The 72,089-nt window shown below is 34.2% G+C and overlaps 1 protein-coding gene across 2 annotated transcripts; it reads left to right on the forward strand.

Moving 5' to 3' along the window:
* The first annotated feature begins 32,082 nt into the window (after positions 1 to 32,082).
* LOC112782304 (uncharacterized) lies at positions 32,083 to 38,878 on the forward strand. 2 transcript variants are annotated; one of them, XR_003192943.3, is made up of 3 exons: positions 32,083 to 37,612; positions 38,288 to 38,374; positions 38,539 to 38,878. XR_003192943.3 is itself a non-coding variant. In XM_025824647.3 (2 exons), exons 1-2 carry the CDS (start codon positions 36,426 to 36,428, stop codon positions 38,587 to 38,589), a joined length of 1,236 nt encoding a protein of 411 aa, XP_025680432.1. In that variant the 5' UTR covers positions 32,083 to 36,425; the 3' UTR covers positions 38,590 to 38,878. The 2 variants fall into 2 exon arrangements, 1 of the variants encoding a protein (XP_025680432.1); XM_025824647.3 differs by lacking the exon at positions 38,288 to 38,374 and having other exon boundaries at positions 38,541 to 38,878.
* Positions 38,879 to 72,089: the final 33,211 nt, after the last annotated feature.

Genomic DNA, 72,089 nt, shown 5'->3' on the forward strand with positions numbered 1-72,089 from the left:
GAGATGAGTGTTGAAGGGGAGAAAAGCTTGATGAAATTCAAAAGGACATTCACTGTCTTCATCCAGAAATACTTTTTGTTACCGACAAGAATAAGCATAGTCTCCCCAATCCATAAGCCACCTGTCCTTCATGTGGAGACAGTCCGAGATTGAAATTGGGCGTCTCATCTGTTCAGATTCTTGCTCAAAGGGATCAAAGCCCAGAAAGTAGGAGAGAAACTTTCAATTGATAGCTACGTCTTTGTATTAATGATAATCTATTTTCATGAATCGATGTTTGCTGAAGTAGCAGCAAATGATGCTCCCGGACCATCATGGGTGGCGTATTGGACACGAAAGAAGATGGTTGATAGGATTGCCTTTGAGGCAAAGAATAAAACGGTAACTAAAAAAATCATTTTATTTGAAATTTCGGTTCAGTTGCTACTAAATTATTGCACTAACTAAATAAGTTTCTGTTTTAGGGCCTTGTAAAAATAGCGGAGCTGAGAGGGGAAGAGAAAGAAAAAAAGAAGTGAAAAATGAAGGAAAAAAAAAAGAAGAAAGAAAAAAAAGAAACCTGTCATCCTGCATTCGTCTTTGAAAAATGAAACTGATTTTGAATATGAGTATACTTCTCACCATGACTTATCAGAAACTATCTATTTATTTAAAGTTATATATTATTATTTTAATAAAAAATTTTGTATGTATTGCAGAAAAGAAGAAGAAATGTAAAAAAACACCACCAAAGAAACGAAAACAACCACAAAGAACGGCAAAGAAAAAAAGCAAAAAAAGCAAGATTATTCAACCGAATTCATTTTCGCAAACCAAAACTAAATCCAAAGATGAGTAATATTCAGAAATTATTATTTTATTGTTATAAATATATATTTCTTAAGAAATTTCGGTTCATTTCTTAGTTTAATTTAGGTTCATTTGGTTTTATTTCGCTTGAATTTTTTGAACTTGTTTATGTGTGGTTGTTTAGTTAGTTTTTATTTAAATTTAAACTAATTTTGGTTCATTTGTGAATTGACTAAGGTTCACTTGATACTGCTCTCAAGTATTGATCAAATTTTTTATTCCTTTAGAAATTTTGGTTCATTTTCTATTTTAATTTAGGTTCATTTGGTTTCATTTTGGTTCATTTCATTTTGAATTAAGGTTCATCTTGATTTCATTTCATTTTAAATAAAAATTTTTTGTATGAATTTTCAGAAGCGAAGAAATAGAAAAGATAAGTAAAAAAAGAAGAAGAAAAGAAACAGAAAAAAGAATGAAGAGAAAAAATGACAATCCTGTAAAAACAAAAGTTGCTCAGGCTGAAACACAGAGAAATTATCGCGACTTGACGGACGCACGATACGATTCATCATAGACGTAAGACTCAGTTTCTTATATAAAGTTCTTTTCTTTCTCTGCTAATTTCACATATGTAATTTCTTTAGTTTTACTGAATAATATTTATTCTTTTGCTTAGACTGCCGACTGTAAATTTGGGCAGTGAAAATAAACCTGTGTTTCAAATACAGACAATCTTGAAACGGTCTGTAAACGTGAGCAATACCATGTAATTTCTCTTAATATTTATTTACTACTTCTGCTTTTAATTATAATATCTTGGTTGATGATTTTAATTTTGTATCTTTTTCGTTAGAAAAAATTTTCCTGAATCTCCAGTTAGATTTTTTACAAGAAACAATGGCATGAAAAAAAAGAAAAAATGGAGTTTACAACATGCAACTATGTAAGTTGAAATATTTATGTTGCTCTATTAAATTTAGGTAATAATAAGTTTTTTTTTAATTATTGACATAGAATTTTATTTGCTATGAGTAGCTCAACAACTGATTGTATGGATCAAATACTTGTAATTTGACAAGAAAGTCAGTCTCAACCTTTAGACGTGAGTTTTTCTATTCTAATCAATGTACAGATTTCATTTGCTGCAGATTTCCAATTTACTTTACTACATGTTAACTCCTTTCTTGTTTACCTTCATTAGAGTTTCTATTACAATTACTTTTCCAAGTTCTCTTGAGGAAGAGCTAAAACAAGCAAAAACCTTTATCTCTGTCCTTCACAAACTGAAATAGAAGAAGCTTCTATTAATAAGTAAGTTTTACTTAAAATACTTTTTATTAGTTTTGATGCTATATCATAATAATTTCAGTTCATTTTAAAACACTTTTCTATGTAATCCAGCTGCCTTCTAGAATCTTAATAGCAAGCCCCTGCAGAAACTTTAGCAAGGGAATTAGAGCAAGAAGCTCCTGTTAATGAGTAAGTTGTACTTAAAATTTTTTTATTAGTTTTAATGTTATATCATAATAATTTCAGTTCATTTTGAAACACTTTTCTGTGTAATCCAGCTATCCTCCAGAACCTCAACAGCATGCCCCCGCAGAAACTTCGGCAAGAGAATCAGAGTAAGAAGCTCTTGTTAATGAGTAAGTTGTACTTAAAATACTTTTTATTAGTTTTGATGATATATCATAATAATTTTGGTTCATTTTGAAACACTTTTCTGTGTAATCCAGCTGCCCTCTAGAAGCTCAACAGTAAGCTCCCACAGAAACTTCGGCAAGAGAATTAGAGAAAGAAGCTCCTGTTAATGAGTAAGTTCTATTGAAAATCCTTTTTATTAGTTTTGATGTTATATCGTAATGCTTTTTGATTATTTTTAAAAAACTTTCCTCTGTCATCTTGCAGTCCTCTCCATCCTTAGCATTGGAAAGATGACTTTGGTGCACTGTCATTCTCCCTTGGCATAAGTCCACTGAGCTCTGCACCAACAGTGACACAAATTGAAAATTTGGTAGAGGTGGTGATGGATGCTGGGGTGGTAGCAGCATTGCAATATCAGAAGGAAACAAGTCCGAAGCCGAGTTTGAGCACCCTTGAAAAGTACAAGACTCTGGTAAAAGGAAAAAAATAACAGAGGAGCTGAGAGAAAAATGTTATCAGTGAATGACGCATATCAAGACTAATAAAGAAGGATCAAGCAATGAGTTTGATACCATATTCCTCTTGGACCACAAATCTCATTTAAAGGGGAGTAAATGTCACTTCTTGTCTCTAACATCCACAAAACACGTAGAAAATATGGTAAATTTTTCTGCTATTATATTAACATCAATGATTTTTCTAAAAGGTTATATTCCCATATATCTAATAAATTTTGGTACTATAGGTGGTCTCTACATTGTATATGCTTCTCGACAACAAAAAGTGTCACAGATTTGATGAAGAAATATACTGCATTTCAACAGATATTGTGGTAAGCTATCATTAAAGTTTATCATTAATTTCAGTTCATTTTGATTATGTATGGTATGATATAAGAATTTTATTTCGGTTCATTTTGCAGAATTCCATATTGGCAAAGCATAACCATGAGTACATTGATCCAAACACTAAAAAGGCCTTCCAGATCAATGAATTTAAGGATTACCTACCTTTTCTTGACAAAAAAAAAAACTAGCATCCCATCTATTTGTAAGTTATGATTTCTAAAATTTCTTAAATAATTCTATCATTTGGTATCATTTAGACTGAAATACTTTATCATTTTTTCAAACTTTAGCTGTTTGTATCAATTTGCCATGGAGGCCACTGGTGGTTATGGATTGCTTATGTTCATCAGAAGGTATTTCTTGTGTTTGATCCCATCAAAAAAATAGATGTACTTGTTAAAAGAATAGCTTTGAATAAATTTCTTGTAAGTTATTTATATAATACATATTTTTGTTGTAAGTTATCTCTAATTTCTAGTCGTTCTACTCTAATTAAATCATATCAATCACTTTTTGTGCCTAATTGATAATTGTTTCTATCTTATCCTTTTCAGGGCTTGATAGTATCCCAAATGAGGGTCTATGCTAGGGCAAAACTTTTGGTGGACAATGAAGAGGGCATTGAAGCACCATATATTTCGATCAGCGGTCAATGAAATAGGTAAGTATCAATCTTCTTATTACTCTTTGCTATAATAGTGTTATTTAATACGTTTTACTGTGCTTTTCTTTGTCTGTCCTATTAATCATATTTTACTTTCTTATTTCTTTATTAGTTGGGATTATGGAATATACGTCATGAAATGGTTGGAAACAATTGATCCCAAAAAGATCAAAAAGAAAAAATACAAATACAAATGCAAAAACTGAAAATAGGTAAGTTTCATTAAACATAGTTGATCTTCTACTTCTAAATTAATAGATATTAATAAATTTTGGTTCATTTCTTCGTTTAATTTAGGTTCAGAAATGAATTGGATGAGTTTTTGTTGATGATTGAGTCTTTTTGACTTGTTCAAATCTGAACTAATTTCAGTTCATTTGTGAATTAACTGAGGTTCACTTGATACTGCTGTTAAGTATTTACCAAATTTTTTATTCATTAAGTAAATTTGATTTATTTTTTAGTTCATTTCTTAGTTCATTTGATTCGTTTCTTAGTTTATTTTGGTTCATATGAATAAATTTCTTTCAGTTGTAGGAACAAGTTGATGCTTTCAGGTATGAATATGGTCTAACCATTCTCTTGGACAAGATAAATAAATTGAGAGACAAAGTCATCGAGAGATCTAAAGGCATAAGAATCTCAAAGCCATTCGCTACCCTCTCCAGTCCTTTTTGTAGATTCTCATCTAAGGATATAGAAAGTAAATAGGTTGAATCTTTTAAATTGTAATGAATACTATTTTGTAAGGAATATATATATATATATATATATATATATATATATATATATATATATATATATATATATATATGAAAATCTTTTCTTAAATTTCTTTTGATTTATTTGTTAAAATGACTAGATTGTATTGAGATCACATTAATTTGAATAAATTAATCAAACTCAAATAGTGGCAAAAAATGCAAAATGAACCAAAACTCAGTCATAAATGAACAGAAATATATTCTAATAAACACATACACTGTTTACCACAACACAATTGCAAATGCTAATAAACCAAAAAGTGACTATTCAATAAAGCGTAACACAAATCAGAAATTAACCCTCATTTTCATCAAAGGAAAAATATTATATGAGTAAAACATAAATGAATCGAAATTTATTTTACTAAGCACCGAAACTTCTATAATAATGCGTCATATCCTCTCCAGGATAATTCATATCATGTGCATGATAAATGCTGGAGCTTGACTGAATTAATGATCCACCATCTAAAAGGTTCATCTGTAAAAGAAGTAAATTATATATTAGCAAATGTACTAACATGCACTAACACATTTTTGCTCAATCAAAAGCAAATCAATGTTACCTCACTTAGAGCGACCTTTTTTTTTTCTTTGATACATTTGCGATCTTTTTTTCTATATTTGATCCCAGTCTATTCTCGGGACGTCCTGTTGTTCTAACACACGGGGGACTTTGAAGGTCGTTAACAAAATTCAATGTAGCATCTTCATGAGATAACGAAGATTTATCTTTACTTTTCACTTGATATTCTTGCATCTCAGCTATGACATTATCAAAAATGCGGTGCAGAATTCCAGTCAATTTCTCAAATTCTGACACAAATTCATAAATATTGTGTGAGCGAAATACCAAATCATCAAATCTCTTGCTTCTTGGCTCCAATAAAGGCTCGTCTTGGTTGCTCTTGATATGTGTGTGCCTCATCTTTACGTTCTTACTCCAATATATATATATATATATATATATATATATATATATATTTCAGTGCCACTTTATCTACTTTCTCTAAGCTTAAGATACTCAAAGAATGACGAAACAATATACCTCTTAACTCAAACAATAAATATTGGCATTTTACTTCGCATGATATCGCATCGTATGTAACAACAAACTTGTTGAATGTTGAGTTAGAAACCTGTTCTACAACTTCGTATGCCATAAAACCTAGAGCGGACTACTTTGATCTTGTGATGCAATTCATTTCTCTAAATTGTGCTTGAACTTCTTGTGAGTATACATATGTTGAAATTGAGCTTTTATTAATAATTTTGTTGCACACGGTATGACAATATAAAAATATACAGCATCAAATTCTCTCTCTCTCTCTTTGCTCTCTGCTTCCTAGGCAATTATGATATTGCCACAAATTGAATCAAGGAGTTATTGCGTGTAATAAACTTGTTAAAAAAAGCATGCATGCTCTCGCTCTTTTGTGTGCTTCATTCCGTCCCAAAAGTGTTGATCAAGATAAACTAGAATCCATAAATGACGATCTTCAAATAACTCTGCAAATGAACCGAAATCAAACATAAAATGAACTGAAAGTTATACCCATTTTCATCGAAAAAATAACATCAATTAATTCGAATGAAACCGGTTACCAGAAAGTCACTTATTGCCTCTAACACCATACTTCATGAGAAAATCATTCCAATATCTGTTAAATGCATCTTTTGTAAATGAGTTCCAAACAACATGACTCTTCTCTTGTTCAATTTTTTTCGTGTCTCTTGTAGCCATTTAATTTATGTGGAATCTTCTTCATAATATGCCAAATACACCACCTGTGAATTATTGTTGGCATATAGGTCTTAATAGCCCTTTACATCGATGCGCATTGATTAGTAAAAATTTCTTTTGGTGCCTTTCCTCCCATGCAACGAAGTCAACATTCAAATAACCATTTGAGTGAATGAATATCCTTATTTTTCATCAAAACACATTCAAGAAGTATCGACTGACTATGGTGATTCACACCCACAAAAGAACTAAAAACCAAATTGTGCCTGTAGTGGATACCAGAAGAAAAAACTGTTATGAACAAAACTAGTTATGCGTATGAACCGAATACTATATCACAATGAACTAAAACCAGAATGGCAAAAAATACATGTTTGTGTTGTAAGTCGTATCAAATAAAACAACATCTCCAAAATACTCATGTGTAGCCCTATTTATTGCATCAACCCAAACTAGATTTTTGATAGAGTGATCAACTTCAAGATTAAGCTCAAAAAGAAATTTTGATTCTTCTCTTTCATTCTTAATAAGTACTTCTCAAATTTTTTGGCATCATCTTGTTCAGAAATATTTTGTACTTCCCTTGTAATGTAATTTCTCACATCTTTTTCAATAAAACTTAGTTCACGATGACACCCACTGCTGCTACAAATGACTGATATGTTTTACTCGGTCTAATTCTTGCTTTCTCATTATTTTCAATGGTACGACGCACAAACATGCTTAGCTCCCTGTGTTGTTTAAGCATCTCTGCTCGATCTGAACAGGAAGAATGTGAATGATTTATAACAACTTTAGAAATAATCCAAAGACTAACGTCCTTCAATATATGTACATAAATTCTGGTTGGACAGTTTATTCTTACTGAGGGGTTTATCTTCAGAGTTTGAGATATCTTGGATTTTCATTTTCCCTCTCTACTACATGTAATTAATTGATTCTTAATTTCATCTCCCTTTCGAGTGGTGTTCTTTATTTTTATAGAAAAATCAGCAAGTTTGGAATAATCTTTGTAGAACTTTCCAACTTTTTCAAGTGTCTTGAAAGTCATCCCAACCTTTGGGATAAATTGTTCATAGACAACACACTTGGACTGCAAAATGAACCGAAAATATTATCACAACAACACCATTGTGCAATAACAAATGAACCAAAATTTGTGCATTATATAAATTCAGAAACTCCTACATTCTATCCAAATTCAAATTCATAAACAACACTAAATTTAGTAAAGAAGAATGAAGTTATTCATTTTCACTTTATTCAATTCCATTCCATTCCATTCAATTCAAAATTGTTGAAAAATAAACCAAAATATTATCAAAACAATACCTTTGTATAATACCAAATGTTAGGATTTGGTTGAATTAGTCCCACAATGCTTAGAATAGCAAATGGAGTGGGTGGCCTAGGCTAAAAATATGAGGCTAAGTTCTCCATATTTTTTGCACCAGTCGGAAACACTTAAAGCTTGTATCTGACTTTTTTTTTCCTCTATACTCTTTGATTAGAGAGTGTTGTGAGGTGTAGTTAAATATTTGCTTTGAGAGTGTGGGTGTACTGGGGTGCCGGTGTTAGAGAGAAAGAAGTCTATGTGTTGTAACAATTTTCACATAGTGATATTCTTTGGTTGTCATTTGACAACGGCCGTGGTTTTTTTCTCCAGTAATTGGGGTTTTTCACGTTAAATTCTTGTGTTGTGATTGTGTCTATTTTATTTCTCTGTGAAAGGTATTTTCTCAAGGGGAAATGGTGTATTATTCCCAACACCAAATGAATAAAAATTTGTGTTCATAAATAATACTGGTTTTAGCAAAGAAGAATGAAATTATTCATTATCACTTTATTCAATTGCATTAGATTTCATTCAAATCCATTCAATTCAAAATTTTTGAAGAATGAAACTAGATAAAATTAGGGTTAAGTACTTTTTTCGTCCTTAACGTTTTAGGTCAAAATCAAAATCATCTCCGACCTTTTTTCATATTAAAATCATCCTCAATGTTATAAAATCATCACGATATTTTTTGGACAATTTTACCCTTAAACAAAAATTAAAAAATCCTCCCACCCTCACCACTAACCTCTGCATTATCATCACCATCACTACGCATGCATCTCTCTCCCTTTTCTTATCACCATCACCACTGGCACCATACCCATCACCACTGGCACCATAACCATCACACCTTTCTCTCTATTACCAGTTCATCATCCTAAATCACTACCGCCCACCCACTACCCCCAACCCTTTTCTTTCCACCTAAACCCCCCTTTTTTTTGCAACAATTCAGCAGCAACAACAACCACACAATAAATCTAACAAAAATGTTAAATTAAACAATAATTCAGCAATTATCAATCGTAATTTCAGATCCAAAATCAACAACAATAGAAATTAAAAAAAAATAGAAAGAAAAAAATGATGTTTATGTTCTTCAAAAATTAAATAAACATAAAAGAAAAAAAAGGAAGAACGAAACCCTTGTCAAGTGACAATAGAGACAAAGCAGCTGTACAGCAATGATGGGGGAGCAACGAAACCCTTGCCCATCAACGACGGAACGGTTGAAACTCTAGCGATGACAGCGCAGTAGAGCATAGCGTGATGGGAGAGGAACCAGAGCCCAGGCCCCGCGACGGCGAAGAGAAAGCCCGCGTATGCATAGAGAAGATGAGGGGAGCAACAGAGGGTTGGCCTAGCAGCGACGGAGCGGCTGAACCCTAGCGACGACGGCGATGGGGAACACCAGCGACGGCGGCGCGACAAGCCCTAGCAAAGAAAGAGAGAGAGAGAGATGAAGAACGATAAGCCCATCACGACAAGTCCTACAGCCACAACGTGACGGCAGTGGCTGCCCTCTTCCCTACCGTCACCTCCCTCTTTCCTTTCCTTTTTTTTTCTTCTCCCTCTTTTGTTCCTTTTCTTCGTTTTGCTTTTTCTGTTTTAGGTGGGGTAATGGGTGGGTGGGGTGGGTAGTGATAATAGGAAAAGGGTCTTTATGTCATTTCAAAAATTATTATGTTCAAAAGGATGATTTTATAATATTCTGTAATGTTGAGGATGATTTTAATAAGAAAAAAAGGTCGAGAACGATTTTGATTTTAACCCAAGACGTTAAGAACGAAAAAAGTACTTAACTCATAAAATTAAGACCGATCCAAACTTTGTCTACTTGATTCGATTAAGAAGAATAATACAAATCGCTCTCATTCAACTAATTTGAACTTGAATAATTTATTGTTTTGATACAGAAGAATAATATACTGTTCGATTTCAAAAAAATAAATGCAGATCGAAAATCAGAGGATAACACAACAAAATCAGAAAAATCGAAAAAGAAAACAAAAATCTAAAAAAAAAAAAAACAATAATCAGACAAAAAAAAAAAAAAAAAAAAAAAAGAAGCTTTGCGCTAAAAAGGGGCGAAGAAGACAAAGTTTTTGTTAAAAGTCTGTTATAAATAAGGCGAGGTTCTTCACCATTGTCTCTTAGACTTGAAACGGGATATATAGTTTACAGGACTTATAGATTGTCCACTAGTCTTAGAGTCTCAACTCACCACAGTTTGTTCCATTTTCAAAAGAAATTCGATTAACAAAAGAGCCTTTTCTTTCTTGGGTCAAGGACAAAAACGCCTTGTCTAAAGAAGGAAGACTTCTGAAAACGAAAACAAGCTGGCCGTGGCCCAAAAGTTAAAACAACAATCTCTAGCTATAAATTATTAATAATTCTAGCTATAAATTTAATAAATAAATCTCCTACAATTCATTTGAATTTGGAGTCATATATTTGACTCTTAATTTTTCTTTCTTATTATATTTGGTAGAAGTTACATAAATAATTACTTATGTTATAAGAAAAGCTTATTAATTTATTGTTTTTCGATAAAATGTAGTGACACCACTATTATTATCATTATTATTATTATTATTATTATATTATTATTATTATTAGAATTTAATTTTAATATATTAATAATATAAAATATTTTATACAATCATTAAATTATAGTTATTTTTTTAGATAATAATCAATATAAAAAATAATTATTTTTATTAACATAATATCATATAATTAGATGTATGTATGTGTAAAACTTTTTAACGCATTATTTTAAAATTAAACTTTTATTACAATTATAACTGTTATGGCCCCAACTATATTTGTTCCAAGTCATGGAGGAGGGGATGCACTTATTTAATGATAACTATGAGGAAAATGGAATATGCCGATATGCATGGTAGTGGTTTTGATTCTAGATTATTTGTTGGTACAGAGAACCATAACATGAAAATACATATCGCTTAAGAAAGTGGCTACATCAATGACTGCATCTCATCTCATCTATGTTGTAGTTATCATATCCTCATGTGTGGAGTGTGGGGTATCAAATCAAAACATAGTTATCCTTTAAGGCTAAAGTTACCCTTTATTAATCCTTACATTTTTTAGGGGGGGAAAAAAAACTCAACACAAAAAACCCAAAAAAAAAGTCACTTTTCGTTAATCAATAATCATCCTTAAATTTCACATGAAAGATTTGTTTTGATTGCATGCAAGTATGCAACTCATTATTATTAAAAAAAAAAAAAAAAAGCCACACTCCAAATTATGAAAAGAGTAAATCCTTTAAATTAGTATCTAACAAATTTTAAATTGAATATTTTAGTATTAATAATATTTTATCTTTTAGAAATTTTTAAAATTTATTCTTGTCAAACAAATTATTTGATTCATCGGTTTCAATCAAATTCTTAATATACACATTAGATATATAAGTCTAACAATTTTATCACAAGCTAATTTTGTTTAAAAAATATAAAACCCAAATTAATTCTTTTAAAAAAATAATTTATTTGATGCAAATAATTCTTAAAAATTTTTAAAAAATAAAGATTTGTTGAAAAATGAACTGTTTCATTTTTTTTTTCTTCGTTCTATTTAATCCTCTTTTCAATTTGTCTTTGGTATGAAGCAAGTGACGTTGGGGGCAGGCACAATTGTGACATTGTTGAAGAAAAAAAGGTGGTTGGTTCATTGCTGGTGGTCCAATACCAAAAAAAAAAAAGTGGTCCCATTCCCATAGCCATGCCCAGTTATGGATGAAAGTGACCCATCAATTTTTGTGAGGCAAATGGTGTGAGCTCCTGCTTCCTAATTCATAATGACGGTTTAATTATGCCAACTCTTTATTTTCCCATGTAAATGTTACTCTTACTACTGCTACTGCTACTACCACAACCACCTTCGTCTATTTATAATTGTCAGTTTAATAAATACGAAGAGAGTATTTATTTTTCTTTCAAAATACTTGTCAATTTAGTCATTTTCACACTTAGGAATAAGGAATGTGATTTTTTTAAATTATTTAGAGTGCAAGAAATTATGAAAATTTTTTTAAATTTAAATTATTTCTAACTCAGTTGGTTAAATTTAGTCTAGATTTTGAAATTACTTGAAAATTAGACTTCTTATTTTTGGTTTAAGTTTCAAATAGGATAGTTTAAATTTAAATTTGATTTGTTGTTAGGAGTAGTCAAAAAATTTGATTTAGTTTTGATTTGTTAAGAATTTTTAAAGGAACAAAGTTTGATATAAGACAAAATTCAAAACCGGGCTACTACACATCCATATAACCATGTAACCAAGTTGACCCAAATCCAAATAAAATCAGGCGCATTAAATGGCAAGTGAAAACACTCGCCAGAGACGAACGAAACCCCTCCTTTTTCATTCACGCTTCATTATGAAAAACACTACATCTTCTTCAACACGAAACTAATACACGAAACAACTCATTCTCTTCGAATCTCTCTCAACATCACTCAAACTTTAATCAAGTTCTTTGCGGAAACCACTACTAGAAAGGAATCGGGAGAAGATTTCGCAAGCAACAACCAGAAACAAAGGAAAACTGTAACAAAGACTACCAAAGGTATGAGAAAACTACTGTTCATTTGAAATCTTGCAATGTCGCATTTCTCCTGATTGCATTTTAGGTTTACTGGATTGATTTGCTTTGTTTAGTAGATCGAACTATTGTGAATGTATTTTTACAGTATAAGTAGGCATTGGAATGAAATTTGTTGTTATTTTCATTCAATTTAGTGGATAGTGTAACTAGGGCTTTGAGATTTGTTCGGTTCGATGGCTTTTGTAATTTTGATTCACCAAGTGAATGTTTTTCGGTTCGGTGGGTTCCTTTTGTGATAGTGATGCACCACTATTTCATGGTATATTTTGTACTTAACTGAGTGGATTTTATCCACTAAACTCACACTTATTCATATAATTCGCATGTTTTACATTTTTCCTCATAATTCTGTGCTATGATTGAAAACATGCTTCTTTGACCTTAAAATTGTTAATTATTAATCCTCTCTCATTACCATTTGATGCCGTGATCTGTGCGTTAAGTGTTTTCAGGCTTTATAGGGCAGGAATGGCTTAGAGGATGGAGAGGAAGCTTGCAAAAATGAAAGGAGCACAAGAAATAAAGGAGATAACCAGCGAGGAGCGATGCGCACGCATGGCTCATGCGTGCGCGTGAATTGGAGTTCGCACGGCAACGCGTGCGCGTGCCTGACGCGTACGCGTGACAAGGAAAATCGCCAAACAACGCGTACGCGTGACATGCACTACCTGCAGAAATCGCAAAAAACGCTGGGGGCAATTTTGGGCTGAGTTTGGACCCAGTTTTCGGCCCAGAAACGCAGACTAAAGCCAGGGGACAAGCAGAGACTCAAGACACGACTTAGACAACATTCATTCAGATAATTTTAGGTTTTAGATGTAGTTTCTAGAGAGAGAGGCTCTCTCCTCTCTCTAGGTTTTAGGATTTCTCTTAGTTTTAAGTTTATTTCTTCTCAATTCCAGGTTCAATGTTCCTTTAATTTAGTTTCTCTTCTACTTTTATTTATTCTAGCATTCTAGTTTATTTATTTTTCCAATTTGGTTTATGAACTCCATGTTAGATTTGATTTCTTTATTTAATGCAATTTAAGGTATTTCATATTTATGATTTTAATTTAGCTTTTTACATTCTTAGCTTTGGTTGAGTAATTGGAGACGCTTGAGTTATCAAACTCCTTTGTTAACTGATAATTGGAATTTGCTGGTTGATTTGGATCCCTCTAAAGCTAGTCTTTCCTTAGGAATTGACTAGGACTTGAGGAATCAAATTAATTAGTCCACTTGACTTTCCTTTATTTAGTAAGGGTTAACTAAGTGGGAGCAACGAACAATTCTCATCACAATTGATAAGGATAACTAGGATAGGACGTCCAGTTCTCATACCTTGCCAAGAGTTTTTCTAGTTATTAATGTAGTCTCTTGTTATTTACTTTTCTTATTCCTTATTTCAAAAGTCCAAAAAGACAAAATCTCATAACCAATAATAACTACACCTCCCTACAATTCCTTGAGAGACGACCCGAGGTTTAAATGCTTCGGTTATTATTTTTATTGGGTTTGTTTTAGTGACAAACAAGTTTTTGTACGAAATGATTCTTTGTTGGTTTAGAAACTATACTTACAACGTGATTACTTTTGTGAATTCTTTACCAGCAAAATTCCGTTCGTCAGATAGCATGCAGAAAATCATTTCCTAGCTATTTCATTATTTATAATATTTGATTCTGTGCATGAATGAGTTTTGTTAAGGTTGTCCTATATAATGCTAGTAAGAATCTTCAGTTTGGATCCCTTTGAGAAGCAAATAGTGTATTGTCCAAATGTATCGTTCTTGAATAACTTTATCTTTCTCCCTTTCTACAATTTTTTAAGCATGAGTTACACTTGTCAGCAATTTCAGCAGAAAAATTAACAATATCTCGAGACTTGATATAAATGAGTTTTGTTTAGGACAATTGATATTAGAGACAACTCTTTCACTTTGATAAGTCATACTACTATAAAATTGTCTCATTATATTGGATAGATTTAAGCATGAATGGTAGTTAACCTTGATACTTAAAGAAAGATATCAAGTTTCAGTAAGAGTTTTTAAAGAAGCCAATTTGCAAATGTCATTTTGAAAGAACACATAATTCATGAAATTTGAAAAACTTTTCTTTTGGAAGATGTTGATTTGATTAAGATATACGTGCTTGTTCTTATCAGTGTGGATAGTTTAACTAGAGCTTTGAAATTGGTTGTTACTATCTTCAGTACTTCTTTTGCATGGAGGAATACTATTCTTGTTGATTGAAAGTTGATCACCATTTATTAACCACATGAACTTTGTTCGGTTCGGTGGCCTTTGTGATTTTGGTTCACCAAATGAATGTTTTTCGGTTCGGTGGCCTGTGGCATTTTAATGGACTTGATTAAGATATACATGCTTCTGCTTGTTGATATATTGAGTGAAGTATTGACCAAAATTTTTCATTACAGCAAAACAGAACAAGATAATGGCAACAATGAAGGAGAAGCCGCACTATAACGTAAGCAGATTAAATATATTTATCCGCTTTCATTCAAATAATATCTATTTTGTATTATAAATATATCCTCACATTCTGTTTCAAAACTTACAGAAAACTCATTATTGCAGATTCTAAACAAAGGCAATAGCAACAGTGTACAGGGATATGAGTCAAGCAAAGAAAGATATAGTGGAAGAAATTAATAGCATATACTATGATAGTAAATTCACATCTGGGGATTTAGATAGTAAATAGCATATACTATGATTGACTGGTTGTAATTAACAATATTTTGTTTAACTTGTTTAAAAAGCAAAAAATGCTTACTTCAAATGTATATATGTCAATATTAATGTAAATGTTAATGTTAATATTTATATTTGATTCAAGATGGATTACTCATCTGAGATGTTAATTTATATATCTATTGGAACTGTCTAGCTGCTGTTTTATTCCAGGTTCTCAGTGATTGCAATCACTATATTTATCAATACATTACGAACACCAAAAGAACACAGTGAACCGAAATTAATACACTGACTGAACCAAAAGTTGCAAACACATTGAACTCCTAAACCCTGAACCCCCTAAACACTAAACCCTGAACCCCTAAACCCTAAGCCCTAAACACTAAACCCTAAGACCTAAACCCTAAACCCTAAACCATAAACCCTTAAAATCCTAATCATAAACCCTAAATCCTAAATCCTAAATCCTGAACCATGAACCCTGAACCGAAATTAATACACTAGGCGAACCGAAAGTTGCAAACATACTGAACCCCTAAACCCTGAACCCTAAATCCTAAACTCTAAACCCTGAACCCTAAATCCCTAAACCCTAAACCCTAAACCCTAAATTCTAAACCCCTAAAACCCTAACCCTAAATCCTAAACCCTAAACCTTAAACCCTAACCCTAAACCCTAAACCCTAAACCCTAAATGCTAACCCTAAACCCTAAACCACCCTAAACTCCCTGTATTGTTTGAGCATCTCAACCTGGTCTGGACAACAAGGATGTGAGTGATTCAAAACAACTTTGGAAAGTGTCCAAAGACCAACATCCTTCATTATGTGTACGTAAATTCTGGCTGGACAATTTAACCCAGCTGAAGGGTTTGTCTTCAAAGTTGGAGATATCTTGGATTTCCACCTCCCCTCTCTGGTGCATACAATTAGTTGATTCTTAATCTTGTCTCCATCCCGAGTCGTGTTTCTTATTTTCGTAGAAAAATCGGCAAGTTTGGAATAATATTTGTAGAACTTTCCAGCTTCTTCTAATGTCTTGAAAATCATTCCCACCTTTGGGACAAATTTTTCATCCACAACACAGCTGGTATGCATGGTGAACCGAAATCTTAAATACGGTGAACTGAAATATTAATTACGGTGAAACAATTATATAGTGCTTAGGGAACAAAACATAATATATTCGTCTAATTTTTTTTAGACTCCTTTCTGCATACCAAACCGAACACATGGACATGGTGAAACAACTCTACAGTACTTACCGAAGCGAATAATTACTCACAGTGAACGAAACCATTATACAAAACCAAATTCGAAACAACTCTATCTACAATTTATATATTATCAATTCAATTCAATTCAATTCAATTCAGATACAGATCACCTCAGTCTATTCAATACAATTAAAATAAAATTAGCAATTGTATTTCATTGAATTGGATTCAAAATTCAATAATCCAAACCTCATCAAATTGATGCGTTTTAGAAGAATTATCCAAATCGCACTTATTCAACTGATTTAAAGTTGATTCATTCATTGTTTCAATTCAGAAGTGCAGATTGAAGAAGAAAACGAAGAAAAAGAAGAACGACGAAGCTAATTACGTTGAAGTCAATCCAGATCCATAATGCAGAGAAGAAAAATGCGAACAAAGGAGAACAACGAATTTAATTAGGTTGAAGAAGAAGAAGGAGAAGAAGAAGAAGAAGAAGAAGAAAACGCGAGAAGAGAACAAGGTTTACGTTGAGAAAGGTTGATCACGCAAAAGAAGGATTACGTTATATACGTTATATGAGGCGCGTGTAAAACAAACGAGTGTAAAACGCATGTAGTGGAAGATACTTGGATAACATCCATGTAATTTTTACATGGATGTAGAGCTTTTCTGAATTCAAAATTACAGATTTTAAGAAGAATCATATAGAACAACATAAGAAGAAATTCTTCTAATCTTATCTTTAAGACTAATTGTAAAAGAATATGTTAAGTATGCTGCAAATAAAAATATGTACTTGTTTACCGAAAAAAAAACATATACTTTAAAGAACTAAAGGTACAAAAATTTTTAAAAGGATCATTGGGATTTGAGCAATTTAAAAAATAAAAAAAATAAGAATTTGAGAAAAAAAAATTCAAAAAAAAAGTGAGTCAATATTTGAGTGAAAAAGAGTTTTGAGAAAAAAGAAAGAATATAATGAAAGAAAAAGAAATTGAGAACAATAAACATATTTGTAAAAGAAATTTATAAAATGCTAGTTTAAATAAGAGTGTATTAGTATTACTAAAGTCTAAAAAGTCTTAATTTTTTATATATCTAACCATAAATTGTCTAGTATTTTCATGTTAGATTTTCAAGGTTTTACAGATTTATTGTTGAATTTTGAAAGTATTAATGTGAATGGAAAGAGAAAAATAACAAATTACATATTTTAGTGAGCAGTTATATGGAGCAAGTCTTAAGTACTCAGCATATGATAATGTGTTTTATATTTTGCATTTGATAGTCTAAGAGATATTGAACAAGAGGCATGCAAAATGAACTAAGTTATTTAATTATTTTTCATATGGAATCAAACAAGATAATGAGAATATGATTATTAATGAGTTGGCTATAAAATATGATCTAATCACTAATTTTGCTCCTAATTTGTTAGTATTTGAGTATATGAAAAATTTTTATGTAACTAAATCTGATTTTTGTTTTACATATGTTGTTTGTGAGAATATTAATTTAAAAAGTCACAGTGGAAAAAAAAGAATTTTAGATATGTTATCTATATATTTTTTTGGCGTCATAAACGTAAGAGTGTTGAAGGAATTTATTCTAATTGCATTGCATGTAAGCAAGTTAAATTTTAAGTTTTGTCAAATATATTGTGTATTCCTTTACTTATTCTTACTCATACATAGATTGATATTTCTATGGATTTTCTTTTTGATGTGCTTAGGATTAGATTATAGCATTGTTCTTGTTGTGGACATGATTAGTGGTATTTTTAATTGCATAGTATAATATTAAAAATTCATACACATTGTTGAGTTATTTTTCAAATAAGTTGATTATGTATTAACTTATGCTAGTTATTTGGATGATCCTGTCTTAGTATTTTATATGTTAAGAGTGATTTGGATAATTATTTATTAGACATTAAACTTTCTTATAACTCTAAAATTTATAACTCTGTTCATTATTACTCTTGTGAATTGTTTAATCATTTTAATAATTTGACTATTTTATATTTAATGCTTTTGCTTTTGAGTAATATTAATTTAAACGGTGAAAGTAAAATTGAAAAAGTTAAACTTACACATATGAAGACTCATAATATAGTTTACAAGAAGGATATAACCATAATTCAATGAATAAAGAAGAGCCATTAAAATATGATATTTAAAACAGAAGATTGAATTTGGTTTTATCGAAGAAAATAGAAGCTTCTTGTTAAAAAAAAACTACACTTATTGCTAGAGGAGATAATTTATTCCAGGGGTTGGAGAATACCAATGACAATACCAACAAAATAACTCAATTGGTGAGTACTATGCTTTCGCTGTGATTGATATATCTAATTTTTCTTTTTTTGGTGAGAGAGAGAGAGAGAGGATGATACGTATTCAAGAGGATATTTTTGTCATTTTAAAATTAAGGGACAGAATGACAATTTTATCATGTTCAAGGATCTGATTATTAAAATAATTACATTATGCTGGCCTTGAAAATCAAAGAAACCAAGAGTTCGTCACAAATATATTTGCATCAGCTTGAGGAGCAATGAATAAGATTTTCTTAAAGTTACTTGCCATGCAAACAATCATGAGAAATTTTTTAAATCTAAACCACTTTTAACTAAGTTGGTTGGATTTAATTCAAATTTTGAAATTACTTGAAGATGAGACTTTTTATCTTTTGTTCAAATCTCAAATATGATAATTTATATTTAAATTTGATTTGTTGTTAGAATTTGTTAAAAGTTTTGATTTGGTTTTGGTTTATTTACTAGTATCTCTAGTATTTAAGATTTAAATAAAATCTAATTTAATCTATTAAGATTAAATCTAATTTAAATTAACTATTATAATTTTAGGTGTTTAAAATTTAAATTAAATTTGATTTAATCCAATAAGATTAAATTTAATTTAAATTAGTTATGATTAATTTAGGAATTATATATTTTATTTAATTTTAAATTTTATAGTTTTATTCTAAAAATATTTGACCTACTTTTAAGCTGATCAATCAGAAGTCTATTTAAGTATTTTTCTAAAACATTTTATGAAGTTTTGATAAATAAATTTTATGGATGATTTTATGCATATTTTTCTATATGTATTAAAGTGAAATGAGTGATTTACTTTATTTGTTGCATGAATAAATTGAAGGATCCAACCTAAAGTAATTGCTACTGTTAGTTCTTTTAATTTCATCTCTTTTATCTAAGTTGTCAAGAATAGCTTCTTTGAAGGTCTAATAGAAAAATCCTTATCTATCTTATTATTTTCACTGTGTTTTACTCCTTTTTTTTTATTTACTTATCAAGTCCCCACGCACTAAATCAAATTCTATATCCAAAAATTCGTGTTGCACCTTGCCTCTAAATTCAAAGTAAAAACAATGAGGCAGGTATTGTTGTGGTTTGAAACTTGAGGGACATGGCAGATTTCTCGTCCTTGTCATGATCCTACAGAACATCTTCTTTCGGATCTGCTTCTCCGCCATCTACAGTAGGTATGATGATATTAGTAGTATCCGCCATCACAATTGCAAGCTCATCAAACGTATTATTATTTATAATATCACATCTACCATCATTATCGTGGTTTAAATAACTGCAAAGGACAATGATGCCACCAATACTGCATCTAGGGCAACCATAGGCCTTGAAATAGAAATTCTATCCAAAGCAACATGTTGAAGATTTGGAGCTGATCCTCTAGAATTTTGAACCACATGTCCAAACTTGGCATACAACTTAGACACTCTCACCTCAAAAAAATTTTGTGACAGTAAAACAATAGTTACAAATTTTTGTCATTTCCTATCACAAAAGAATCAAACTTTACAAAATTCTTGCCGAAAGTAATAGGAATCTTGTAAAACAACTTTTCCACTTGCTTGATTCCACAAACTCCAAATTTCTGTAGTATACTATTTTGCAATTCTGTAATCGATAGACAAATGAACGAAGACATTAATTGAATCTTTGCTACTGAATTTGATTCCCTCTCTAGATTTTTCCTTAATATTTTTCTAATGGTGAACTTGAGCTAAAAAACTTTCATCAAACATTTTGTAATCACACACATGATAATGAAGTTTCACTTATTTATAGATGACCACTTCATACTAAATTGTTTTGGATAAAATCGATTTAGACAACTTAGTTTCTCTCCTACTAAATCGTTTTAACCCACATCGATTTATCCATGGTTCTCTCATTATAACTCGTTCTTAGAGCTGATTTATATTGGTAGCCTTTCTCGCAACTAAAAGTTCTATGCTAGGTCGATTTATATTGATTTGTAATGTGTGCGTGAATCATTTTTAGTTAGAATGATACTAGATTCATTGCTAAATTGTTTTAGATTAGAACGATTTGTATATGACATATTGAAAAGAAAGTCAATTCAGAACAAACGGATAATATTGTGGTTGTTTTTTTTATATGAGCGATTTGTCTTGAAATATGAAATCAATACAAAAAATAAAATAAATATATAAATTAATTCCTCAAATTTTATGATTGAGTAAATTGATCTTTTAATATTTTATTAAATTAAATTAGTGTTTAATTATAGAATAGAATATTATCCAAATTTAAGAGGTTAATTATATTTATGCAAATTGGAGACATAATCTCAAGTAAAATAGTTAAATAACAATAATTATTCTCGAAAATATTAGGAATATTCTTTATTACTCATATATAGGATCCCCTTAAAAAAAATACAATTATTATTTATTATTTTATATTTTTATTTTTATTTTTACGGAGAGTTGTGTACTTGTATAGATGTTCATCAAGTGATAACTACTTGTAATTAGTTTGGTGAGGTCTCGCACGTGGCAGGTTCAATCTGATTGGAGTGTGGAAGCGCAGGCCACGTGGCATGGCCATTGACAATAATCACGAACTGCGATCTCAGCAGCATAACATAAGGAGAAAATCAGCCGTTGGATTCAACTCATCACATCACGTCCGCACTTGGTCCCACGCTCACTGCCCTTGTTAGGCTACCCTACATTTTTCCATAATATGTCTAACTTCATTACGAAAATAAGTCACCTAGTCTTATCTCATTTATATTATAAACGAGATAATTATATACGAGATAATTATATATGTATCTCATTTATACTAAACAAAATATGTATATTTTTTTAAATTTTATATATTTCGTTTACACTAATTTAAATTAGACCAAACTCTTAAAAATAAAATATTTCAAATAATATGAAAGATGAGCGGTTTCAAATAATAAAAAAATAGGTAATTTCAAAATAACAGTTTTAACTAATTAATTAATTGGCAACTATAACTACCCATTTAAAATTAACATATTATTTTCTTAGAAACCAACCCATTTAAACTATTAGTTTTACTATTAGTTGAAATGGGTGGTTAGAGAAGAGCCACATGACAGCAGTGTAGAAGCCTTTGCGATCGGACTTGCCAGTTCCGTGGACGCCTCGAAGGTTACAGACGAGTTTGAGTGTGGTAAGGGGGTTGTGGGTAGGGGTGGCAAGCGGGGAAGCCCGCCCCTCCCCGCCTAGTGAGGCGGTCCTAGAATCCCACCTCGCCCCGCCTAACTTGTGGGCTGGTGGGATAAGCTCGCCAAAGCTCCTCTTTTTTTTTTTTTATTATTAACTACTAAATAATATATATAATTTCACAATCATATTAATAAATTTATAATTTATAAAGGTATAAAAAATTATATTTTTTATATTCATAAACATTAAAATCTTTGTAATTATAAATATCTAATAAACATAATTATAAACCAAGTTTTCTTCCAAAACATAAGTATAAATATTCTCTTCAAAGCAAAATAAATATAAGAGTAAAGTATCGTTTTTGTCCTTAACGTTTGGGGTAAGTCTCAAAGTTGTCCCTAACGTTTTAATCGTCCTATTTAAGTCCCTAACGTTCCAAAATTGACTCAATGTTGTCCTACCGTTAGGGATCCGTTAACAGAATTGACGGCGGGACAAAATTGAGATGATTTTGAAACGTTAGGGACTTAAATAGAATAAAAACATTGGGGACAAAAACGATACATAGAAATAAATTTTAATTTTATCCTTCAATAATATCATTTTTTTACTATACATAGTATTCAATTATTTTTTAATCACATCTAAGTAAATTACACTTAATCATATTACTTTCATTATAAATAAATTAATTTTTTTATAATTTTACTCTTAAAGATTTTTAGTTATCATGAAATATTTGTAGAATGACTAGTATATAACTTGCAGCAAAGAAAAAAATAATATATATACAATAAAATATAAATTATACCTTTTGTCTCTCTAATGTATCAAAATTCTTTAAAATTATAAAAAAATAAATTTATTTAAAATAAAAGTAATGTAATTAAGTGTAATTTACTTAGATGTAATTAAAAAATAATTGAATACTATGTACAGTAAAAAATTGATATTATTGAAAAATAAAATAAAATTAAAATTTATTTTTATGTATTGTTTTTGTCCCCAACGTTTTCGTCCTATTTAAGTCTGTAACGTTTGAAAATTGTCTCAATTTTGTCTTACCGTCAATTTTGTTAACGGATCCTAACGCCAGGACAACATTGAGTCAATTTTGAAACGTTAGGAACTTAAATATGACGATTGAAACGTTAGGGACAACTTTAAGACTTACTCCAAATGTTGGGGACAAAAACGATATTTACTCTAAACATAATTTAAGACATAATTATAAATATTGTCTCCAAAGTAATATAAACATAATTTAAACCACTCAATTTTTATCTTCATACTCTTGTAAGTTAGGTTGGGGGAAGTTAGATTTTGGCCAAAAAATTGTAAAAATACCCCCTCACTAAAAAAAACACTAAGCTCGACGGGGAAGCCCGCCCCGCCCCGCCAAAGCCCGCGGTTTAAGCGGTGCGGGTTAGGTGGGCTTTTGCTATTTGGCGGTCCCAATTTTTCAGACTGGTCCGCCTTTTTGGCGGGTTACGCGGATCGGTCCGGCAGGTTTAGCCCCGTTTGCCACCCCTAGTTGTGGGCCCATGCCACATGGAGCCTCTCTCAGAGGGAGTGTCAGAAAGACATGGAAAAAGAAGTCAAGGCATGGGTTGCCGATTGACAAGAATGTTGCGAACAACCCATTTAAACTTAGTTTTACTATTGAGGGCATGTTTTACTATTAGTTTAACTAAGAAAATAATGTGTTGATTTTAAATGAGCGTTTTAAATTACGTGATACGTGTAGTCGTCCATTAATTAGTTAGTTAAAATCATTTATCTCTCCTGTTATTTTGAAATCGCTCATCTTCCCTATTATTTGAAATGTTTCATTTTTAAGAGTTTGATCCAATTTAAATTATTAATATTTTTATTATTTTTAAAAGTTATATTTTTATATTTACAAATACATATATCTCATTTACAGTGTAAACAAGATACATTTATAAGTATAAACGAGATAAGATTAAGTAACGTATTTTTGTAATAATTTTCAAAATTATTTATTTTATTAAATAAAATATTTATTTAATTTATTTAAATGAAAAATTCTATCTTTTTTCTTTATTTTTCTTTTGAGTAAATGGTCAAATTCGTTTCTAGAAAGTCACTCGGTTTTTAAATTAATTTTCGAAAAATTTTTAATCAAATTTGTTCTTCAAAAATTTTAAATTAGTCATATTAGTCTTTCTATCCCTTTTGTTGTTGACAACATCAAAATTTATTGATATAACACGTTAAATGATATCACATTGAACACAATACACGCTTAACAGTTTTAATTGACTGCTAACATGATAAATTTACGAAATTATATCAAATGAATTCCAAACTAAAGGGGACTTTGATGTATTGAAATCATTCAATTTGAAGTTGATTTCGTTTAATTTTATAAACTTATCATATTAGCAGTCAATTATGACGGCTAGATGTGTGTTGGGGTGTCACTTAATGTTTACATTAGCAAATTTTGCCGTCGTCAACAATAGAAGTGACGGAAGGATCGATGTGACTAACTTAAAATCTTTGAAAGACGAATTTGACTAAAACAATTTTGGGGAGCCAATTTAGAGAATAAGTGATCTTTTAAGAACGAATTTGACTATTTTTTTTTTCTTCCCTTAGAAATTTCTGTCTTCTCTTTTCCATATTCTGTGTCATTTACATAAAATTTTTATTTTATTTTGTTATATATTTTTAGTTTTTATTAATTTTATATAACTTCTATCTTGTTTTCATAGAATTTAATTTTATATAAATTAAATTGAAATTTAAAATATGATAAATAAAAAAGCAACTTTATAAAAATTTAGTTAAAGATTTAATTATAAAAGGATTAATTACTCTATAGGTTCCTATAGTTTTATCGAATTTTTATTTAAATTCATATACTTTCTTTTCTTTTCAATTGAATCCCTATATCATTATTTTTTTAAATTTAATCCCTACCATGACAAAAACTTTTGAAATAACTCAATATTCAGGTAAACAAAAAAAAAAAAAAACAAATATTCTCACCACTAGGATATGAAACTTAATTGGAAACACCTCCGTATTTAGAAAATTCTAAAAGAACTCGTCATTTTTTCATTAAACTCCCGCGAAATACACCACATGCTCCCGTCTCGCCGCGTCTTCTCCGCTCATTGTCCCTCGCATGCTCGTCGGTAGGAATCTTGCTCCCTTTGTCTCGTATTTTACTCGTCTGCCATCACTGTACCGAATGCCTGGTGTGCTCCACTACTCGCGTCTTGCCTTTCTTCCTGCAGTTGTTCTTTCTAGTGAGTGCTTGCGTCTCGCCGCACAACGCCTCCAGCGTTCCCTGGCCTTTCTTTCGTAGGTGTTGTTGCTTGTATTGCACTGCTCGATTCTGCCTGCACTGCACTATCTGTCCCAATTGTTGTTCCACCACTTTTTGTTGCTTCTGAAATTAGCATTGTTGCTTCTGTGCCTTGTGCATTTTTCTTAGCAAGCCGTGTTTGTATCTAGACACTGATGAGTAGGTTGCTCCCTATTCTTTATCATGATGAATATCTTTCCTTCTTGACAAAGATGAGGAACAATTTGAAATGGTGTTGAAAATATAATTAACAATTATGAGAATTGTGTGATATCATCAGATGGTTGTTATGAACAAGGAATTGTAAAGGATGATGAGTCACGTTCACCGGATGCTCAACGTAATGTCTCTAAAGAAGATGATCAAGAAATAGAAGCGAAGAATTCGGTAGGGAGAATGCTTGATGATGATGAGGTTAATAGGAGATGAAATTGACGATGGAAGAAAAGTAATGAGGAGCAACCAATGATGATGGGGACATGGATAGATAAGTAAATTTACAATTCATTAATATTCTTTAGATGCTTAACATTAATAAGAACTAAATTAAAAAAATATATAAAAAAATATAAGAATTTATTGAAAATTCAATAAAACTATATGGATTTGCAAAATAATTAAACTATTATAAAACAATTATTCATATACAATAAAATTAGGCTTCAAATTTTTTTAAACTAAGACTTCAAACATATGTACGCACTTTTTCTTTCTCATCTTCTTTTTGGTTTATGTTCTTTGTATTATATCAATAAAGTTTAGTATTATGTGTAAAAAATTATGTAATATATCTATAAATTTGTGTGTTATGTGCAAAATTATTTATGTTACGTGTAAAATTTTATGTTTTATAACAAAATTTCTCTATTTTATAACAAAATTTGTGTTGAAAAAAGATAAAGACAAAGAATCACTTGATAGACGTGCACGCTTTTTTTTATTTATTGTATATGTAACAATTTAGTTGAACTTTATTATTGAAAACACTTATACATATAACATTACTAATTCATATTATTGTAAAATAAATAAATAAGGAAGAGAAAATAAATATAAAATAAAGAGGTGTAAATAAATAACTCTAGTATTAATATTCACTACAATTAATATCTCAATATAATAGAAATGATTTATATATGTGTGTGTAGTAAAGTATATAAAAGAGAGAGAAGAGTGTTTTGACATTATAAAAGAGAGAGAGAATTGTTATTGATTGTGTGTATTGTTTTAGATACGTGCCTCTATTTATACATGCATGGAGACCTCTTTTTCCACTTTCATTAAATATAACTTTCCTTGGTAATATAGCATTTCAGTATGAAAAAGTTGAGCCGCCCATGTTAAATGGGTATCCATTTCATACTTATCACAACACTTCCCCTTGGATGACCATTTAGAATTATGCTTCATTAAAATCTTACTAAAGAAAAACCCAATAGGAAAAAACTTTAGTGAAGAAAAAAGAGTACAATATCCTTTGTGATTGGGACTGTCTCATTAAAAATCTTGTCAAGAAAAATTCAATGAAAAAAACCTGATCAAGGAAAAAATAGTACAGCCTCCCCTCTTGTCACCATTATTTAATATCTCAAAATCGGCGCATCCCAATCTGATGTACCAATCTTTCAAATGAGGATTTTGGAAGTGACTTTGTAAATAATTCTGCCAGATTATCACTTGAGCAGATTTGTTGGACATCAATTGTTCGTTGATTTTGAAGATCATGAGTGAAGAATAATTTGAGAGAAATATGTTTTGTTCTAGCACCTTTGATTTATCCACTCTTAAATTGAGCAATGCATGCTGTATTATCTTCAAACAGGGCAGTTGGAACTATCTTATGATCAATTAGTCCACATGATGACAGAATATATTGGATCAAATTCCTGAGCCAAAAACATTCGCGACTTGCTTCATGTATTGCTAGTATTTCAGCATGATTAGAGGATGTTACTGCAATCGTCTGTTTCGTGGACCCCATGATATAGCTTATGTGAACAGATATCCTGTTTGAGATCTCCCTTTGTGTGGGCCGGACAAGTACCTATATCTGCATAGCCAACTAGTTGTGACTTGGATTCATATGGATAAAACAATCTCATATCAACCGTTCTATAAAGATATCGAAAGATTTGTTTGATTCCATTCCAGTGTTTTCTGGTTAGAGAGGAACTATACCTTGCTAATAAATTCACAGCAAATGATATAACGGATCGTGTATTATTAGCAAGATATATTAGCACTCCAATGGCACTAAGATATGGTACTTTAGAACCAAGGATATCTTTATTTTCTTCTTTAGGACAGAATTGATCATTTTCCACATCCAAAGACCTTATGATAATTGGGGTACTTAATGGATGTGACTTATTCATATAAAATCTCTTCAAGATCATTTCTGTGTATGTTATTTGATGAATAAATATCCCATTTTTTTATGCTCGATCGGCAGGCCAAGACAAAATTTAGTCTTTCCAAGATCTTTTATCTCAAACTCTTCTTTTAGAGCTTTTATAATTGTTGAAATCTCTTCAAGAATTCCAATGATATTTAAATCATCAACGTACACAACAATTATAATGAATCCAGATGCAGATTTCTTTATGAAAATACATGGGCAGATATCATCATTCTTGAATCCGTTTTTGACCAGATACTCAGTAAGACGATTATACCACATTCGTCCAAATTGCTTTAGACCGTATAAAGATCTTTGTGATTTGACTGAGTATAACCCCTGCGAATATTCATTGAATGGTTTAGATATCTTTAGTCCTTTAGGGACTTTCATATAGATATCACGATCTAATGATCCGTATAAATAGGCTGTTACCACATCTATTAAATGCATATGTACTTTATGATATGCGGATAAACTTTCCAAATAACGCAATGTTATTGCATCCACTACAGGGGAATATGTTTCTTCATAATCTATACCGGGTCTTTGTGAAAAATCTTGTGGCACAAGTTGAACTTTGTAGCGTACAACTTCATTTTTCTCGTTTTGTTTTCTCACAAATACTCATCTGTATCCAACAGGTTTTACATCTTCTGGTGTACGGACTACAGGTCCAAAGACTTCACATTTTGCAAGTGACTCTGACTCAGCCTTCATAACTTCTTCCCATTTTGGCCAATCATTCTTTTGTCGACATTCTTCGACTATTCTTGGCTCAAGATTCTTACTTTCATGCATGATATTTAATGCTACATTATATGCAAATATTTCATTGATAATTATCTTTTTTTGCTCCCATTTTTCTCCTGTAAAGACATAATTTATCGAGATCTCATTATTTTTAGAATTTTCAAGTACCTGAACGTCTTCTGGCGTCAAAACTATATCATAATTTTGGACAACTACAGATGTCTTTACTATGTCTTTTTTAACTGGAATAGTATTTACCTCTTTTCTTTTTTGAGAATTTTTGTCTTTGGAACCGACAGGCCTACCACGCTTCTAATGTGAATTTATTTCGGTAGCCATTTGTCCGACTGAGACATCAATTCGAATTGGAGTATTTTCAGCTGGTATATAAGTTTTGGTTATCCTCTTTTTATCAGAAAATTCATCAGGCAATTCATTTGCTATTCTTTGCAAATGTATAATCTTTTGAACTTCTAGTTCACATTGTTCTAATCGATGATTTAAATGCATCAAGGATGATGCGTTTCAATTAAGTTCCTTTTCAAGAAGCTTATTCTCTCCCCCTGATGTTGGAAATTTTGATTCATCAAAATGACAATATGAAAATCGGGCTTTAAATACATCTCCAGTTTGTATCTCAATATACCTCACTATAGAGGGAGAATCGTATCCAATATATATTCCTAATTTTTTTTGGGTCCTATTTTGGTGCGAGAAGGTGGTGCAATAGGAACATATATCACACACCCGAATATTTTTAAATGGAAAATATTTGGCTGCTGGCCAAAAGCTAATTATATAGGAGAGAACTGATGGTAACTTGTTGGTCTCAAACGAATAAGTGTTGTGACATGAAAAATAGCATGACCCAAGCTGAGGTTGGGAGATTTGTTCTCATAAGTAAGGGTCTAACAATTAGTTGGAGGCGTTTAATAAGTGATTCTTCTAACCCATTTTGTGTGTGAATATGAGTTACTGGATGTTTAACGCTTATTCCAACATCATACAATAAGCATCAAAGGCTTGGGAAGTAAATTTATCAGCATTATCAAGACAAATTACTTTGATTGGATTTTCTGAAAACTGTGCTTTTAATCGAATAATTTGAGCAAGTAATCTCGCAAATGCCAGGTTGCGAGAAGACAATAAGCACACATGTGACCATCTCGAAGATGCGCTTATTAAGACCATAAATAATCTAAAAGATCCACATGGTGGATGAATAGGTCTACATATATCGCCTTGAATTCTTTCTAGGAATTCAGAGGACTCAAATCCAATCTTTACTGGAGATGTCCTTAAAATTAGCTTTCCTTGAGAACATGTAGCACAACAAAATTCACTAGATTTAAGAATCTTCTGGTTTTTTAGTGAATTTTCATGGAAGTTTTTAATAATTCTCTGCATCATGGTTGTTTCCGGATGACCCAATTGGTCATGCCAAATTATAAATTCATGTGGGCTGGTAAACTTCGGATTTACAATGGCATGCGATTCAATTGAACTAATTTCAGTATAATATAACACAGAAGAAAGTAAGGATAACTTTTCTAATATAACTTTTTTATTTAAATCATGAGTTATAATACATAAATACTCATGATATTTTTTCATTCATTGTTTCAATATGATATCTATTTCGACAAATATCTTTGAAACTCAATAAATTACTTAGAGACTTAGTAAACAATAGTACATTATTTATTATGAATTTTGTTCCTCTAAGAAATAAAATTATAGCTCTTCCGGAACCTTCTATCACATTGCCTGAGGCAATAATAGTATTAACATATTCTTCTTTTGGTACAAGATGTGAAAAATATATATTACTTTTGAGAATGGTGTGCGAACTTACACTATCCGCAAGTCAAACATCTTCATTATATGTCCTTGCCATTTTCTTCAAAGACAAATAATAATAAAATTAGTAGAAGTATATGCGCAGTAAATTTCTTGATTGTTTTTCTAAGAAATATTGTACATAGTATCATATAATAAAAATTTGAGTATTTATCCATTTTGGTCCTCAAAGAATTTTAGACTAGACACTTTAGTCCCTAACTAAAATTAATTACTTGATTGGTCCCTAATAATTAATTTCACCAGTCACTTAGGTCCTTTGCTCCGTCATCTCTAACAGAGGACAAAATAGTCCCTGACAACTCTAACAGGGGACAAAATGGTCCCTGACCTCCTCTATTCGGAAATGACACTATTCTCTCCTAATTTTCATTATATCTCGCATAACACTAACAGTCTAATACTATAACTTTAAGCTACACAATGCACACTCTGCAATTTCAATGTTTACAAGAAGAAAAATCCTCAACTTGTTCTCAACCAATTCATACTTAGGAAACTTATGACTATGTCTCTCAAGTACTTGTCGTCTTCGATGGAGAAAGGCGTGTCTTTGGGGTAGTTGTGGAACTTGGTCTTGAGGATGTGGTGGACATTGTTGGGGTTGGAGGTGATGTTGTTATTGAGGACGTGAAAGTGGATGCTTTTGGTGGGTGAAGTGCGGAAGAGGTGGATGTACCAGTCACAGAGATTTAAGAAGTGTGTGATCCATGACATGTTGAGGTAGGTGCGACACGTGTGACAGTTACACCATGGCTTGATCTTGGAGCTGAAAAGGAAGAAGGAAAAAACGGAAAAGAAGACTATGAAGGTGAAGAAGGAGAGTATGAATGTTAGGGTTATGCGAAATATGATGAAAATTGGGAAGAACATTGTCGTTTTTGAACAAAAGGGTTAGAGATCATTTTATCCCCTGTCAGAGTTGCCAGTGATTATTATAGTATTAATTAAAGAAGTGTAAATAAATAATTATAATATTAATATTGACTACAATTAACATCTCAATATAATAGAAATGATTCATATATATATATATATATATATATATATATATATATATATATGTATGTATGTAGTAAAGTATATAAAAGAGAGAGAAAAGTGTTTTGGCAGTATAGAAGAGAGAGAGAAAAATAGAAAATTGTTATTGATTGTATGTATTGTTTTAGATATATGCCTCTATTTATATATATATATATATATATATATATATATATATATATATATATATATATATATTGTGACCTCTTTTTTTACTAATAATATATGTAGTAAAGTATATAAAAGAGAGAGAAGAATATTTTGATAGTATAAAAGAGAGATAATTGTTATTGATTGTATGTATTATTTCAAATATATGCCTTTATTTATATATGTATAGAGACCTCTTTTTCACTTTTATTAAATGTAACTTTTTTTTAATAACATAGCATTTTAATATAGAAAAAATTGAGCGATCTATATTAAATTATATGTAGTAAAGTATATAAAAGAGAGAGAAGAATATTTTGATAGTATAAAAGAGAGATAATTGTTATTGATTGTATGTATTATTTCAAATACATGCCTTTATTTATATATGTATAGAGACCTCTTTTTCACTTTTATTAAATGTAACTTTTTTTTAATAACATAGCATTTTAATATAGAAAAAATTGAGCGATCTATATTAAATGGACATCCATCTCATACTTATTACAACACATGTAATATTTTTCTCTTATAAATAATAAATTACGTAGAAGTCAAAACAAAATAGGAACATGATAATTCTCCTTTTATTTTTTATAATACCGCATCAAATATTTCTTTAACGTTATAAATATTTTATAAAATGTTTGACATTATAAAAAACAGGATTAGTAATATCCATTTCCATTGTGAGTAAAATACCATAAGATAGAGAAAATAAAATAAAAAGTGATATGAACACCGCAGTGAATGAAAACAAGAGAGAGTGGTGTGGGTGGGTTTCTCTACTGTGTGTGAATGGAATCCAAAGGAAGAAGGAATAGTAGCGCACACATACATGATACCTACATGGATATGAAGCAATATTGCGAGTAAGGAGTAGTGATTCGTCAAAAACCCCCCTTTTATCTGTGCCTGCACGCGGATTGGCTCAACTTGCCTGCTTCCCTTTCCTCTTCTTATTTTATTCTTAAATTATTATCTCATCACATCACACACTCAGAAATCAAATACTCACAAGAGAAAGCAGCATTGCAAGCCACGTTATTGTTATCCACTTCTAAACTCAATTACTCAACACCCAACAGGCTTGTTTTTATCCCTCCCTCTCTCTCTCTCTCTTCCATTCCTTATCTTACATTTGTAATTTACTGCCTTTTATTCTTTTCGTTAATTTCTCATGCTTTTGTTTCCTTCTGTATCATTTATTTAAATCTAATCAGACTCGCCCCTAATTTAGGCATTAGATCAATGGGAGTTTGATAAGTAGAATTGTAGAAATGAAATCAGTCCTAATCTTACTGTTACAGTGTTACATACGTGCTTAGATATATCGTTATTTTAATTTTCCTTACTGTTACACAATTTATTGGAGAGGTTTTATCATACTACTACAGTCAATGTGTAACACGTGTTTTTATCAGAATTGATGAGGACTCAATAATTCTAGGGAATTATTGGAATTATTGGAATAATTATAGGGAATTATTGGCTGTGAAAATTGTGTTTTGACCTATATAGACTGTATGATCTCTGTTTCTATTGAATTATAAGGTTAAATCAGCACTCTTGGGATATCCATATGCATTGACATATTAGGGTAATTTGAGATAAAGAACAAGTCATTAGATCAGCAAGTGATTAGTGATTATTATGCAATTTGAAAGTTATGATGAGTGGGGATGTATGGAGCGGTTGAAGTTGTTGCAAGTTGTATGCTTGTCCTTATGTCATAATGGCATGGCTTCTCTTTGTGGTGGAGTTCAGAAAAGCTGTATTATTAGGATAGCAACATTTCCAAATACTCTCTCAGGTGTCTGATCCAATGGTCACTTTTGTAGAGTTACGGTCATTTAAGTGCAATCACATATCAATTTTCTTACAACAATAAAACTGCGGTAAGTAAGTACTAAGTATTAAGTATTAGCTGTCATATTTTTCTTACCTAATCTACTATATATGTTTACTGCATAGTTTTGCAACTAACACAGTTGTTCTGGTACGAAAACACAAAAAGTTATAGGAGAATTTAGCGAGCAACATCGAGTTGATCTAATGGTAAGCAAGCTTGTATCCTTTATAGTCGTCTCGAGTTCGAATCATAGGGATCAATTAAAGAAGCTTGTGCACAGAGAGGCAAAACTCCTAAAACAAGATTATTGGAGTTTCTAGTAATAAGATCTAGATACTAGAACAAAAGGTCGACAGATTAAAATCTTCTAAAGTGAGAAAGTTGGTAAAGTAAGAAAATAATAGTTTAATCACCATTGAATTGTAGTGAGACTCACATGATAAAATTTATAAATTCAATGGTGCTTAACGTTTTACTTTATCACTTTACAATTCTCTTTACTTTAGAGGATCTTTTTCCAAGATGAAAGTATTAAATACATAAAAAATACCAAATATTATGTATAAATGCATAAAATAGAGTTGGGGTGGTTTCTATTGTGAAAGAAAAAAAGATAAAATTTTGCTTTAAATGATTTGGTAGTAAATTTAGTTGTTTACCTCATTTAGAAATAGACTACATGGAGGGTTGTTCAGTAATAAAAAGTAGAAGGTGACTTAAGGAATTATATGTGTAGAATATACATTGAAATCTATTTGAAAATATAGATTTTAATGATTTTTTTTTTTTGGTGACTTTATAGATTTTAATGATTTGAATATACAAATTTATGACATAAAAATGTAGCATCATTTGATTGATATAGTTGACTCCACCTAGTTGGATAAAGTTAAGTAGTTGTTATACTTTGGTCACCTATTAACCTAGGAGAGGGGACCAGCATCGGTTCACATGAATGTTGCTAGAATACAATTTTACAAAGCTAGTAGCCCAATTTGTCAATTGTCTTTAGGATTTTCAGTATCAACGAAATGGTATTTGATCTTTATCTTTCTTTTGCTGTAATTTTGTGCTTCAACTAAACATTATAATGTTTCAGATTGAATTTTTTATTTGTGTATACAAAATTTTTATTGTTTTGAACTTTTGATTCTGAATCTCTGGAACAATTGTTAGGCTTATCCACTTATAACAGTTGAATAACCTTACCTGAATAAACCTATGAAAAATGTCGAGGAAACATTGAAAGTGAAAACTTTTACCCTGAAGCAGAGACTAGGTAGAAGAATACACTTAGATGATATTGAAAGGAAGGTGGAGGGAATGGAGAATTCTTGTCTTTTAATTAATTGTTTGTTACAAGAGGGTCCAAGTTCTCTGCTCCTTGAGCAGACTAAATGGTCTTCAACTTGTTTTAAACAGAAAAATTTGGAGTTTCTCTTGTGTCATAAATTGTGTGGAAAATATAAGACAAGGTTATAACAATAGTGGAGATTCTCCAGTCATTCTCCATAGGCTCTTTGCTGACGTTTTAGAAGCTTTGGTCCCATATTACTTGCAGACAAGGTAAGGAAAAACACCAATAATTGTTCATTGCCATAAGTACCCTCTCTGCCTTTTATTTATCCTCTCCACAGATGCAACTTTAATAGTTTCATAACAATTGTAGGCTACTGTTTTCTGATTCATTATTGCACTCTCTTTATTCAGTTTGGAAAAAGAAAATTATAATTATTAGTTGGAATTTTTTAATGAGTGGATAATTTTTAGGAGAGACTTGAAATATTCGCAACTGTAGATATTGGATTTGAGCTTCAATAACTAATCAGTAGTTGAATTATACAGGGTGCAATCTTGAGCTTTTTGGGGACAAGAAACTGGGCTTAAAGAAAGAAAGTAGAGATTATAGAGAAAAATTAATAACGGTCCACCTTGAGTAGTGAAAATGGACAAGGCTAGTATAAATAGGTTTGATCTGTATTTCTAAAATGTGGCTTAAATTTGTTACTTGGTACAGGTTTTCTTTTGGAAAAAGACTCTCTAAAGTGGGGAGATTGATGAAGTGAGGGGTTAATCACCATTAAATTTGTAACTTTCATCGTATGTAAGTCCCACTATCTTAATTTGAGAATGATGAAACACTTACTTTCTCACTTTACCGACCTCTTCACGATAGAGAAGCTTGATCATGTATTCATGTTTTTCTAAAGCCTAATTCGGCTAAAAAGCCTACTTATAATCGACTATAGAAATTCTAGTAGAGCTCTAGGTCTCTCAACAAAGACCTTTTTCTATTCTCCAATTTTAAACTCATTATCACTTAATTAAGTGGTCGAAGCACTTAGTTACTTAGACCAAACTCGCATTGCTTGCCAAAAGAACCCTTGAAAGATAGGTTGAAATGTTCCTTAAATAGGCTAATTTTATTTCTAATTTCTCTTCTATCATATTATTAATTTTTAATTTTAATATCAATAATACAAGATAATTAGGCTAGTCTTCTAGGCCTTATAACCTTCTTTTAAAAAAAAAAAAATAATAGCCTATTGTTTGATCTTTTTTAACTGAAAAGGTTTATTTAGCCTTGCTCGTATACTAAATAGGCTATAGACCAAATCCAAAAGCCCCTGACATGTTTTGCCGCTTGATATAGGTAAAAGTTGTTTGATTCCTTGTAGATATGTCTGCGTGACTTTATCTTATTTCATATTTCATTCAGGTTTTGCTATTAGCTAGGTTCTATGTGAACATTGTGCATAACGCTTTGAACAAGTGAACCATATAGGAATTCACCTAAGAGAAGCAAGTTGGTATCATTGTTGATGTAGGATATGGTAAGTGTAAGTGTGCAACTCTCAAAGTGCCCATTTAAAGCAAGTAAAAAAGTGGTAACATTAGTTTGCCTAAAGGGGGGAAGTCTTAAGATTTTTTTTAATTATTTGTATATAGTAAGGTCCAAAATATTTTGAAGGCCCTAGGCTGTCCCCAACTATTTAAAGCATCCATGAGACCATCCATGAGGACCAGCCCTTTCTTCTGATCACTATTCTCCTCTGCATTATGTGAGCTTTGTCCCTCTAGACTGTAAGAAAAAAAAAAAAACCCCATGATTCCACCTCCATTCTGAATTCTATTTGTACCGAAGTTGTTGATACTTGATACATAAACCACATAATAGATAGATGAGACGTAGATCCTCCAAAAAGAATGAAGAAAGAATGGAATTAGATAAGCTTAGCAGTAGGAACCTTGAAGATCCACCTATCTCTGGTGCTTACATCCGGAGCCTAGTGAAACAACTAAACACATCAACAACAACAACAAATGAATCCATGAACTCAAAAGGCCAAGATTGTTTTGTTGCAAGAAAACATGGAAAGGCACATCAATCCACACAACAACAACCACAACAGCAGCATAAGAAACAAGTTAGGAGGAGACTTCACACTAGCAGGCCTTATCAAGAGAGGCTTCTGAATATGGCTGAGGCTAGGAAGGAGATTGTAACAGCCTTGAAATTTCACAGGGCTGCTATGAAGCAAGCCAGGGAAAGACAGCAACAACAGCAACAACAGCAGCAGCAGCCGCCGCCACTGCAAGTGCAAGAACAGCATCAGCAAAGTTTTGAACAAGATGGAAGATTCAAGGGTAGGAGAAACCCCAGAATTTATCCATCATGCAGAGCCAATTTTCCAAATAAAATGGAGGATTTTTCATGTTCATACTTATCTCAACCTCTTCCTCCTCCATCTACCTTGGCTCCAAACTCTTACACCTGGGCTAATGCTCCTTCCTTAATTACTCAACCGCCACAAACCCTTTTGGCTGAAAACCCCAATTTTGTACTTCCTAGTCAGACTCTTGGATTGAACCTCAATTTCCATGATTTCAACAACTTAGATGCTACCCTTCACCTTAACAACTCTTCATTATCCTCATACTCATCTCCAACCTCCTCTTCTCCTCCTCTTTCTGTTGTGACTGATCAGGAAGCTCATTCAGTTGGAATGTCACAGGGCCAGGGAGATGGATCTTCTTCACTGGTGGATACAATTCAATCCGGTGCCACGACCCGGACTAGTGGAAGTGGAGATCTTCATACAGCCATGGATGACGAGGGCATGGCAGAGATCAGATCCTTAGGTGAGCAATATCAAATGGAATGGAGTGATACCATGAACTTGGTCAAATCAGCATGTTGGTTCAAGTACTTGAGAAACATAGAACATGAGGTACCTGGAGTCAAGATTGGAGATGGTTCATACCATTTTTTTGATGAAGTTGTTGAGTTTCCAGCTTGGTTGAATGCAAATGGGAGCTGCTTAGAGAAGTGCTCTGATGACTACTTCCAAGATTCTGCCTTACCTTGGTAAGTTCCAACAGTATAAGTTTCATAATTTAATAATTGAATTTTGCTTTTGAAGTACTTGTTTTGTTTGTACCTTTTATTAAGATAAGGAAACAGGAATACAGGACAGTTTGTACTTTGTTAAAGCGTTCTTGTAACAAGTGAATTAAACTATAAAAGTAACTGTCACCTTTTAATTACACAGAAAACTATTCCATCTTCTACATAATTAAGAGAGTTACTTTATAATAGCCCTTTTCGTGGGACAATTCCATAATCCATACATAGGTAATAGGTTCATATGTCATTCTTCTTTGGGTTAATAAGTCATAGGAAGCCCTAAGTATCAACACATTATTGTAGTTTCCCTGGCCATTTTCAAGGTGAACTTGCTAAATCTGTTTATGAAGCATATGTCAAGCCAAGAGCAAAAAAAGTATATTTTCCCCCTTTTTTTCTCAAAACCATTTTTATGTTCCATTTTCATGAGTCTGATGGTGACTTTTTGAATAGTTCTTCCTTTGTTCTTGTTAAGCCGAATTTCAAGTAGCTTGCTAATCCTGTGTGAAAGTGAAACCTTCAAACTACTAAGAATTATACTCTTCAATAGTTTTGTTTTTCTTCATGTAAATGCAGTTGAGTTTATAGTATGTTTCTTTTCCATGTGGATTTCTAGTTTCTACTTTCTATTGCCAGGCCTGGTGGAATACTCACTTTTTGAAGCTTGCCCTGTGGAAAATATTTAGATAAAACATACGTTTTGACTTTGGTGTACAAAATCAGATGAGTACAAAGAACACTATTTCTAAAATAATATCTTCTTTTTGCATTGTTTGCTGCCCTAGAATAACTTGTGCATTCTGGTTTATGCCCTTTTTATTTTCCCATTGTATATACTTATATACTAATGGTTTTTCTCCTGACTTTGTTCATGACAATGTGTACACAGCATGGACATTGGAGATATTGAAAGCATGGATGGAGATTGGTTAGCATGAGAAGGATTCATTGTTTTGGTCACATCAAAATTTTGCTCTGATTTTGTAGTTTCTTTTGCTTTAGGTAAATGGGGTTTTGGGTACTATTATTATCATTCCCCTCCTCCCCTCTTCTTTTTGGTTTTTTGGATATTTTTATTATTATATATATAGGGCTTGAAAAAATTTAAAAGAGGATGATAGCATCAATATTCAATAGTATGAGTGAGACAATTTTTTTTCTCCCATTACTCTTATGTCAATGTATTTGTTGTAATAATGATTAATATCAATCAGTAGTGTTAAATTCTCTTTGAATCTTAAAGATTGCGAGAAGCCACTAAGAGTTTGGAGCTATAGAAGACTGGAACTCAGGCTGTTGTTAGTTATGTGATTTGAGTGTTTGACAATGAACACATGAAAATTCTGATGAGGAATCTCAATTTAAAGCTTAATTATATAAAAAGCGTAATTATTCTCTTGATTTTTACAATTTCACCATATTTACAATTTTTTTTTTTAAAGTTTATACCCAAGTCTCTATACTAGATAAAAATGATCAATAAAATCTTTTTTAACTGTTTTTTTGTTAAAAAATAAGATATTCTTGAAATATTCGTTTTTGCATTTGATTTAAGATGAATTTTGGAATGTTATATTCCGAGAGCAGTACAATTCATAGGTTAACCGTTAACATATAAATTAATTATAATAAAAGAATACAGGTTTTATAGTCTAATTTATAAAGACTTTTTTTGTTTTACTAGTATAAATAACTTATGTTTCCTCTTTTACTTAACAAGTTAAATTGAATTGAATTATGATTTATTTAAAATAAGGTTTGTGCTTGTTTTTGGTAGCAATCTGTGTTTTTGCTATTTTCACCGGATTAGTTCAATAACGTGTACAAATGAATTCTGGGTGAATTTCATGCATGACACAATGAAAATCATCTAGTTTGTTCTTGCACTTACAAAACCAACCCTTACACTATTTATATGCCCCTTACACTATTTATATGTCCATACTAATTCTGCACGAGTTGTCAGTATTAGAAGTGTTTGCGGTGCGGTTTGGTTCGGTTTTAAGGGAAAAAGTCATCCGATCTAAACGCTTAATTTATGTGCGGTGCAGTTTGGATTGGATGAAATTTTTTTGGAAATCCAATCTGATCCGATCCGATTACAAGCGGTTTAGATCGGTTTGAATTTGCGATTTTTTAAATAAAAAAAATTAAATACATATAACAAGTCTCAACATCAAATTTTAAATAATCAATAATGACATAACAAGTCTTAACAATATCTTAAAAAACTAATGATAACATAACAATAGAAATAAAATTATAGGTTAGTTAAAATAAATAAATAAATAAATAACATTTTCAACATAAAATATTTATTAAATAATAATAATACATGAATAATAGAAAAATGTATAACAAATTGAACATGTTATAAGTATAATTGTAAATATAATAATAAAATAATAATATTATATCACATTGTACGGTTTGGATTGGATTGGATCGGTTATGAAAAGTAGATCCGAAATTCGATCCAATCTAGCGGTTTGCAAAAAATAGAATCCAATCAAATCCGAATTAGTGCGGTTTTAATCGGTTTTCGATTTGGATCGAATTAGATGAACGGTTTAATTTAGATCGGTTTAGATTTGAACACCCCTAGCCAGTATAACTATGAAGAGAAACGCGTTATAAGACATGTAACCGTAAATTTAATGAAAATATGGTTAAATAGGGGTGATAAAATTATTTCCACGAGTTAATAGTCAAAATCGTCCCTGAAAGATACCTCGATCTCCATATGAGTCCTCGAAAGATAAAGTTAATCAAAATCGTCCCCGAAAGATGACGGACATGACCACGTTAGTCCTTCCGTCATCTCGTCCGCTGAGTTGGCTAACGTTGGGTGATGTGTTCCGTTAACTGCCCGCGTGGCACAATAACAAAACGACGCCGTTTTGATTCAGTGGCCTCCAGATCTTGATACGACGTCGTTTAGTGTCCAGGTCTTGATACAATCAACCTTCTACCTTCCTCAACCTTCCTCAACCTTACCAGTGCCACCATCTATCATAAGCATTTCATCATACAGCTTCCTTGCAACCTCAATGTTATCCCTTTTGACCAAACAATTTAGCAACGAATTAGAAGCGACAACACTGGGGAAACAACCATGCACTTTCCGCACTGTATAGAATAACCGTAGGGCAGCATCAACCATCCCAGAATCTCCGTAGGCTCGAATCAGAGAGTTCAAAGCCTCATGGGTAGGTTTCAAGTTCCCAACTTTCATGCTGTTCAGAACCAGCTCGATCTTGGAGAACACTCTGAATCTTGCCAAGATTAAGAAGAGAGGAATAAGCAAAGCCATCGAGGGAACAAGAAAAGGGTGTCTAGTTAGCCCAGTCGAAGAACTTCAAACCCAGCTCGGGGTCGTGTATTCGGTCTAGAACGGGCAATATCCGAAACTAGAACCTTAGATTCTGCAAAGCGAGACTCGAGGGAGTCCTGCCAATGAGCGTGGGTTGCCAGTATTCGAATGGCGTCAATAACGAGTTTGTGGATGCAGGGACTGAATAGGGGCGAGTACCATACCTCACAAGCTCATAAATTGGCCTCTCGCTGCTTTGTTTGCTCTTCGCAGAAGCTACTCGACTGTTAAGGAGAAGGCTTAACGCTCCTCTCTGGCCGGTGCTTCTTTCTTCCTGACCCTTCTTTTTCTTTCTTCCTCTTCCTGCTGAGCCAATGAGCTAAGCTCCATCCAATCAGGCATGAAAGAAAGCGCTAATTCAAGAACGAAACCTCTCAATCAAAGCTTTTACCCTTTCTTGATCTTAGATTAATAACCCGTTGAAGCGTAGGAGCTCAATTAATTAGTGCAGGTGCTTGGTTATCGAATCAGCAGCTAAGGTACCAGACTGATTTAACTTGATGACCTGGTATGATCATGAACTAGAATGTTCTATTGAATGAGATATAGTCGTAGATATCCCAGTGCCTACTCTTCTATCTCCCATCGAATTTAGGATTAGGGTTCATCATCCAAAGGACTGATTTGATTTCTTTTAACGTACTTATCTTGTCAGCAACCCCAACGTACACGTAGGCATCATCCACCCAGGAAGTTAACGGAACATGTCACCCAACGTTAGCCAGCTCAGCGGACAAGATGACGGAAGGACTAACGTGGTCATGTCCGTCATCTTTCAAGGACGATTTTGATTAACTTTATCTTTCGGAGACTCATATGGAGATCGAGGTATCTTTCAGGGACGATTTTGAATATTAACTCTTATTTCCACATATATATTTGTTTCGGTGAATAAAAGTTTCACGTGAATTCAGTCAGTATATCAAAGTTTAGTATATGTAGAGTATGTGACAGGTTTAATAATCACCTCATATGGGGTACTTACAAGTTGCCCATAGAGTAGGTTTTTTTTTTTGTGTGTGTTAAAAGGAGGAGCTCAATACAATAAGTGGAGCGTAATTGCGTAAATAAATAACAACAAAAACAACAGATGAACGAAACAAACTACTCAAAGAGCACTAATTAATATTCTCTGTCATCTTTGGCATTGCCATCAACAACAGAAGGGATCCACACTTAACCACTCCTTATAGTTCATAAAAGACTGATGGAAAATATCGTCAATCCCTTTTCTTTTATTATGAAAAATCCTTCTATTCCTTTCTAGCCAAATGTTCCAGATAATCGCACAGAAACACACCATCTACTTCTTGTGCTTCTGCTTACTAGTTGATAGATAAATCCAACTTAGAAAATGTTCCTCTAGCGTCCTTGGGCACGACCATTGCCTTCCAACAAATGACAGCCATGCACACCAAACCCGCCAAGAAAAATCACAACCAAGAAACAAGTGGTGACCAAATTCAACATCTTGGTTACATAACACACATACAACATCTTCCTGTTTGACCACCCCAACTCGACTCAGCCTCTCCTTCATATTGACCCTTTCAGTCAAAACAAACCAGACAAACAATTCAACTCTTGGAGGAACTAGACCTTTCCAAACTGTCCTAGTAAAACTGTAATTCGCTATATCTTCCGGAATCATTTTCACCTGCAACACCTGCACAAAAGAGTTAGTAGAAAAAACTCTTTTTTTTTATCGAATTTCCATACAACTCTATCCTCTCTGTCATAAGCAAGTTTGACCAGTCCTAAAATTTCATGCAACTGGTTCACTAAGTCCAACTCCCATTGAAATAGCTCTCGCCTCTATTGGAGGTTCCATCTCCACTCTAACCCGTCCCAGAACCCACAATCCCCTATAACGGATCCTCTTTGGTTTGAAAATGAGAAGAGCCCCGAAAATTGATTTTTCAGAGAACTGCCACGCAGCCATACATCCTCCCAGAACCGAGTCCCTCTCCCATCACCAATCTCCATAGACAAGCCATTAATCATCTTCTGTCTTTTTTGTTGGTCCTTGAACTGTATATGACAGATATCCTTCCACGGCACTCCCCGAATAGGTAGTACCTGGGATGACAACATCACATTTGGGTTTAGATTGTTACAAGAGCAAACCACCTTCTTCCATAAGGGGCAATCCTCCTTCGCAAAACGCTACCACCACTTAAATACGAGGGCTGTGTTACGCACCATAGCATCCTCGACACCCAAACCACCATACTTTTTGGGAGCCTGCACAACCTCCCACCTGACCATTGCCATACTATTTCTACCATCCTCCTTACTCTATATAAATCTTCTCTGTAAGGAAATCAATCTCTCCATAACAGCCTTTGGCATTTTATATAAACTCAAATAATAGACAGGGAGGTTGTTCAATACAAATTTAATGAGTACAAACTTATCGGCTTTATTGAGGACCTTGGCTTTCCATATCCTCAGCTTCTCCTCCACTTTTTCTATAATGAGCTTCCAAGTCTTCACCAGCCTCGGGTTTGTACCTAGCGAGATCCCCAAGTATTTCACTGGAAGAGAGGCTACCTTATAGCCTAGCACTCTACACATACGCTGTACCCACTGATCATCACAATTAATAAGAATCAAGATAGATTTATCAAAATTAATACTCAGTTCCGCCATTAACTCAAAACACCAAAGGATCCTCCTGTAATTCTTAATGGTCTCTTCCTCAGGCGGGCAGAACAGAATAGTATCGTTCGCAAACTGAAGATGTGACAACTCAATGTGATCTCTACCCACCAATAACGGCGAGATGCGCCCATTTCTTATCGCCTCCCCAAACATCCTATGTAGAACATCAACGACAAGTACAAACAGAAAAAGGAGACAGTGGATCACCCTGTCGTAGACCTTTTTCCATCTTAAATGGCTTAGATGGCGAGCCATTTATCAGTACTGACATAGTACACGTACTTACACACTCCATAATTCAAGTTCTCCATCTTCGTCCAATGCCCATATTTTGCAACACAAAATCTATAAAGCTCCACTTGACTCTATCATATGCTTTCTGGAAGTCTAGCTTTATTAACACCGCTTCCTTCTTCCTCATTTTAATCCATTATATAGTTTTGCATGCGATAAGAGCCCCGTCATGAATCTTTCGCCCCTTGACAAAAGCACTCTGTGTCTCACCTACTAGCTGTGGCATTATTGCTCGCATCCTCCTAACCAACATTTTTGAAATGACTTTATACACACAACCTACCATGCTGATCGGCCTCAAGTCTTTGATTTCCTTTGCACCAGTAAACTTAGGGGCCAATTCCACTCAAGTGAGATTAGTATCTGCCGATAACTTGGAAGTCAGGAAGAAATCCAGCACCGCTGCCATAAATTCAGAGCCAATTTCAGTCCAACACCTCTTTATAAAGTTTATGTTGTACCCATCACTTCTTGGAGCCTTGGATGATTCACACTCCCACATTGCTTCTTTAACCTCCTCAAGAGCCGGTTGCACCTCTAGAGCCAAAGCATCCTCTTCCGAAATCATTTTGACCAAACCATCCCTGAACCCCACTAAAGGAGACTCTTCCTGATGATACAAGCTCTTATAAAAGTCCCTAATCGCAATCTTAATTCTAGTTTAATTCCTTATCAACCTTCCATTAATGAGAAGTGCATCGATCCTATTGTTCCTCCTTCCCACAGAAGCTAAGTTGTGAAAGTACCTCGTGTTCTTATTAATGTCCTTCGCATGTCTAGAGCACGACATCTGCTTCCAATGTAGTTCCTTCCTCACATACCATTTTTCATAGCAAACCACAAGTGCCCTTCTTATTGCCTCCACTGTTCCATCATAAACACCATCATCCACCATGTCATCAATTTTCTTAATCTCTTCCTTAAACTTCATGATTTTCTTGTCCATGTCACCAAAGTTATCTTTATGCCATTTTCCCAGAGAAACTGTCATAGCCTTCAATTTGTCTGTGAAATGCGCCTCACCCAGGCCTCTCCATTCCTTCTTAACTATCCTCAGAAAACCTTCATGTGTAAACCACGAGTCAAGACTTCTGAACGGCCTCAGCCCATCTCTCTGCCTCCTATCTTCCACTATAATAGGACAATGGTCAGACAAATCCCTTGGACCACCTCGTAGCTGAGTCTTTGGAAACTTCTCAAGCCATTCCAAGATAACCAGAACCCTATCAATACGGCTGCAGGATCGACCTCTAAACCATGTAAACTTACAGTCAGTAATCGACAAGTCCACTACACTCATGTCATGTATCCAATTCTTGAAGTCTTCGGTTGATAAAGATAAACTATCAGTGCCCCGTCTTTCTTCCACCTGTACAATCTCATTAAAGTCTCCCATGAAACAACAGGGAACCTGGCATAAACCAGCTATATAACTCAACTCTTCCCATACAACAAGCTTCTCGTCTCTGCCATGCGCACCATAAACCAGAATAAAAGCATAGTTAAAATTATACTTCAATAGCTCCCCTTCAACACATAACCATCTCTCCCCTTTGTAACTATTTCTTATTTTAAAGAAATCATCATCCCATATTAACAGCAACCCACCAGATGCACTGTTAGATTCAACATAGTCCCACCTTGCACAACTATTCCCCCAAATTGTTGGTATATCAAATTTAGTCACTAACTATCTTTTAGTCTCCACCAAATCTAACATGTTTAATTCAATCTAAATTTCCTCTTCAGGTGCTTAACCATCCTCATCTTTCCGTCACCTCTCAATCCCCTAATATTCCAAGAACTAAAAATCATTTCAATAAAATATTGCACATCTTTTTATGAATTTTGGGTATGCTCCGTCTTGCTTTAGCCTTCTATTTTGCCAGCCTTCTTTTCTGAGCAATTTTTTCATTCTGTTGTTGAAGGATAGCCATAATGTCGTCTTCCTCGTTATATAGCACTGCTCTTGACTCCCTTGCTAAATCCTAGGTTTTTATGTTTTCTAAATGCTGCTCCTCCGATGTTAAACCCTCATTGTCACTTCATCATCGTTGGCATGTGCTGGGTCCTCCAAGTTGTCCTTGTCTTCTTCATATCCATTTCCATTATTACTCACGGATAGGTTTCTGTCAATAGCTACTTCCGTACCCAGCCTAGACCTCCCAATGTATTCATTATCTGTACCATTGTATTCATAGGCATAAACATCAGCCCCTGCATCAGGAATTAACAATCTGCCTCCTGCTGCCTCTACGGCATGTGTCCCTCTTTGAGTTTCATTATGCCCACCAATCTATGCCAATACCGGTTCATCAAAAGGGGAGGAGGGTTCGACTTCTATCTGGCCCACATGCCCCGTCTTTGTAACCCACTACCCTGGCCAACTCGTCCTTGTTTTCCCCAGTTAACTCCTAATCTGTCCGCCCAATCACTGACCCCCAACTTGTGATCTGACCGATGCATGGCTTGTGAACCTGTCGTCGTCTGTCGTTCTTCACCAGAGCAGGATCTTGCTTTTCCAACCCTTGAGTCCTTGCCCCCTACCTCCCAAAGAATCCTAGGTGAAGAGGCCTCCGTGGCTGGTAAAGTGCAACCCTTCTGGAGAAACCTTCCCCGACCCGCGAGCTTCAAAGCCGATCCGGAGCAGACCCGACCCATGCACTCCAAGGCAGGCCCATGAAGGACATCCGCTTCTCCAACGTGATTAGGTGCTTTGAAGCATGGGCCTTCAAGTCCCAATATGTTATTCCAGCAACTATTTTCGTTGGTGGGCCTCCTTTTTAGTTCAAATACATTAACCCTTATTTTCCCCCAGCCCAGCCCATTAGAATTACAGCCATAATTTCAGGGATTAGTCAGCTCAGAATCCACTTTATTACTCACCTCATATCCCACAAAATCTTCCATGCCTTCAATTCCACCATTATTAGATTGATAAGTTACCAATTTCAAATGATTGTGGCTTAAATTTTCATAACTCCACTCATTCAAAATAGTTTCTGAATTTACCAATCTAGCCTCATCTTCATCCTCCTCACGCAGCACCTAGATAACCACTTCTGCTGCCTGATCTTCACTGCCTGTCGAATTTGTTGGCCTTGGCGACTTTATAGCTACATCATCACAGACCTTTGTAGATATGTTCCTCCGGTGTTCACAGCTTCCTTTGTCATCCCTCATCATTTCCACCTTACCATTCCCTCCATATGTTTCACATGCCACCTCTTTTACCAATACATAAAACCACTAGTGCCTATTGTGATATGGACCCATTCATTGATCACATCCATCATGCAGGTATCAATTTGTACACGGCCAACACTAAAGGAGATGCATGATTCTGTCACGTTATCGCAACCGACCACCTCACCCTATAAACTTCCTATTAAACTGAAAGTATCCACAGACCATGCATGTAATGGGACCCCAAAGCATTCTAACCACACCCTTCGGGTTTCACTTCTCTCCGATTCATCCCACCTCCATATACTATGGAACAACTGTAGTAGGCTATTCATTTTGAAGGTGTAAGCCTCTTCTGCATTCAAGAGACTGTCAAAAGGTTAACAGTACTTTATATGCACCCATTTTGTGCACCTGAATAACTTGAGAAAAATTCTTCGCAACCGATTCCTTCAGTGATATGAAATTAATAGCCTTCGTCGTTCTCCCAACTAGGCTTTTCTGCTGCCAGTCTAATTTTTCTTTCACCACCACCACTTCTACCTTCTTCGTCCACCCATTACCATGTGGATCTTGAACTGTTTTCTCATTCATCAAGTCTTTATTGGATGTAGCTGTGATTTTCTGGGTCTCTTCTCTTTCTTCTGGCGTTTGATGAACCATAGCAATTTGAGTGTCACCTCGTGGATAAATCCTGTTCGTGTCTTTCACTTCGGACATTCTCCTGTACTTAGCTTCCCCTATAAAGACAACCTTGCCTCTCAATCTCATATTGTTCATCTCAGCTATAGCCTTCAAGACCCCTCCTTTCGTAGTGTATTATATAAACGCAAAGATGTATATACCACTATTTTTTTATTTTCTCAATAGGTATATATCGTTTATGCGTCCAGTCCAACTAAACAACTGAAACAGTTCTCTCCTCGATATGTCTAATGGGAGGTTATCCATGAAAATTGAGAAGAACTCGTTCTCCAAACGTCAATACTCTTCTCGGTTCCAAACTCTAGGATCTTTAACTTGACCTATCTTTATGTTTGATGATCAGAGATAAATTTTAGTCTTGAGATATAAAATTTTAGTTCTTTCAATACTTTTAAAAAATGAAGACATAAGAGACTGAACTTTTTAAGAATGAAAACTGGAACTTTAATGATATTTTCTTTAATGATTAAGAATACTTTAATAAATATTCTCATTTTATATCTATATCTATCTTAAACCAAACAAGATACTAATATATATATATATATATATATATATATATATATATATATATATATATATATATATTACACAAAACATAATATAGAGATTTAATTTAATTTTAGTCTTTTTATCTTTATCTTTCAATTTCTCTCTCAGTCTCAGGCTTAATTTCTCTTTCAAACACAGCCTAAAATAACAACTAACAAGGATAATCATAATATTTTTTTTTGGTGACTAAGGATAATCATAATATGAATAGGAGGTAGTGTATTGCTAATAGTCATGGTAAATCTTGTAAGTGAAAAATATGATTCAAATTTTCTCTCCGTCCTTTTTTCCCCTCTCATTCCCCTACTCTCTGCTGCCCTTTCTTCCTTTCTATCTTTTATTGTTTAAGACCCTGTCAATTTCCTCAGTTACAAATCTCTGTTTGATTTTTAATTGAAGATTTTTTTTGGGTATGAATTGAAGATTAAATAAATTTTTGAGAAAAGGACAAATTAGTCTCTGACCTTTTAACCCGAGGACATTTTCGTCCCTGAGCATTGGAAAATACATTTAAATCCCTGACATTCCTAAAAATCAGACCGATCAGTCCCTTCGTCCGTGAGCCACCGTCAGACCGGACGGAAAATGCTGACCTGGCTCCCCCTATGCTTACCTGGCTCAACGGCGTTCCAGCGTGGCACGTTAGTGGGATGGAGGATTTAAAAACAGGACACATAAGTCCCTGTCACTCAAAACGACGTCGTTTTGAGTGCTGCCCTAATACTAAAATTTGTTTGGGTCATTCCTTCATGGTGGTGGCTGGTGGTGAGGAGAAGACTTGTTTAGAGTTCAGTAATGGCTACGAAGGGGGCATCATCAACCTCAAGAAGAAGAGTTAGTGGAGTAAGAGAAGAAAATTCTGTTTCAAACTCAATTGCAGGTGGTGTTCATGCTGACCATCCAGACGACGCCATCGCCCCTAGGTGTTTTTGTGGAGTTTATGCAATAATGTATAAGTCGAGGACCAGAAGCAACCCTAACAGAATCTTCTTGGGTTGTCCATTCTACAAGGTTAGTTTAAAAATTCTTGCTTTGGTTTGATCTGAGATGGATGCGGGTAGTAGATGATGTTGGTGATTTTGACAGGGAAAGGAACCTCATTGCAAATTTTTTGTTTGGGTCGATGAGCATCTTGCCAGAATAGGAAGCAATTGTTGCATCTGTGACAGCAGAGATTTGGTTGAGAAACATGTTGAAGTTGTAGAAGAGGAAGAGGAAAACGAAGATGAACTGGATCATAGAATTGCTGTTTTGGAGGAGAAAATTATTGCTTTGGAGAAGAAGAAAAACCCATTAGCCTTATGGTTTTCTGTAATTATATTTGCTGTTGTTGTTGCCTTTTATGTAGCTAGTGCTTGAGAGATGAACTATAGCAATCATGATAGAGAATGGCATGTTGTAGGTTTATGTTGTGTATTGAAACATGCCATTTTAGCAAGTCATGGGTCCTGTAATCTAAATGGAACTCTAGTTATAATATTAGTATGTTAAACCTATGTTTTGAATATCTAAATAAACTTGGAAACATTAAGGAATTAGAGGCAGTAGTTGCATACATAATTTAGAAAGAGGATGTTATATTGCTAAACAAGTTTTTCATAGCCACTGTTTACTAAATCTTCCCAAAATGAAAAAGTCTCCTAAACTGAACAGTTTGATGAAGCTTAACATGTCAAAAGTAAGCCTCAAACACAAAATACAAGGCATAAGCCAAACTGCAAAATCAACATAACTAAAAGCTACACAGATCTTCACTTCTTAGGCACAATGGTAGGTGGATTAGGGATGAATTTGAACAATCTGGTTGTGGCCGGGCTTGCTGCCGCTAATGTCTCCTGGGTAGCTGATGCACTTGTTCCTGGTACGACTTGAGGTGGTTGTGGGCCAGTGGAGTTTGGCTGACTTTGAGGAGGTTGTGGAGTGGGGCATAGTGGAGCTGGTGGCCTGAATATCTTCTGCGGCCTCATCTTCGCTGGAGCTGCTTGAGTTTTTTGGGCCGCTGTAGATGGAAATTGGAGTGGAAGCCAAAATGGTGTCCTTCTGGTCACTGGTGCTGGCCTGACTTGGGGTGCTGCTGGTGTTGCTGCCACAGGGTTGGAAGGACCTGGGATGACACCACTTGAAACCTGTGTTGAGAGCTGGGTTGACAAGCATTGTAATTAGTCATACAAATTATACAAGGTAGTCACCCAATAATCAATCATGCACATTGAACATATTGTAACTTACATCAGGTGTGGATTGCTGAGTAGTTATGTTATGATCTTGAACAGATGGAGCATCCTGACTAGGTGGAGCATCCTGACCAAAATAGACAAGAAATCAACCAGATTACTCCTAAACATATAAAATAGAACTAGTAAATAAACATTCAAGTAAGCACATAAACTCCTATCATAGTTAAGAAATCAAACAGATTACTCCTAAAGCAAATTACTTACACTATCATTTGGAGCTGATTATGACAGTGGGATGACTGCCAATGACTGAGATGTGGAACCTTTCTTGGGCTTCTTTGTCTTAGGTTTCCAATTGGGATCAGATGGAGCGCCCTTGCATGTCTTGTAGTTATGTCCCGTTGAACCACACTTACTACAAGTGACTTTGAATGACCTATTCAACTTATCTCCCTGTTGCATCATTGGCTCAGCTGGATCCTTCTGTCTATTATGCACTTTTGGCCTACCAATTTGTCTCTTTATGATAGGAGGATTCGGCCTAGAATACTCAGTCCTTGTCCAGAACTCCTCACTTGGCACTGGCTGAATACAATGAGCATATGTCTTGTGTATTGACTCCATGTATAACCATGGATGCACATAATCCTCTGGATGATCATGCCTCTTCCTTATGGCTGCTATGGCATGGATACATGGCATGCCTAACACAGAAGACAACTCCTCACTCTTGAACCCCTGCTTGCATGCCTCTAACCCTATATACAGCTTATCAAACACAGGAGAGGCTTGAGGAATTGGAGTTACACACACCTCTGCCCTGGAGCCAGGGTTGCTTCTTAGAATTTCAAACAAGTAATCCCTCACATTATTGTACTGCTCCCTCTCATTGCCCATTATCTTCTCCCTTGCTTCCTTAACTGCTCTATAGACCATTTTTGGATGTGCAGTGAGTGAGAACTCCTCTCTCAGAAAGTCAATTGCTTCATTTGTTCTCATGTGAGGCTGTGAACTCATTCTCTTCTCCACCTTCTTACTAATCCAATATTGATCAACAGCGTTACTTCCTAGGTCCCTTGCACATGTGTGATCGTTTTTGTAAGTCTTCACCTGGTAGCATTGCAGTGATTTATTGTATGATAAATGAACTAACCACGGGCAGTCATCATCCATGCATCCCACCCTAACTCTCTCCCTATCATTTTTAATCCACCTAAGCTCTCTACCCTCAGAAATGAAAGAGTCTTTCACAACTTCTTTAAATCTCTCTATGGTTGCAAACCTTGTCCCTAACTCAAACCTGTCCTATCCAAAAGCATAATTATCATCAAATTCAGGAAATGTGTGCTTGCTGGACTCATCATCAGTGGAGTTAGGAGTGTGTAAATCCTCAGAATGGTAATCATATATGGGGTCATCATCATCATCACCTGGGACTGCACTGACATAGAACCTCACAGTTGGACCTCTGTTGGGCTATTGATCATTGGGCCCAGAATTGGCCTGCTGTTGTATATTGGGCTCACTACTGGCCTGCTGCCTTCTATTCACCTCAGATGTCCCCATTCCACTACTTTCTCTCTTCTTTAACCAACTTCTCCTATTCCTATTCACACCTGTCTTCTTTGCAGCTGGCTTCTTGGCACATGGCTTCTTTGGAGACACAATTTTTTCCTTTCCCTTACTCTCTTCCTCTTGCGTGCTCTGTCCTCAGCACTATTATCACCATCATCACTGCCACTTTCATATCCGGGTGGTGGCGGTTTATATGGCTCATCCTCCGTACTCTCATATCCATCATCTGAAGATGAACTCTGAATCTCTTCTAACACAGGACTCTTGCCTTTGTTTCCACCATCCTCCACAATCTCAGGCTCATCAATAGGGTGGTCAAAGTACAGGTAAAACTCATTCGTCTTTGTATTCTTCATTTTGTTCTCTCGCATGGCATTGATCCCTGCATCCCCTGTCAAACTGTGCAGCCCCGACTCAACATCTTCACTCAATGGATCATACCAATAAACTGCCCTATACGACTGGTACCCCAAGCCTTTAAAAAGTGTGATCAAATCCCCAAAATTCACAAAATCCAGGTCCATTTCGGGGAATTTCTCTACCTTTCCATTCTGATAAACAAGGGAACCATTACTGTTTCTAACAAAACTACCTCCATGGTGGAAAACTGGCACCACAAACACATCTACCATCTGGAGAAAAAAATAAGAACAGAAATCAACGATCAACTACCTCTACACTCATACATCAATCTCCTACAAAAAATAGAAATAGAAAACAACCAAGAACTTTCCTTTGCCCTAACATTGAATCAAATTCACTGTTACAACGCACATACAATTTTTACCATTGCTATCACCATGCACGAACAACAGTTCATACTTTCATTACTATTGAACTACACAATTGACTCAATAAGCAATGGAACTGATTCTTACCTTCAGTGACGAAGACGGCAAATCAGACTGGATTCACACCTAATGCATGTCGGAACCTTCTCAGTCTGAATGGTGGTTTTTTTTGGAGGGAGAAACAGAGCAATTCCTGTGTTTGATCTTTGGTCTTCTTTAGGGTTTTATGTAATTCTGTCAAAGGGTTGTGGGTGTAATAAAGATTGTACACAAGGAAAGTGACGAGACTGTATATAAGGGGCAGCACTCAAAACGACGTCTTTTTGAGTGACAGGGACTTATGTGTCCTGTTTTCAAATCCTCCATCCCACTAACGTGCCACGCTGGAACGCCGTTGAGCCAGGTAAGCATAGGGGGAGCCAGGTCAGCATTTTCCGTCCGGTCTGACGGTGGCTCACGGACGAAGGGACTGATCGGTCTGATTTTTAGGAACGTCAGGGATTTAAATGTATTTTCCAATGCTCATGGACGAAAATGTCCTCGGGTTAAAAGGTCAGGAACTAATTTGTCATTTTCTCTAAATTTTTACAGGTGTTAAATAACTCTTTTTTTTTGTCAATAGGTGTTAACGTTTTTATTTTTTGGACGGGAAGAGGTGTTAACTGTTAACCTTCTTAGTTAAAGTTTTTACAGAGCGGTTAACTTTATCGTTAGTGGGCGGTGAAGGTCCAGTGGTCTAAAAATTCAATTGGGCCTGTCCATGGTGGTTTGAATTTACCTGCTTTCATTTACATTCAACTGGCAAACCCAATCGTTGTCCTAAAAAAATGATGTTAAACCCAACCAAAAACAAAAAGTAATGTTTTTTTTTATCACCCATGAAATATATAAATTTCCTTTACCCGAAAAAAAAAAAAAGAAATATATAGACACCAGTAAAAGAATTGCTATATTAGTTAATTTCTGTCGACAAGTGAATATCATTATCTTATTAAAGAAGTATTATGATTTCCAAAAAGAATTTATAAATATAATTCACAAATTTGTATTTTATTTAAGTTGTTAATGGAGTCCTTTCAACGGTCTTTTCAACAATACCGAAAACAACCCAGGGCAGGCAGCAAGCAAATCAAGCGAGAATGTGTTCCTAACCAGGATTTATCTTGCCCGTGTCAAAACTCAATCAAAGGTGATTCATCTATATTAGATAAAATTCACGTAAACATATCTTCGAGGAAGGTTGATAATTAAGAAATGTTAGATAACAATTTAATTAAGGAAAAGTATATGAAATAAAATGTGATCAGCCAAAAATTAAACAAAATCGTTTAATTAAAATCATTTTTTGAATAATATGTTTGAAAACCGCTCTTGAGATCACGGAGCACAAACCAAAACTCGATTTTTTATGGAACCCAAATACATTTTGACTGATTTTTGGCTGATATACTTTTGGTTCCCTAGTTGTTCTCTTTAATTAAATATGTTAATTATTTTATAATTCTCAACTAACAACTTAACATTAAAATAATTATATGTGAATTTTTATCATTAAATATATCTTGCTCGAATTTGAAGAAGTTGAGCTTTATAAGACCGACAGAGCAATTAAAACAAACTATGACTTGCAAGTCGATTCGGATCGCTAATAAAAATAAGCAAATCGAGTCAATAAAATCATAACCCATTTAGAAGCGGATCAATTTATCTTGGTTCGTATAACTTGTGAACTAAATAAATTTAGATGAAACAGACACAAGTTGACTCGTCTGACACTTTTTTTTTTTCGTTTTACATATGTAAAGTCTCTTTTAGTATAAAAATTTTATTATTAACTAATTTTTTAGATTTTAGATGATTTATTGTAAAAATATCTGAATGTATGAATATATTTTTTTTGATTTGTATGGATATTAAGTAAATTTTTTTTAAATCATGAAGTAATTATAAAATAAAAAAAGTCAAACAAATCGATTCGTCCGAATTAACGAATTAGAATTGAGTCAGGTTAGCATTTTCTTTACTTGTAGAATAACGTAATTAAATTTGCAGAAATTATTTTAATATGAGCTAATAAGTATAATACATGTTTATGGAACATATAGGTGTTTATTGTAATTGTGGTAACTGCATTTTGTAAGGGCGAAAGTAAAAATTTCGCAGAGGGAGAAAATACCTATGCTAGCCTCGCGTTTAGCATGCAGGTGTGGGTGGTAGGTGAGAAATAGTTGTAGTAAAACAAGAATTTGCATTGGAATGACACTATAAGAAAGTTGTCGAACACCGTCGAATTTACCGACAGAATTACCAAAAAATTGCCAGTAATATATTTATCGGCTTTATTGGCGGGCTAAATCATACGGTAAAAACCTCCTGCTAATTACCAGTAGATTTAGCGGTGGATATGAACTTTTAATTGGCGAAATTCTAGAGCTTGTGAGCGTAAAAAATTTTTTGACAGTAATTTTGGCACTACAAATTTGGGTTTCGCGCGTTTACTGCCATCGGATTTATCCTTCGTCGGATTTATCCCTCGATGATAATATATTATTTATTAATAATTAAAGTAAGAACTACCGATGGTAAATTTAAATTTTATTTTATTTTTTTTAATTTTTGAATTACTATACATAATACCTGTTAGAACTTGATATATCATCATCAATATGACAAGAATTAATTTTCAAATATCAATTAATGTAAATCTAATAGTATTTTTAAGTAAACATAAACAACTATAATCTGAAATAACAAATATACATTGGAAAAAGTCAAACAGAGAAACTACTAATACTGTTAAACAAAGTAAAACATAACGCTAAACGTTACGGGTCTTGATAGTCATCGTCGTCATCTTCCCTTAGGTCCTGCTGAGGCGGCGATCTAGGTGGTGGTGTCAGTGCCTGTCTTGGTTTATGTGTCTGTCTTGGCTCCTGTGCAGAGAACAAGGAGCCACCTCCAATAGCGCTGCTGCCACCAGCACGCATCTTACACTGCCATCTGTTGCCACATCTGCTAAATCTGCTCCAGCTCCTGGTTGAGCTCCTGCCTTAGGGACTGTCTCTGCATCGCAAGCATGACTTGTTGCCATGCGTGTAAGGAGCTCGTTATACTTCTGCTTTATGAGATGCAGCTGGTGACCCCAATCCTAAAGGCTTTGGCTAAGACTGTGAACATATTCCTGCAAATCGATGTCTTCAAGATCGGCAGAGATGGTGGCTGAGGTGGACGAAGCCCTTAAGATAGAGATGCGGAGGTTGCTGACGAAGAATGACCTCATTTTGTAGACACGATTTTTATACGGCTCGGATGCGGTCTCGCGCCACACCGTATCAAGATTAATGACGGAAGAAAAGTAGTTGTTACTGTCCTCCCACTCTGCTGAGATTGTTGGGTTGCGACCTCCAAGTTCTGTGTGTAGGATTCCTACATATTATATGCAAAAGTTATTAAGACGACAATTAATTGAAAATAAATATATGTTATGAAATAAACCACAACATTTATTCACATAATAATCCGCAGACTGCTGATCGACAAATCTCTCTTTGTTCTCTTTCAAAGTGTGAGTATGCTTAAAGGCCACTGCCACTGTCGCCTTATGATCTAACGATTTAGACTGCACATATCGAAACAATAGATTAAATCAAGTGATAATTAATTGGAAAATCAAAGTTAAAACAAACTTAACATCCTAAAACAACTTGCATACTAGCTTGGTCTTTGTTTTCATGTAAGTCACTGACTCGCCAATATATTTGGACAACCTAGCTAGCCAATGCCTTGTTGGTCCTGTTTGTGGCTCGGCAATGCTTGAGCCTCTCTTCAGTTTCCTGATATAAGTAGATGGCCTTCTTAATGTTCGAGTGGTGCCACTGAGTAAGGTGGTCGCGTCTCTTACGTACGTCCTCAAGCATCTGCTAAAGCCGTTCAGCCATGCAGTGATCGAAAATCTTTTTGATCATGACATCGTGAGTTTTCTCTCATATAAATATCTCTTGTACAAGGAAACATTTAGCATTAGTTAATTGAAAATAAATACATAAATGAAACAGAAAATAAAAGCTAACTAAAATTTAAATAAGTAGAGATTTTACTTTCCACTTATGAAATCATCGCTCTCTGGTCTGAGCAATATGATTTTAGAGGTTTTAATAATTTATAAATAAAATAAATTAGAAATTATGTTTTAGATATATTATTCATTTCATGACTATTATTACAATATTATTCATATGATGACTATTATTCATTCAATGTGCTAAATCTTTTTGGTTTTAATTTCATCATTCAATTATATTTAGAGTTGAGTTTCTTGGAGTATGAACGAATCATAAATAGAATTGTATTAGTGCTAATATGTAGAATTCAACCAACAACATAATTTATTAGATTTTTTAGAAATTTTGGCAGAACTTTGTCTATAATTAGAAGCCTTTACCAAATATAATTTTCATTCTTTTCACAAACCAAACATATTTTTAAACAATTTTAATGAAAATTCGGTAGAATTTTCCCATAACTTAGAGACCTGCACTAAAAAAATTTATCAATTTTTACATAGCAAATAGTTGCAAGTATTAATTAAAACAAACATGCATTTAAGCAAATATTAAATCCTAACTGTTTAGTGCATGCACATCGCCTTATTATTCTGTAAATTTTCAACAAACAATGGTTTTGAGAAGGTGCCACAAGGCAATCTTCTACCATTTTTGTCTTAAAACTCTATCTTAGGAAAAGTAACTCCAGCATAAAATTTACCAATTCATTATATTTAGGAATGGAGAACCAATATGAGCACTACACGAACAACCCAAAAAATATAAGTGTAGAAACTAATAAAAAAAATTAAAAAAAGACAACTTAATAAATTCACTAGGTGAAAGAAATTCAAAAAGTCATTTAACTTAACTAACCTAACGAACCTAATTGTTAAAATATATTAATTTAAACTAGAAAATCTAATTCACCTAAAATAATCTAATCGCAAAACAAAGTTAATCCTAACAACTTAAACTGATTAAATTCATTAGGTGAAACTAATTTAATTGCAAAACAAAGTTAACCCTAACAACCTAAACGGATTAAATTTACTAGATGAAACTAATTCAAAAAGTCATTTAACTTAACTAACCTAACAAACCTAGCTAATTGATAAAAATATATGAGTAAAGTATCGTTTTTGTCTCCAACGTTTGGGGTAAGTCCTATTTGTGTCCCTAACGTTTAAATCGTCCTATTTGTATCCTTAACGTTTATAAAAATGATTCAATGTTATCCTACTATCAATTATACTAACAAATCAAATTATATTTTTCAATTATTCTCACTTGGATGTATTCATTTTCAATTAGGTCTCACTTGAATGTGTTCGATTTTAATATTATACCCACTATTTGTGTTTAGATTCAATTATATCCCTAGAAAAGTGAATTATGTAAATGTTGTAGGAATTAGTTTCAACATTTGATGAGCTATTTTTCGGAGTAGATCATCGATTCTATCCCAAACATTTGTATTCTAACTTCAAGAAGAGATTTTTAAAACTCAAACTAAAGCACTCATGATGTGTAATTGACGGCAAGATAAGATTGAATCACTTTTATAAACGTTAGGGATACAAATAGGACGATTTAAACGTTAGAGACACAAATAGGATTTATTCCAAACGTTGGGAACAAAAACGATACTTTACTCAAAATATATTAATTTAAACTAAAAAATCTAATTCACCTAAAATAATCTAATTACAAAACAAAGTTAACTCTACCAACCTAAATTAATTAAATTTACTAGGTAAAACTAATTCAAAAAGTCATATAACCTAAAGAACCTAATTGATAAAAATATATTAATTTAAACTACAAAATCTAATTCACCTAAAATAATTTAACTGCAAAATAAAATTAACCCTAAAACCTAAATTGATTGAATTAACCTTAATAAATCTAAATAAAAACATAAATTTTAAACACAAAATTTTAAAAACTTATAAATTTTAAATTTTGAACTTCAGTTTTAAAACTGAAATACCTTAACCGAGGTAACTACTAAATTGGTATCTGAAAGATTCAGATGCTAACAAAATAGTATCTAAAAGATGTTATTGACAAAAAAAGTCCCTAAATAATTTTAAATCTAATAAAAATGACCAAACGTCAATTACTCTCATTTCTGGTAATAGAAAATGCTGAGGTGACTAACAAAGTATATGACATGGCATTCCTTAACCCTCACCAGTCACCACCAATAATTCTCTCTCTCTTTGTTGTCTTTCTCCTCCATTCTCTCTCTTTCTCTTCCATTCTCCACCTCTCTCTTTTTGTATCACCCACTACGAAAGATGTCTCATTTTCATTAACATCAATCTCATCAGCATCAAAATTGGTCTTTTCATGAATTTATCATAAACACAAAATAACATTTTTTAATTTTCAGAACCATACCAATAAATACAAACACAACAATATCAAAATTCAAATTCAAATCTAAATCCAATAAGATAAAGCAATCAATCTCAGAATTAAAACTACAACAATCATTAAAAAAATCAGAAAAAGAGAATGAAAATAGAGAAAGACATATTAATTTACTGAGATAATAAAAATCAAAGAAAGGTAGAATAAAAAAGATAGTGAAAATCCACGAATCAGACACTGCAATAGAGTTCTTAGAACATGACGACAGAGATGCTAGCTAGATGAAGGCGGTGAAGCCTGAAGAGAAGGCAAATTGATTCAATAAGAGTCATGGAGACGAAACAATAACGCTAGGGAGATGGACTCACAAAAATGAACTCGATGAAGTAGAGAGACTGAGTGCCAAAAACACAAAGACGAACTTGATGGCAGAGGACAAGGTCTTAGCAGAGCTTGAGGCAGTGAATCGTTGACATCTGTGACTTTTTCTGAGATGAGATAAGTGATAAGTGATGGTTGATGAGTGATGAAAATGGTGGATGACCATGGAGCGTGTGTGGTGTGCTTTCACCAATTTGAAGAAGAGTAGAGAAAGAAAATTAGGTTAGATTTTTTATTTGGGGATTCTCTTGTGTTGTTACCTAGATTATTTCTTTATCAATAATAGGCTTACTATTGTAATTATTTTTTAGTTAGAGTACATAAAGAGTACATAGTATATAAGGTGTAATAACTCAACAAATATTTTCTAAGGGAATTTTTCATTCTCTTCAACAATGAGAAGAACTTATTTCTCTCCCTCTCTTAATCCCTTCTGGTTCATTAAACCATCAACATCACAGCTTGAACAGCTTAGGGCATGAGATTTTCTTCATGGTGCGTGAGCGTGGAGAGCAACCAAGCTGTGAATCAAATTAAAAAAAAAGTTGTAAATTGAGATCAATCCAATTTTGCTATTTTCTTTCTATCCCTAATTTTTCTTTCCACATTTTCTTTCCCCCATTCTTACCTCTTCCTCCAAACTCATCCAATAGAGTTTGATGAGAGGCTATTTGACAATATTCTTTCTTGGTGAACATAGCTGTTCCGATCAACGAGTTGGAAGGAAGAAGATCTGAATCCTTATTACTCTATGATTCATTGATTTCTCAAAATGGCGAACATGGTAAACAGATCCTCCCATTGTAGAGGTCGTGGAGCTACATTGGCTTGCTCTCATTGCAACTAGCAAGGCCACACAGAAGATGTATGCTATAAGAAGCATGGGTACTCCTCCCATTTCTATCAACGGCAGCAACATAACACCACCATCAATCACGTGATCACTGAGGAGCATGATGATATACTCAGTGACAAACAATCCCAGCTCAATTGTCTCCAAGAGAACACTGGAATATCAAGATCTGGGTTCACTCCAGAGTAAAGATTTGCCTTGTTAGAGTTGATCAAAGACAAAAGTGTGCAACAACAACCTCATAATGCAAATCAAATTTTGACTAATTCCATTCGGACTTCAACTCCAGGTAAAACCATTGCATTAAATTTTAATGCGAGAATTATGAGTATTATCACTCCAAAATCTGCACTATTAGTCATTGATTCTGGTGCAACAGATCATGTGACTTTTGACTTAAAAGATTTTGTAAGTTTTCAAAATATTGCTCCAATCAATGTGATATTGCCAAATGGGACCAAAACTATTAGCACCATCATTGGTACAATCATATTCTCTAAAATTTTTTTCTCAAAAATGTTTTATACATTCCTTCTTTTGATTCTAAACTAATATCTGTGTCAAAATTAACCTCAAACTTACATTGTCAACTGTTAATCAATGATAAGTGTTGTGAGATACAAGATAGATCCACATAAAATATGATTGGCATTGCTGAGTGTATAGAAGGGTTATATACAATGAGTAGAGAACTAGAATTCTCTCACTTTCCCCCTTCCAACAAAGCAAGCTTCATTGGCGGCAACTACGACTACTACTCATCCCACCACACCTTCACACAGTGAGCACAACAACATTTGGCATCTTAGATTAGGATACATACCCATGCATAAATTGATTTTTCTGAAGAAGTATTATCCTTTTATAGATTGTATTGCTTCAAAACTTCCTTGTGATTCATGTCATTTTGCAAAACAAAAGAAATTATCTTTTAATCTTAGTACAACTAAAATAAAAGATTATTTTGACTTAGTTCATATGGATATCTGGGGTCCTATTTCTGTCCATTCCAATGAAGGACATAGGTATTTTTTGACTGTGGTGGATGGCAAGAGCAGATTCACTTGGATTTTTTTTATGAAAACCAAATCTGAAGCATCACAATTGGATATTAATTTTGTGAATTTTGTCAGAGTACAATTTGAAAAAAAAGTTAAGTGTATAAGGACTGACAATGGGCCAGAGTTCACTCTAAAATCCTTTTTTGCATCAACTGGAATTTTACACCAAACTTCTTGTGTAGAAACACCAGAGCAAAACGTGATTATAGAGAGAAAACACCAGCATATTTTAGGTGTTGCTAGAGCACTGTTATTTCAATAAGGAATTCCACATTGTTTTTGGCAATACGCAGTTGCTCATGCCATTCACATAATTAATAGGCTGCCCAGCACTAACCTGGATAATGCTAGTCCTTACAAGCTTTTGTATGGTAACTTACTCGACCTTTCATATTTAAGAGTATTTGGTTCTCTTGCATATGCCTCCACATTAAAAATTCAAGAACAAAATTGGACCCAAGAGCCAGAAAAACAGCTTTTTTTTGTTTAAATTAGGAACAAAAGGTTTTTGACTTATTGATTTAAAATCAAAGGAAATTTTTATTTCCAGAAATGTAACTTTTTATGAAACTCATTTTCTATTTTTACATTCCACTAGCACTGACATTTCTGTGGTACCCATTCGTACTCTACAATGCATTGATCTTTTTCAATATGATACACCATCCATACATCATTTGCAATCACCCACACATACCACACTCACAGATTCAAATGAACATTTCTCAAGCTCAATGCACTCATCAATTTCCTCACACACCATTGCACCATGATGGTGCAGAATTTCTAACCACAGATTAACCGACAAGTGCATCGGGTCATACCAAGTAATACCTTACGTGAGTAAGGGTCGATGCCACGAGGATTGATGGATTAAGCAACAATAGTGTTTGATAGGATTAGTTAGACAAACAGAAAATAGTGTTTGGAAGTTCAAAAGCATTAAACAGAAAATAAAGAATTTTAGAAAGCTAGCAGCAAATGAGTTGTGAAATATATATGGGAAAACAGTTAAGGCTTCATAGTTATCTATTTTCTGGATTGACTTTTCTTATTAACTATTTTAATCATGCAAGATTTAATTCATGGCAAACTGATGAGCGGATAATTTATACGCTTTTTGGCATTGTTTTTAGTATATTTTTAGTATATTTTAGTTAGTTTTTATTATATTTTTATTAGTTTTTAAATAAAAATCACATTTCTGGAATTTACTATGAGTTTGTGTATTTTTTTTTGTGATTTCAGGTATTTTCTGGGTGAAATTGAGGGACCTGAGCAAAAATCTGATTCAGAGGCTGAAAAAGGACTGCAGATGCTGTTAGATTCTGACCTTCCTGCACTCGAAGTGGATTTTCTGGAGCTACAAAAGCTCAATTGGTGCGCTCTCAATTGCATTGGAAAGTAGACATCTTGGGCTTTCCAGCAATATATAATAGTCCATACTTTTTCCGAGATTTGATGGCCCAAATAGGCGTTCTCAGTCAGCTCAAGAATTCTAGCGTTTAACGCCAGAACTGGCACAAAAGCTGGAGTTAAACGCCTAAACTGGCACAAAAGCTGGCGTTTAACTCCAAGAAAAGTCTCTACACATGGAAGCTTCAATGCTCAGCCCAAGCACACACCAAGTGTGCCCAAAAGAAGATTTCTGCATTAATTACTTATTTCTGTAACCCTAGGCTACTAGTTATCTATAAATAGGACCTTTTACTATTGTATTTTCATCTTTGGACGTTTAGTCTTTAGACCTTTGAGGCTGGCCATTCGGCCATGCTTAGACTATTTTTACTTATGTATTTTCAACGGTGGAGTTTCTACACACCATAGATTAAGGTGAGGAGCTCTGCTGTTCTTCATGAATTAATGCAAAGTACTACTGTTTTTCTATTCAACTTAAGTCTATTTCTTCTCCAAGATATTCATTCGCACCCAAGAACATGATGAATGTGATGATTATGTGACACTCATCACCATTCTCACCTATGAATGCGTGTCTGACAATCCCTTCCGTTCTACATGCAAACAAGCTTGAATGTGTATCTCTTGGGTTTCTAATCTAAGATTAGAACCTTCGTGGTATAGGCTAGAATTATTGGCGGTCATTCTTGAGATCTGGAAAGTCTAAACCTTGTCTGTGGTATTCTGAGTAGGATCTGGGAAGGGATGACTGTGACGAGCTTCAAACTCACGATTGTTGGGCGTGTAACAGACGCAAAAGGATCAATGGATCCTATTCCAACATGATCGAGAACCGACAGATGATTAGCCGTGCGGTGACAGCGTCCGTAGAATATTTTCACTGAGAGGACGGGAAGTAGCCATTGACAATGGTGATTCCCAACATAAAGCTTGCCATAGAAAAGGAGTATGAATGATTGGAAGAAGGCAATGGGAAAGCAGAGGTTCAGGAGGAACAAAGCATCTTCATACGCTTATCTGAAATTCTCACCAATGAATTACATAAGTATCTCTATCTTTATTTTATGTTTTATTCATCTTTTAATTATCAATCCTCCATAACCATTTGAATCTGCCTGACTGAGATTTACAAGATGACCATAGCTTGCTTCAAGCCGACAGTCTCCGTGGGATCGACCCTTACTCACGTAAGGTATTACTTGGACGACCCAGTGCACTTGCTGGTTAGTTGTGTGGAATTGTGACAAAGTGTGATTCACGTTTGAGAGCTCCAAGTCTTTGGCGCCATTGTTGATGATCACAATTTCATGCACCAAGTTTTTGGCGCCGTTGCCGGGGATTGTTCGAGTTTGGACAACTGACGGTTCATCTTGTTGCTTAGATTAGGTAATTTTACTTTTTATTTTCGAAAAAATTTTTTAAAATATAAATTTTTTTTATTTTGTTCTTCAGAGTTTTTAAGAATGAATTCTAGAGTTTCATGATGATTTGTTGAAGTCTGGCTGGCTGAGAAGCCATGTCTAATCTTTTGGACCGAAGTTTCAACTTATCATCACAAGAGCTGGATGATTTCTATCAATCTTGCTGTTGTTAGCAATGATCTGCTAAAGCTTGGCTGGCCATTGGCCATGTCTAGTATTTTGGACCGGAGCTTTCATTGAAAGCTTGGCTGGCTAGTAAGCCATGTCTAATTCCTAGACCGGAGTTTTAGACTAACATAGCAATGATTCCTGGAATTCTTATTAAAAATTTTGAATCCCTTTATTTTCTTCTCCACTCAATTTTCGAAAAAAATCACAAATTTTTTTTATAAAATCATAAAAATAAAAAATATTTTATGTTTGAGTCTAGTATCAATTTTTAAGTTTAGTGTCAATTACATGTTTTTACTCTTCTTGCATTTTTTTTTGAATATATGCATTATGTTCTTCATTGATCTTCAAGTTGTTCTTGATGATTTTAGTGCTCTGATCTTTAATTTCTCTTATTTTGTGTCTTTTGTTGTTTCTTATATGCATTTTCAAATTGGTATAGTCCTTAGTATACAAACTTCTAAGTTTGGTATCTTGCATGCATTGTTTATTTGATCTTAGTTGCATTCTTTTTATTAGTGTTTCTCATCATTTAAAAATTCAAAAATAATTTTTAAATTGTGTCTTTTCAAGTCAATAACACAGAGAATTGAAGATTCAGAACATTCAGCAGAGGAATTAAACAGAAAAAGCTGGGCGTTTAAAACGCCCAGTGAAGAAGGAAAACTGGCATTTAAACGCCAGCCAGGGTACCTGGCTGGGCGTTTAACACCCAAAAAGGTAGCATTTTGGGCGTTAAACGCCAGAATGGATGCCATTCTGGGCATTTAACGCCAGGATGACACTAGAGGGAAGATTTTGTTTTTAATCCAAATTTTTTTCAAATCTTCATAATTTTTCAAAATCAAATCTTTTTCAAATCATATCTTTTCAATCATATCTCTTTAAAATCAATTTCTTTCCATTTTTTTTACTATTTTCGAAAATCCTTGCTACAATTAGTAATTTAATTCAAAATTTCCAAGTTGTTACTTGCCTATTAAGAAAGGATCAAATTTTAAATTTTAGAATCATATCTTTTAATTTCTTGTTAGTCAAGTAATCAACTTTAATTTTTAAACTTTCTCTTTTTAATTTGATTTTCAATCATATCTTCTCAATCATATCTTTTTGATTTCTAATTTCAAAATCTTTTCAAAAGTCACTTAATTTCTTTCCCAATCTTAGTTTTCGAAAATCATCAATCAAATTTTCAAAATTTCTTTTAATTATTTCAAAATCTTTTACTTTAATTTCGAAAATTCTTCCCCTCTTCTCACATCCTTCTATTTAAGGGACTAACACTCCTCCTCAAGGTGCAATTCGAACTCTATCCATCTTGATAAGTTCGAATTCTCTTCTATCTATCTCCTCCTTCTATTCTTCTTTTCCTCTGACACCTCAAGGAATCTCTATACTGTGACATAGAGGATTCCATACTTTCTTGTTCTCTTCTCTTTCATATGAGCAAGAGCAAAGACAAAGGCATTCTTGTTGAAGCTGATCCTGAACCTGAAAGGACCTTGAAGAGAAAGCTAAGAAAAGCTAAAGCACAACTCTCTCTAGAGGGCCTAACAGAGCTCTTCAAGGAGGAAGAAGCCATGGCGGCCGAAAACAACAATGCCAACAATGCAAGGAAGGTGCTTGGTGACTTCACTGCACCTACTCCCGACTTCTATGGGAGAAGCATCTCAATCCCTGCCATTGGAGCAAACAACTTTGAGCTTAAGCCTCAATTAGTTTCTCTAATGCAACAGAATTGCAAGTTTCATGGACTTCCATTGGAATATCCTCATCAGTTCTTAGCTGAATTATTACAAATCTGTGACACTGTCAAGACCAATGAGGTTGATCCCGAGGTCTATAGACTTATGTTTTTTTCCTTTGCTGTAAGAGACAGAGCTAGAACATGGTTGGATTCACAACCCAAAGAAAGCCTGAACTCTTGGGAAAAGCTAGTCAATGCCTTCTTGGCAAAGTTCTTTCCACTTCAAAAATTGAGCAAGCTTAGAGTGAAAGTCCAAACCTTCAGACAGAAGGAAGGAGAATCCCTCTATGAAGCTTGGGAAAGATACAATCAATTGATCAGAATGTGTCCTTCTGACATGCTTTCAAAATGGAGCATCATAGGTATCTTCTATGATGGTCTGTCTGAACTGTCCAAAATGCTGGAGGATCTCTTCATCTGAAGAAGACGCCTGAAGAAGCTCAGAAACTCATTAAAATGGTTGCAAATAACCAATTCATGTACACTTCTGAAAGGAATCCTGTGAATAATGGGACAAATCAGAAGAAAGGAGTTCTTGAGATTGATACTCTGAATGCCATACTGGCTCAGAACAAAATATTGACTCAACAAGTCAATATGATTTCTCAGAGTCTGTCTGGAATGCAAGCTGCACCAGGCAGTACTAAGGAAGCTTACCCTGAAGAAGAAGCTTATGATCCTGAGAACCTAGCAATGGAAGAGGTGAATTACATGGGAGAATCCTATGGAAATACCTATAATCCTTCATAGAGGAATCATCCAAACCTCTCATGGAAGGATCAACAAAGGCCTCAACAAGGCTTCAACAACAATAATGGTGGAAGAAATAGGTTTAGCAATGGCAAACCTTTTCCATCATCTTCTCAGCAACAGACAGAGAATTCTAAGCAGAGCCACTATGACTTAGCAACTGTAGTCTTTGATCTAATTAAAACCACTCAAAGTTTCATGACTAAAACAAGGTCCTCCATTAGAAATTTGGAGGCACAAGTGAGTCAGCTGAGTAAGAAAGTTACTGAACTCCCTCCTAGTACTCTTCCAAGCAATACAGAAGAGAATCCAAAAAGAGAGTGCAAGGCCATCAACATACCCCACACGGCCGAACCTGGAGAGGAGGAAGAGGCAGTGATCTCCACTGAGGAAGACCTCAATGGACGTCCACTGGCCTCCATAGAGTTCCCTAATGAGGAACCATGGGAATCTGAGGCTCACACTGAGGCCATAGAGATTCCATTGAATTTACTTCTGCCATTCATGAGCTCTGATGAGTATTCTTCCTCTGAAGAGGATGAAGATGTTATTGAAGAGCAAGTTGCTAAGTACCTTGGAGCAATCATGAAACTAAATGGCAAGTTATTTGGTAATGAGACTTGGGAGGATGAATCCCCCTTGCTCACCAAAGAACTGGATGACTTGACTAGGCAGAGATTACCTCTGAAGAGGCAAGATCCTGAAAAGTTCTCAATACCTTGTACCATAGGCACCATGACCTTTGAAAAAGCTCTGTGTGACCTAGGGTCAAGCATAAACCTCATGCCTCTCTCTGTAATGGAGAAACTAGGAATTTTTGAGGTACAAGCTGCAAGAATCTCATTAGAGATAGCAGACAATTCAAGGAAACAAGCTTATAGACTTGTAGGGGATGTCTTGGTAAAGGTTGAAGACCACTACATCCCTGTTGAGTTTATAATCCTAGACACTGGGAAGTGTATGGATGAATCCATCATCCTTGGTAGACCCTTCCTAGCCACAGCAAAAGCTATTATTGATGTAGACATAGGAAAATTAGTCCTTCAAGTGAATGAGGACTCCCTTGTGTTTAAAGCTCAAGGATCTCCCTCTGTAACCATGGAGAAGAAGCATGAAAAGCTTCTCTCAATGCAGAGTCAAACAAAACCCCCACATTCAAACTCTAAGTTTGGTGTTGGGAGGCAACAACCAAACTCTAAGTTTGGTGTTGAGAGGCCATCATCATGCTCTGAGTATCTGTGAGGCTCCATAAGAGCCCACTGTCAAGCTATTGACATTAAAGAAGCGCTTGTTGGGAGGCAACCCAATTTTTACTTATCTATGTTAAATTTCTATTTTCTATTGTTATTTTATGTTTTCTATAGGTTGATTATCATGTGAAGTCACAAAAACAACTGAAAAAGCAAAAACAGAATGAAAAACAGTATAAAAAATAGAACACCCTGGAGGAGAAACCTACTGCCGTTTAAACGCCAGTAAGGGTAGCAGAATGGGCGTTAAACACCCAGTCTGGCACCATTCTGGGCATTTAACACCAGAAAGGGTGCATAGAGCTGGCGTTTAACGCCAGAAAAGGGCAAGAAGCTGGCGTTAAATGCCAGAAATGGGCAGCAACCTGGCGTTTAACGCCAGGATTGGCAGAAAAGGGCGTTTTGCACGCCACTTGGTGCAGGGATGAAAAATCCTTGACACCTCAGGATCTGTGGACCCCACAGGATCCCCACCTACCTTACCTCTCTCTCTCCTCTTCACCCATTCACCAATCACCTCAATACCTCTTCCCCAAAACCCTTCACCTATCAAATCCTACCCTCTTCTCCATAAACCCTTTACCAATCTACATCCATCCATCATAAAACCCCACCTACCTCACCATTCAAATTCAAACCACTTTCCCTCCCAAACCCACCCTATATGGCCGAACCCTAACCCTCTCTCCACCCCTATATAAACCCATCTTCACTCCCTCATTTTCACATAATATAAACACTACTTCTCCCCCTTGGCCAAAACACCAACCCACCTCCATCTCCTCTATTTCTTCTTCTTCTACTCTCTTCTTTCTTCTTTTGCTCGAGGACAAGCAAACCTTCTAAGTTTGGTGTGGTAAAAGTGTAGCTTTTTGTTTTTCCATAACCATTAATGGCACCAAAGGCCGGAGAAACCTCTAGAAAGAGGAAAGGGAAGGCAAAAGCTTCCACCTCCGAGTCATGGGAGATGGAGAGATTCATCTCAAAGGTGCATCAAGACCACTTCTATGAAGTTGTGGCCAAGAAGAAGGTGATCCCCGAGGTCCCTTTTAAGCTCAAAAAGAATGAATATCCGGAGATCCAACATGAGATTCGAAGAAGAGGTTGGGAAGTTCTCACTAACCCCATTCAACAAGTCGGAATCTTAATGGTTCAAGAGTTTTATGCCAATGCATGGATCACCAAGAACCATGATCAAAGTGTGAACCCGGACCCAAAGAATTGGCTTACAATGGTTCGGGGGAAATACTTAGATTTCAGTCCGGAAAATGTAAGGTTAGCATTCAACTTGCCAATGATGCAAGGAGATGCACACCCCTACACTAGAAGGGTCAACTTTGATCAAAGGTTGGACCAAGTCCTCATAGACATCTGTGAAGAGGGCGCTCAATGGAAGAGAGATTCAAGAGGGAAGCCGGTTCAACTAAGAAGGCATGACCTTAAGCCCGTGGCTAGGGGATGGTTGGAGTTCATCCAACGCTCAATCATTCCCACTAGCAACCGGTCTGAAGTTACTCTAGACTGGGCTGTCATGATCCATAGCATCATGATTAGGGAGGAAGTAGAAGTTCATGAAGTTATATCCCAAGAACTCTACAAGGTGGCGGACAAGTCCTCTACTTTGGCAAGGTTAGCCTTCCCTCATCTCATTTGTCACCTCTGCAATTTAGCTGGAATTGACATAGAGGAAGACATCCTCATTGATGAGGATAAGCCCATCACTAAGAAAATGATGGAGCAAACAAGAGATCCCACTCATGGACATGAGGAAATTCCTCACCATGAAATTCCTGAGATGCCTCAAGGGATGCATTTTCCTCCACAAAACTATTGGGAGCAAATCAACACCTCCCTAGGAGAATTAAGTTCCAACATGGGACAACTAAGGGTGGAGTACCAAGAACATTCTATCCTCCTTCATGAAATTAGAGAAGACCAAAGAGTCATGAGAGAGGAGCAACAAAGGCAAGGAAGAGACATTGAGGAGCTCAAGCACTCTGATAAAACACTATTTTATGGTTTATCTTGTACTCAATTGAGTGATTTTTATCAACTCTTTACCCACTGATTCATACTATTTGCATGGTTTTATATTTGCCTTCCTAATTATGTGCTTTAATTGAAAACATGCTTCTTTGGCCTTAAGTTCCCTATGTTTAATCTTCTCTTATTACCATTAGATGCCTTGATATGTGTGTTAAGTGATTTCAGAAATTACAGGATAGAAATGGCTCAGAGGATGGAAAGGAAGCATGCAAAAGTGGAAGGAATACAAGAAGTTGGAGAAATTGCTAAGCTGTCCAGCCTGACGTCTTCGCACTCAAACAGCTATAACTTTAGCTACAGAGGTCCAAACGACGCAGTTTCAGTTGCGTTGGAAAGCTAACGTCCGGGGGTTCGATTTGATATATAATATGCCATAGTTTCCCTGATGCTAGACAACGCGAATGCGTGCTCCACGCGGCCGTATCGCAGTGACGAAAAATCAGCGTGTTTGAATTCGCAACCAGCGAATTCTGGGCTGTTTCTGACCCAGTTTGTGGCCCAGAAAACACAGATTAAAGGCTATAAAGTGGGGGAATGCATCCATTCATCAACAAGCTTTCAATATTCACATTTTTAGGATTTAGATGTAGTTTTTAGAGAGAGAGGCTATCTCCTCTCTCTTAGGATTAGGATTTAGGATTTCTCTTAGTTTTAGGAGTGCCTCTCAATCCCAGGTTCAATATTCTTTTTATTTATTTTCTCAATTTAATTTATGAATTTTCATGTTAGATTTGATTTCTATTATTAATACAATTGAGGTATTTTCAGATTTAATTCTGCTTTGCTTTATTTATATGAATGCTTTTAATTTAATCTAGATATTTTCCCTTTTGGCTTTGGTTAAATAATTGGTGACTCTTGAGTTATTCAACTCGAGGTGTTGATTGAAAATTAGAATTCTTCAAGAATTAATTCGAGATTTAATAACTCTAGCCTTTCCCAAGGAAAGACTAGGACTTGAGGGTTCGAAATTAATTCATCCGCCCAACTTACCTTCATAGTTAGAGGTTAATAAGGTGGGAGAAGAATCCAATTCTCATCACAATTGATAGGGATAACTAGGATAGGACTTCCAGTTCTTCATACCTTGCCAAGAGATTTTATTATTGTTAATTTATTTTACTTGTCATTTAAATATACCTGTGCCCATTGCCCAAACTCCAAAACCCCAATTTACAAACTCATAACCAATAATAAGAACATACCTCCCTGCAATTTCTTGAGAAGACGACCCGAGGTTTAAATACTCGGTTATCAATTTTAAAGGGGTTTGTTACTTTTGACAACCAAAACGTTTGTAAGAAAGGTTGATTGCTTGGTTTAGTAACTATACTTGCAACGAGTATTTACTATAACTTCTAAACCATCAATCTTCAGTTCTTCAAAATGGCGCCGTTGCTGGGAAATTGCAAACGTGTGCCTTATTACTGGTTATTGTAAATATTTGCTTTTTACTTGTTAATTTGTTTTTATTTTTATTTTTATTTTTGCTTTTTCATAAATTAAGAGGTTATTGGTTTTTATTTAGTTATTAAAATTTTTTTCAAAAATTTGTTCTTCGTGTTCATCTTGATCTTCAAGTTGTTCTTCATTGTTTTCT

The sequence above is a fragment of the Arachis hypogaea genome, chromosome 20 (genome assembly GCF_003086295.3).
Source record: "Arachis hypogaea cultivar Tifrunner chromosome 20, arahy.Tifrunner.gnm2.J5K5, whole genome shotgun sequence".
In the NCBI taxonomy this organism is placed as follows: Eukaryota; Viridiplantae; Streptophyta; class Magnoliopsida; order Fabales; family Fabaceae; genus Arachis; species Arachis hypogaea.

Bases quoted from the DNA above. Each gene is read 5' to 3' on its own strand.
- LOC112782304 (XM_025824647.3), top strand. From the start codon at position 36,426: ATGAGACGTAGATCCTCCAAAAAGAATGAAGAAAGAATGGAATTAGAT. The intron at 37,613-38,540 runs GTAAGTTCCAAC...ATGTGTACACAG, and splicing joins CAAGATTCTGCCTTACCTTG to CATGGACATTGGAGATATTG.